The 72,089-nt window shown below is 45.1% G+C and overlaps 2 protein-coding genes and 1 pseudogene across 7 annotated transcripts; 2 read left to right on the plus strand and 1 right to left on the minus strand.

The window, feature by feature from the left end:
• The first annotated feature begins 15,752 nt into the window (after positions 1-15,752).
• On the plus strand, positions 15,753-19,409 carry LOC136536249 (vacuolar protein sorting-associated protein 2 homolog 3-like). The gene is made up of 11 exons (XM_066528610.1): positions 15,753-15,899; positions 16,209-16,253; positions 16,837-16,871; positions 17,160-17,210; positions 17,296-17,400; positions 17,484-17,555; positions 17,740-17,811; positions 17,976-18,056; positions 18,145-18,180; positions 18,257-18,312; positions 19,051-19,409. The coding sequence occupies exons 1-11, from the start codon at positions 15,866-15,868 to the stop codon at positions 19,100-19,102; spliced, it is 639 nt and encodes a 212-aa protein (XP_066384707.1). The 5' UTR covers positions 15,753-15,865; the 3' UTR covers positions 19,103-19,409.
• Positions 19,410-22,763: 3,354 nt separating this feature from the next.
• Positions 22,764-28,185, minus strand: LOC136536209 (casein kinase 1-like). 6 transcript variants are annotated; one of them, XM_066528589.1, is made up of 16 exons: positions 27,946-28,185; positions 27,623-27,719; positions 27,403-27,529; positions 27,266-27,306; positions 27,043-27,112; positions 26,804-26,952; positions 26,066-26,161; positions 25,834-25,904; positions 25,223-25,284; positions 24,963-25,026; positions 24,798-24,882; positions 24,589-24,715; positions 24,409-24,485; positions 24,226-24,298; positions 24,017-24,150; positions 22,764-23,477 (listed from the first exon to the last, which is right to left on the minus strand). In XM_066528589.1, exons 3-16 carry the CDS (start codon positions 27,476-27,478, stop codon positions 23,178-23,180), a joined length of 1,425 nt encoding a protein of 474 aa, XP_066384686.1. In that variant the 5' UTR covers positions 27,479-27,529; positions 27,623-27,719; positions 27,946-28,185; the 3' UTR covers positions 22,764-23,177. The 6 variants fall into 6 exon arrangements, with proteins under 6 accessions (XP_066384686.1, XP_066384676.1, XP_066384695.1 ...); XM_066528579.1 differs by having other exon boundaries at positions 27,403-27,532; XM_066528598.1 differs by having other exon boundaries at positions 27,403-27,526; positions 27,612-27,719.
• Positions 28,186-30,811: 2,626 nt separating this feature from the next.
• LOC136458800 (uncharacterized) lies at positions 30,812-32,504 on the plus strand (annotated as a pseudogene).
• Positions 32,505-72,089: the final 39,585 nt, after the last annotated feature.

Raw genomic sequence — 72,089 nt, forward strand, 5'->3', positions numbered from 1 at the left:
CGCGTGGATGGGTGGTGGCCCTCCAATGGTAGGACCAGGGACAACTCCCTGCCGGTCTCCTCAGTGACCGCCACGGTGTTTGAGGGTCCCTAGGCCATGACCCCCTCGGTCCTACCCACGGTGGGCGTCGTCTCGGGGACCGCCGGTGGCACGGGATGCGCCGCTGCCTTGAGCGCCGCCACCATAGCTTCTGGCTATGACCCATCCATTATAGCCACCATCACCTCCACCTTTGTCGATGGGGCCTTGTCCGGCTACGCCGCGCCCATCGTGGTCAACGCAATGGGTGTGGCCGATAGCTCTACCCACCCTGACGTCGACAGTGGCATCACTTCCATCGCTAATTATGCGGCAACCTTCGAGGGTGCCCCCTCGGCCTCACCGACTACTTGACCAACCGAGGGCATAGGCACCACCATGGACGGTGTCAGGCTAGCTAACGAGGCTGTGACACCGGCTCTACTCTCGCTCGAAATGGGAGCGACGTCTGGTGGTGGCCCCCTCCTTGCCTAAAGGGTGACAGTCTTCTTGGGTGCCCGCGCTATGGAAGTGCCCATCTAACCCATCTCTTGACACTGCAGAAGAAACAAAAGGCATGAGTCACTATGAAAAACAGAGAAAAAATAGAGAAAAACAGAGATAACAGAGGAGTCAGCAACTTACGTTGGCGCTGTTGGGCGGTGGAGACATTTGGGGGACGAACCCCCAGTTCCCTACTCCAGCTCATCAGGGTGGGACCATTTTGAGCCCATCCCCTACTCCCTAGCCAAGGGGCTCACCTCCCTTGTATCTAGGGGCATGGCGGCGGAGCCACTCCCCTCTCTCGGCACCTCAGGCACAGTGTCAGATCCGCCCGCCCCCGCCGGCTCTTGGGGCACGGCGACGGGTCCTCCCGTCCCTACTATTTCCTAAGGCACGACAGTAGGGCCGCTCCCCCCACTGGCACCTTAGGCGTGGTGGCAGATCCACCCGCCCCTAATGTTTCTAAGGATGGGCTAGCGGTCCGGCCCGCCTCCTCCGGCCTCACGGCCGTAACTTCCCTCGCGTGGAACGGGAAGGGTCCCTGTATTAACGAGTGGGCACCTGTCAGTGCATCCTCACCTCCTAGGTCACCCCACTCGGTGTCTGTGACTACCTCATCATCTTCCTCATCATCATCATCGTCATCATCATTGTCTGACTCCTCTCCTCGCTCCCGTGCCTGCAACTTCTATAGCTTCTTCTTCCTCTTGAACTCCTTCGTCTTCTTCTACTACTCGGCCATAGTGCGATTAACCACTACCACGAGCGGGCCCTTCGGTAGTGGAGCCGAGCTATCCATGAAGACAAGTCTCTTTGGCTGGTCCTACTATCCCAATGTCAGCATCAAGGGGTCAGGAATTCAAGTAAAAAGGAGGCACGGGGAAAGAGAGCTTACGAAGTCAATGTACCCTAGTTTCAACCGCATTAGGGGGGTGCCCCTACACTAGATACATGAAATCAAGAATGATGCCGGCATCATCCTTCAAAGGCTCCATCACCTCCTTAATGAGCTATGCCACTTTAGAGGGGGAGAGCGCTTCATCAGCAAGTGCCGTCCCATCAAGGGACACTCCGGGCACCATCAGGTACAGGGGAAGCGTACGACTCATCAGCGGTGCCACTCTCTGCATATGGTAGGCACTAATGATCCCTTCATGCCCCTTTCCTTCAGAATTTAGATGGTCGCAAGATGGTCCTAGATCTTCTTCTTGTATTTATCCGAGACCCACCACATCCTCCATGATTTTGGAACCCCTTCGATGAGGCACCCGGTGAACGCTAGCAAGGGGATGGCTACGTCATCCTTGACATAGAACCAATGCGAATACCACCCCTTGTTAGAGGTCAACAGATGCATCGACGGGTACTCATTGACCCAGTTGTTGCAGAGCGAGATGCAGATGCATCCCATCGACACGCTCAGCTCTTAGTTCTTCTCCCGCTTCTTCAAGAGGATGACAGTGAAGAGATACCACCATAGATCGAAGTGGGGACTAATCCCCAAGAACCTCTCACACAGGGCGACGAACGTCACAATGTGCTAGACCCCATTAGGAGTAAGGTGCTGTAGCTCCACCTTGTAGTAATTCAGCAGCCCCTGAAGGAACTTGTGGGCGGGGGTGGCAAATCCCTGCTCGTGAAAGTGAGCAAAGGACACAATGTAGGCTTTGGGCGACGATGATGTGTCTTCATTGCTGGGCAGCCACCACTCCCCAGTGGCAGTCCATGCGTAAAGAAGGCCACGACGAACGAGGCCCTCTAGGTGCTAGAGGGTGACATCAGATCTACACCACTGTTCCATTAGACGATGGGGGTGGTTGGATACGAGCTTGACGGCGGCCGTGATACGGGTGTGGGAGGCTCAGGCGATTGGCGGCGGAAGTTGTAGATGCAAAGGCGAGGAGATAAAGTATGAAACCCTAGGGGCAAACCCCTTGGTTTTATAGGGGCAATGGATGCAAGAAGGGCAAATGTCCGCCTAGATCTCCATGCCTGCCATGATATGCCACCACGTCATGTCGCGGGATATGCGCCTGTGATCCCTATCCTTTCCCACCAAAGATGCGCTGGATGTTTTGCCTTCCCAAGCAGACCAGGACTCTTTTCCCGTAGAGGGGATATGGGTCAAAAAGCATTTCTCTGGCCCGCCTAGACCTAGGAGTTCAAGGGCTAGCCAAATAGTTTCGACGGCCATCCCAACGAGGGATGGGCCTACGAGTGGCCAAAACTCAGGCGCACGAGCCTCAAGGGAGTCTCCATCAATGATCAAATCTCAACTGGGCTGACCCTAGCGAATCCCCATGAATGGGATACTAGGGTTCCCTTTAAACTTTTTAGTTGATCAAAATGCCAAATCTCATAGCCATACCTGCAAAGGGTCCGAATTACCCTCAGGGTGATTCTATCCGAATCACCCGGGGGCTACATCCAATGGGTGCGCTCACGTGCACCCTCTAGCAAATTGAAACACCCCCGAGCAATTCTATCTGAACTACCCGGGGGCTCAGGGGCAGAAGGGTCGAGATGGCGGACTAGAGGGGGGGTGAATAGTCTTTTCTAAAACTTAATCGCGTCGGCTAACCGATACAAATGCGGAATTAAAACTATCGGTCTAGCCAAGACTATACCCCACTATATATGTTCACTAGCACCTTGCAAAGATAACAATTATGCAACAAAGGTGCCAGGCTAGTTAGAGCTCTCCTAAACAATTCTAGGAGCACGGTTACACAAACCTATGCCACTAGTATTTTAAGCAACAAGAGAGCTCCTACACATGCTAGTAAGCAAAAGCACAAAGCTAACAAAGCTCACTAGCAATGCTCAATAACAAGGCAACCAATGCCTAATTAGAGAGCACAAATACTTAGCTACACAAACTAAGCAATGTGGCTAACAAGGTTACTAAAACCAAATTAGCCACGCAAGGGAGCTACTTCTATGCTACACAAGCAAGAAGGTAATTAGCAAGCTACACAAGCTATCTAATTACAAGAGCAACTACACAAGCTTAGTATGTATAAAAGTAATTGCAAGCTTGTGTAATGGGGATACAAACCAACGGGAAGAACAAGGTTGACACGATGATTTTTCTCCCAAGGTTCACGTGTTTGCCAACACGCTAGTCCCCATTGTGTCGACCACTCACTTGGTGGTTTGGCGGCTAATTAGCATCACCCGCTAAGCCCGCACGTCGGGCGCTGCAAGAACCCACCCCTTGAGTGAGGGTAGCTCAATGACACGCTTTATTAGAGTTGCTCTTCGCGGCTCCTGCGGGGCGAGCACAATGCCCCTCACAAGCACTTCTCCGGAGCGCCGCACAAGCTTCTTGCGCGCTTCGACGGAGACCACCACCAAGCTGTCTAGGAGGTGGCAACCTCCAAGAGTAACAAGCACCATCGTCTTGTAACTCGATCACCTAGTGCCACTCGATGCAACCTCACGATGCAATCGCACTAGAATCGCTCACTCACACAATCGGATGATCACTATCAAGTATGTGTGAGATGGAGGGCTCCCAAGCACTCACAAGCATGGACACTAAGTCCCCCGAGGTGCTCCGCGCCAGCCATGGCCGAAGGCCACTTCTATTTATAGCCCCAAGGGCTAAACTAGCCATTACCCCTTCACTGGGCAAAAATCGGGCCGACCGGACGCTCTGGTCGTGTTGACCGGACGCTAGACCTCAGCGTCTGGTCGCCCGCAGATGGCCACGTGTCCCGATTCCAATGGTCACTTGACCTGACTAGACACAGTAGCTTCAACTAACCGGACGCTAAACCCCCAGCGTCCGGTCGTTTCCAGTAAGGTACCCGAGGCATATTTCTTCGACCGGACATGTCCGGTCGCACGTGATCGGACGCAACCCAGCGTCTGGTCACACTCTAGCTTCTACGTCACCATACGTCAGCCTGACCGGACGCACCCTGCCAGCGTCCGGTGCTTTTAGACCCAGCGTCCGGTCAGTTGACCAATGCCAGCGTCTTCACAATCAACTCGTTTTCACTTCTAACTTCTTCACCCTTGCTCCAATGTGCTAACCATAAGAATTTGCATCCGGCGCAATAGAAAATAGGCATTCCATTTTCCCGAAAGCGCCGAATCCTGCCGAGCATCACCAAGTGTACACCACCATGTGTATGTGTGTTAGCTTTTCACAATCATTTCCCAAAGGATGTTAGCCACTCAACTTGCTACGCCACTCGATCCTAGCGACGATGCAAAGTTAGATCACTCGAGTGGCACTAGATGACCGATATGCAAACAAGTTTGCCCCTCTTGATAGTACGGCCATCTATCCTAAACCCGGTCATAAACTTCTCTACACACCTATGACCGGTGAAATAAAATGCCCTAGATTATACCTTTGCCTTGCGCATTCCATTCCATCTCCTTCAATGTCGATGCAACACATGCACCAACACAATCAACAATGATATGATCCACTTCATATCATCAAGTGATCATATTGGTTCATCGATCTTGACTTCACTTGCTCTTCACCGTTGCCATCGTCCATCGGCGCCAAGTCTTGCTCAAGCTTCACCGCCACGCGGTCCATCACTCCAAAGCCTTTGACTTGCCCTTCATGCTTGCAACCGGTCTATCAAGCCAAGTCTTGTCTTGATCTTCTCCACCTTGATCACATGACTCAATGTCATGTCTCATGTGCATTTAAGCTCCTTCATCATCACATGTGTGAGCTTTGCAACATCTCCAAGCCATTTTCACCTTCATGGCATATGTTGCTCACACACATATACTTGTGGACTAATCACTTGTGTATCTCACATAAACACAATTAGTCCACCTAGGTTGTCACTCAATTACCAAAACCAAACAGGGACCTTTCAGGGGCTAGACCCATCGAGTGCGCTCGCGTGCACCCCCTGGCGAATTGAAACACCCCCGGCCGATTCTATCCAAATCACCCGGGGGCTCAGGGGCTACACCTGTCGAGTGCGCTCACGCACACCCTCTGGCAAGTCAAATGACCCCTAGGTGATTCTGTCTAAATCACCCAAAGGCTCGGGGGCTACTGTCGGGGACCAAATTCTAGGGTACCCAAAGAGGAGGAGCTAATAGTCATCAAACGTTGATGCTTTTGAACATGCAAGAACACAACTACACTTCTTACCCATATGACTGAAGGTTGGCTATGCCTCGCCCAGCCCCAAAGGGTTGGCTCCGCCTCGCCCAACACTCGAGGGCCAGACTCCGCCTCGCCCGATGTCTGGGGGCAGACTCCACCTCACCCGATGGCTGAGGGCTGGCTTCGCCTTGCCTAACATCCAAGGGTAGGCTCTGCCTCACCCAATGTTCAAAGGGTTGGCCTCGACTTGCCCGATGTCCGAGGGCGGGCTCCGCCTAGCCTGATGTCTCGGGGCAGGCCCCGCCTCACCCGATGTCCAAGGGCAGGCTTTGCCTCGCCTAATGTCGCGGGGTAGGCCCTACCTCGCCCGACGTCTGAGGATAGGCTCTGCCTCACCCGATGTCTGAGGGTTGGCTCTGCCTCACCCGATGTCTGAGGGTTGGTTCCGCCTCGCCCGACATCCCGAGGCTAGCTCCGCCTCGCCCAACATTCGTATCCTGCTCCTACATAATGACAAGCACATGGTAAGATAGGACGCTCAAGTCAACCATAGTACTGAGGACCATGCCTTGCACGCCTGCGGGAAAGTACCACCAGGATATGACGGGACAAGCACTTTAAGCCCTTCCAGGCATGATAGAGCCTAAACAGTGTTGTAGGTGCTAACTTTTGTCTTACAATGTTGTGTGCGCCGCCATAAGCCCTCAGACGTGGATCCTAACACGAGCATACGATAACCACTACGATCCAGGAGGGAACTCACCTCATCCACAGTAATGGATGTGTGGTCACTTCCCCATCTACTTCCTATAGGGTCATGGCTCGGCACCCTAGTGCGCCACGCCACCCGCTGGGGCAGGATGGGACATGACCACTTACTGAATGAAGCCAGAGCATGGCCCTATCAAGATCAACGAATGTGATATCCCTGGCACCATCTGCCATGTCAGCGGGGCTAGCTCAGATGAAAAGGAAGACCCGACACCTTCGAAGGACCTTCTTGGCCTCTAGTTCTTCTTCTTTCTCCCATCTATAACCCCTTCTCCCCCTTGATCTATAAAAGGGAAGGCAGGGCACCCCACTAAGGGGATGGATAAATCCTACACACAATGCATCACATAACGCACAGCTGAGCAGCAACCGAACTCCCAACACCCTTTCGTCCTTTCCATCGGAGACTTGGGACATGTCTTTCTCTTGACCATTTGTACCCCCTACTACGAACCTTTTCTAGTGCTAATAACACGAGCAACAATAAACTAGATGTAGGGACATTCTGCCTAAACCAGTATAAACCTTGTGTCTTTTAGCACACCATCCAGGCCTAATGCGCAACAAATATAAATTTACTAGTTGGTGTTTATTCGAAACACCGACACTACTGTAAAGAGCTCCACTAGAATAACTTAAGTTACAAAGCAAGCTCTCAATTCTAGCTACACTAAAGAGCTTGTCACAACTAGTTTGTGGGAATATAAATGAGTAAGTGAGGTGATTATACCGCCGTGTAGTGGAGTGAACCAATCACAAGATGAATACTAACTCAATCACTGGGAGAATATCTAAGGGCAAGAGACAACCAATTTTCTCTCGACGTTCACGTGCTTGCCAACACGCTACGTCCCTATTGTGTCGACCAACACTTGGTGATTTGGTGGCTAAGAGGTGTTGCATGAACCTCATTCACACAATTGGACACCGCAAGAACCTATCCACAAGTGAGGTAACTCAATGACAAGAGCAATCCACTAGGGTTACCTTTCGGTGCTCCGTCGGGGAAGGTACAAGTCCTCTCACAATCATCGGAGATGGCCACGAACAATCACCAACTCATGTCAATTCTCCTCCGCTGCTCCAAGCCATCTAGGCGGTGGTAACCACCAAGAGCAACAAGTGAATCCCGCGGCGAAACATGAATATCAAGTGCCTCTAGATGCAATCACTCAAGCAATGCACTTGGATTCTCTTCCGATCTCATAAAGATGATGAATCAATGATGGAGATGAGTGGGAGGGCTTTGGCTAAGCTCATAAGGTTGCTATGTCAATGCAAATGGCCAAGAGAGTGAGCTTGAGCCAGCCATGGGGCTTAAATAGAGAGCCCCCACGAATAGAGCCGTTGGCTCTCTGTTCTCTAAAAAGTCGAGGCAATCGGACGCACTGGTCAGATCGACTGGACGTAGAACCCCAGCGTCCAGTCACACGATGCACGCCACGTGGCCCCTGCTTCAAATGTTGATCGCCCAATCTCAACGGTCATCAGTAAATTTAAGTTATGACCGGACGCACTATAGTGTTGGACCGGACGCACAGTGCCCAGCGTCTGGTCACTTACAGTAAGGTACTAGTCACGATCGAACGCGTCAGTTTGATCTCAACCAGACATAGGACCCTAGCGTCTGGTCACTTCTAGTAAAGTTCCACTCGTGACCGGACACGTCCGGTCCCACCTGCCCAGACTCGCCCAACGTCCAGTCACTCACCGTCTCCTCTGTGCGTCGCCACATCAGCACGACCAAATGTTGAACAGTGTTTAGCCAGAGTCCGGTCACCTACGTCTGGTCAAGAGACCAAGGGCAGCCTTCACTACGCTATGGACCGGATGCAGGACCCTAACGTCTGGTCACCACGTGACTAGCGTCTGGTGCACTCTATGAAACCTTGTCTTTTCTGTACAAGGCCCTAGTGGCACCGTCGGACCCTTGCCCCCAAGTGCTAAACACAATGTGTATCAGCTTTCTGTATGTGTGTTAGCATATTTTCACAAACATTTTCAAGGGTGTTAGAACTCCACTAGATTCTAAATGCATATGTAATGAGTTAGAGCATCTAGTGGCACTTTGATAACCACATTTCGATATGAGTTTCACCCCTCTTAATAGTATGGATATCGATCCTAAATGTGATCACACTCTCTAAGTGTCTCGATCACTAAACCAAAAAGTTCCTATAAATTTCACCTTTGCCTTGAGCCTTTTGTTTTTCTTTCTTCTTTTCCAAGTCCAAGCAGTTGATCATCACCAAGCCATCACCATCATCATGTCATGATCTTCATATGCTTAATCACTTGGAGTAGTGCTACCTATCTCATAATCACTTTGATAAACTAGGTTAGCACTTAGGGTTTCATCAATTCACCAAGACCAAACTAGAGGTTTCACCCACCACAGGTCTGCGAGCACACCCTGATGCTCCCCGCTGCTGCTGGCCCCTGCCGGCCAAGGTCGGCCGACCCCGAGCCCATCCTCACCCGTCGTCGGTCCGCTGCTGCCATGGCCGCACCACCTAGGGCCGCCTCAAGCCGAGCCGAGCTGTCCCATGGATGTGTGTGGACCCCTTGATGCTCCCTCGCTATTTCCCTGACACCGGCGACAACCTCACCGGCCGAAAATCGCCTAGCCGGCGATCCTCCTCTACCTCCTCTGTTCTGACCCATGTGAGGGACCTCACGCAACAATTGGAACAAGTGCAAGGGGGTTATCTGCAAAGTCTATTACTCATGTGAATAGTGACTAGAAGGACTATTTTGCTGGAATCTATTTTCATGGAAGTTCAGGGTCCTCGGTACAAGTTTGTTTTTCTTTTATGGCTGAAACTTTGGAAAATCATAATAAATTGTAGAAAAATCATAAAATAGCAAATGAGGACTTTTTGGAATCCTTGTAAGTTGATATACATAGTAGAGTTATAATATGATATGTGTTAGTAGAAAATTTCTGATGTTTTTATTTATTCTTATAAAGTGCTTTTAGAAATCCTTTTAAGTTGTCGGATGCATATCTTGAGTTATAGAAGTCCAAAAATAGTAATTTCATTTGTGTTAATCTTGTGATGATATGCTCTAGCTAATAAAAATATTAAACATGCTATTTGTGTACTATTTTTATAGTGTTTTGATTTAATCTTGTTAAATAGGCAATTTTAGCTTGTTTTGCTTGTTATTCTCATCTAAAGTTGTGGTACTCCAATTGCTATGAAATTTTTATGGTAGGCTATTGATGCTATATGTGTGCTGTGGTAAAAAGTTCATTTTCATTAGATGCAGTATGATTGAGTTATTGATTTAACTTGATTAATGCTTGATAAATGATTTTAAATAAGTTATAATTTTTATGTAGGTGTAAAAATGGAAAATATGGTTCCACTACCATTGTATGATGTTGTGCTACCATAATAACGTATAATATGGCTATATGTTTATAGAAAATAATGATCTTTAGATTTATCTTGTTCTTACATGTTTATTAATAATTAAGATTTATCTTTTTATAGCTATTAAATTATAAAACCTAAGCATGTAAGATTTGTACAGTAATCATGTTTTATCATCATCTATCTCACATAAAAATTTGAGTTCCAAATGAGATGTTTGCAACATCACCTATCATTAATATATAGGTTTTTATATATAGAAAAGCTAATGAAAGTTTGTTAGTAGATGCTTGTGTCTATGCCATGTAATACTTCTAATAATTGGTGCTAGGTAATGTGATTACTTGGTTATGGTTAGAAGTTGCATGGAGCTACATATATAGCAACAAAATGTTAGTTGTTAACAACATAAATGATAAATGCATATAGTTGTATTTTTGTTGTTATGGCTGCATGTATAGTTTCTGTGGTGGTGATATTTTCATGATGCAAATGATGTTTTCTATAGATATGCTGAATACAAAAGTTGTAGATAATTTTCTTATCTTGTTTGTTCTCAAATTTTATGATTTTAGGCCTGCTGGTTTAGGAGTATAGATTTTATAATTTTGCTATCAACTTTTGCATGTGCTCTAAATAGATCTGAATGATTGCTTTGGTTGACTTATTTAAACATGAAATCATGTATTGGTGATAATAGGAGAGTTGTAGTGCTTTTCCTAAGATTTCTAAAATGTCTAAGATCATTGCTTTTGGTGGTCTAGAACTCCAGTTATAGCTGTTCAAAGTGGAATGACAGATTTATGTCTAAATCTAGATAGAGATGCCTTCTTAGTGTTGTTTGACCTTATTAGCTATAGAATCATCTTAAAATTATAATGAGAAAGTTATAGATAACTTAATAATATTTCTATAAAGTTAAGAATCATGTTTGTTGAATGTCTAGAACTCCAGTTATGCATTTCTGAAGTTACTATCAGTTTTCTGTCCTTAGTTGTATAAGCTCTGTTTCATGATATATTTTGACCTTGTTATTTGTCGAATCAGCTTTTGGTGTTAATAATAAATTTTAGATAATTTCATTAACTTTCCAGAAAGTCTTGAATCACACTTTTTGCGTGCCTAGAACTCTAGGTATGATTAAAACAAGTGACTATGGCATTGTTATTCAGAATCTATGTTTGTACCTAAAATTGTTTGCTTCACCTTGCTTTGCTTTGTGTGTTGCTAAGTGTGGCTCATGCCTTTGATAGTGTTAAGTTAATATACTTAAAACCCTGTGAAACTTGTGTCATGCTTGGTGCTACCTTCCTTGCTATCCTAGCATGATAGGTTGTGAGATGTTTAATTAAGTAACATGGAGTGCTTATATATATTCGGTGTAACCTTATGCTCATCTTGAATACTTTTATGTGAGACATCTCATATTGCCATTCTTCGTATTCATGCATTTATATTGTTGCATCTCATCTAGGTATGGTAGATGCACCACGTGATGGACGTGATGTTGGAGCCAAACCCGAAGATGGAGTTTGGTGAATCCATCTAGAAGACGGAAGGACTAAGCAAGTGCCGAGATAGGAGATGCTTGCCAAGCGAGTGTCATCTAACAAACACTAACCTAGTGTTGGATCATATACAAGCCCCGAAGCATTCTAAGCCTCCTATGTTTTTTACAAATATCACTTGAGTCATTTATATTTGATGCATTGGGTTATAAGAGTTGATTGGAACCACTTGATGCATAGAACTACCTTGTCTAAAAATATACCTTGAACCCTATGTAGGTCAAAGATCGAATGTATGCTTAGCAATGTTTAGACCGGTAGAAGTCGGGTGATTTTCTGTCACCTGCGAGATATAGGTGGATACCAAAACACGGTTGGCTATATTTGCTATCGTGGAAATAACCATGTGTTGATAAATAAAAGGAGACTAGGTGGGATTGTGATAGAGAAGCAACAAGGCATGGAGGTTATGGTGCCTATTTATCCCTGTCTGTGTCGGTTAAGGACCGATTCGCTGTACGCCCTTATGTCATGTTGAACGCATGCCTAATACTTAGTTGCCTAGATAAGTCATTCCGACCACAAAGCCAAATAGCTCAACTCAGGCTGGGACCCGGTAAGTGAAAATATGCACACTGGAGGCAGTAAGGATGTGTAGGGAGCCAGTGGCGTGAGTCCAAGGGCAGACCGGGCCTGAACTTTCTAGCAGACTGGTAGTATCGCTGAGGGTGCGGCGCTGATCGGACCCGCGACTATACCTGAGTTGTACCAAAGGTGACCTAAGACTACCTTGGCGTAGGTATGTCTGGGTTTGTGTTAGAAATAACTCCCTAGCTGGTTAGAATCAATTCGAGTCGCCGTCTCTCTCTGATAGTGAGAACTTGACTAAGCAGCAGCAACGTAGCATTAATTGATAGAATTTGATGGTTATGATGAATATGAAAATGTTACACCGGCTATGGTTACTATTGCATTCTACTAAATGATATTGCATATGTTTGGCACATGTTAGTTGCTAATCTGGAGATGAATAGCTATAATTAACTTGGTTACCGAATTATAAAATGTATAGCTCAACTAGTGGCTTTTATGCAAAATATTGTCAAGCTAGCTCCACCTATAAAGCCTTGTATGATCCTTGGAGTCACTTTATTTCTGGTTTATGACGAGTAAGCCTAGTTGAGTACATTCGAGTACTTTGGGTTTATTCCACCATGTTGCAGGTGAAGTTCTCGGCCTGCTGAAGATAGTGACTAACCACCGGTGGGCTCGGTGACTCTATATTTATTTTTCATCTATATGCTTTTTATCAAAGGATGTCACTTATGCTAGCAATGTATTTGGAACTTATATTAATGTAATCATTTGAAAGCTATGTTGTTTCGCTTAACCGGTTTTGAAACCTAAACTTGTACTATTATTTGTGAACCCATTTATAATATTATTTCCGCTGCAACTCTATGTATGTGATGTGTATTTGCTTAATCATACGATCTTGGTTATGATGTTGATTTACCGAGGTCCTTCGTGACACTCGGTGGACTATCGGGTTTATATAGGTGAAAGTATGCGCGTGTCAACGTGTTTAACGAAGACAACCATACTTGATCTTGTATAAATTGAGCGGTTCTATCACACATACCATACTACTTTATTGAGAACGAGAATTAAAATAGAGATTTAATCAATATAAATATATTTAATTTAAATTATTAATCATTAATTAAACTAAAATGTTGTTTATAAAAAAATAAACTAAAGTGTTTTTACGTGGATGTTGTACAGATTTTTATTTGGATATAACCAAGTTAAAATATTTAACATTAGATATTCGAAGCTTATAAGCCATCTTATCTGATAGAGAATTTTTAAGTATTTGTTATCGAGTATAAATATAAATATTTAAATTTGTATCTATTTGAATTTTTTTGATATCCGAGAGAAATATTTGTACCATTTGCATTCTTAGGTGTGTGTATATTGTGGTACAGTATCCCGATTCAAGTGGTCATAGTAGCTTAGATACAGAATTAAACATGTTACCTATCAAGGGGGATGCAAGATTGAGTCTATTGACAAGTCATGGTGCTCAAATTAACCTAACCCAAGTGCCAACTTGAGAGAAAACTTTTCATACCACTTTCACATGGTGAGTCTTGAAGCTTGTTTTTAGTTGTGATCGATAACCCTCTAATAAGCTTTTCGTAGAGTCAAGATCGTTAAAATCAGAGTTTAGAGTAAGAAGTCATGTCTGTTTTAGCTGGCATGTGCTTGAAAATCCAGGCTTGGCCAGAATTTTCCGGCCGAGGTAAAAAATTCTAAGGGAATATTAGCTTTTCGGGCCTCGGAATTTCTGATCCTGATCGGAGTTTCCGATCCTAGACAGAAAAGTGACATAACAGCTAGCTTTTAGGGGTTGGTTATTTATACCCCCTCTCGCCTTCTCTCCATAGAGCTCCTCAATGATGAAAAACATCTCTATAGGCCAAAGAAACTCTCCCATCTCTCTTTGTGAGAAATGATTAATAATTGATTAATTCTTGTGAAATCTAGAGAGTTGGGTGAGAGATTGGGTGATTGAGAGTAAGAGAGAACAATACCACTCTTAAACAATTGTGGACTTCGTCAAGCACTTGGTGAAGTGTCTGTTACTCTTGGAGATGAAGCCTCCTAGATGACAAAGGAGTTGCATGGTGAGCTTCCATGCTTGTGGTGAGCCGCGAGAAGTTTGTGAATACCCCAATCTCACCCCCGCGAGGGAAGAGATTAAAATAATAAAGTGAGGAAAGTGGCTGAAAGAGGCCCAACTTCATTGGGAGCTCCTCAATGGAAACGTAGAGAAAATCTGAACTTCGTTAAATAAATCGGGTGTCTTTTCTACTTGTCCATGTGTTCTTGTTGTTCATGATTCATTTTTAGCGATTTGCCCCGATCCACTTGTTCTTGTGTTTTTTGTTGTAGATTTTGGGAGGAATTAACTCACTACATGTTCAACAACTCTCGATAACAAGTACGAATCGATTAAATAGGTACAATCTTTGTCGATTGTGATTTCAAATTACTTAGACCAGGATTTCTGATCTTAGGAGGTCTGAAAATTCCGAGCCTGACTAGAAATTTGGGCCTTGTTATCTAAAGTTTTATATTTTCAGGAACATCTATACTCCTCTTTAAGGTCAGCGTCAGTGGGCGTTTAATGTCCCAGTTTCTAAGGCTTTCATGTGTTGGAAACATTTTGACAAGTTTCTCTTCATGGAACTCATTCCATCCTATTTCATCATCTCTCTCTTTATTTATATTATGTCATGTCAGCTTATTTAATACCTATCAAACTCCAATAAAATCTCCACTGAAAATGATCTAAGTGACATCTTGATCATTTCATATAGCAACCCATAATTATTAATGGACTGAAGTTGCTCGAAGAGTCCGTTTGGTTCAATCGTGAGCTATAAAAAAACTAATGCGAGCTGTGAGCTGTGAAAAAGTAATGTTAAATATATGTTATGAAAATAATGTAAGCTGTTTAATGGAAACAATTATGAAACATACCATTTCTTTAGCTCCTTTGAAATATCCATAAAACATCTTTTTTTTAGGATCCCATAAAACATCTCTATATTTTCATCCATTTGGAAAAGTTGAAAGCCAAAAGTAGAGTCAAAGGTGCAACGAAAATTATACTACACGAAAACTCCTTTAAAACGGTAATTTTAGGTTCCATCCATTTATAGCGCGTTTTGTAGGAATCCAGATTCTCCAAACGTTTTAGTTCCTCATTCTTTCTAGAAACGTTTATCTGTTGAATCATAATCACTTCGTATAATCGTTTGTCTAGCTCATTGGATTCTTGAAACTAAAACTAGAATCATGCGGAACCTGATTTTAGGTGTTCTCTATACTAATGAGAATCGGTTCAAAATAATTCACCTGATTTTATCTTTGTGACGCTTGACAATAATTTTAGTTATTCTATTGAGAATCTAAGGGTCTGTTGGGTCTATCTAATTCTGATTCTCTATAGAAGCTGATTCTCTGAGGGAAGTGATTATGTGACATAAAGCGATTCTCTTTAATTCTGTAGCATAAACTCTTAAAATTATAATAGAATTATTTCACAGATTTAGAAGAAGCTATTTTTTTCAACTCGTAGCCTCTTAATTTATTTCAGAGAATCATTTGGCAGAGTTAACAGATAATCGCTTATCTCTGAAAAATTATTTGGCAAAACTCCTGCTGAATTTAGTAAAAAATCAGCTCCGAGAGCTCTGCAAAACAAGTCCTAAAACATCTCCCGCTGCTAAACACACCTTTGGTTAATGCTCACTTTTTGGTAGCAGTTTCCAGTGAGAAGAAAACAACAAAGTTTTATCATATTCGCTTGATCGTATGAGCCATAATTATTTATGATATATTATTTTTCTTTTACAGCGAATCAACGTCACCCGATTTATAAGCCAAAAGAAACGATCCGGCAAGAAGTAAAAACATACCCACACGGCCACACCACGCGCGTACGCGACATTCTCGTCTGTGCGTGTTCCTCTCGAGTCTCGGCGACGACGAAACGAACACGCCGAGTCGAGTCAGCGATGAATCCCTTCGCGAAGAAACCAACTCCGCGAGGTATAATCCATCCCCTCTTCTCCTCCCCCGCTTCTCGACAGGAATTCGATCGAATTCGGCTTTAGTTGCGCGATGCCCGCCGCGATCGTGCTTGACTTCGGTTGGTCACAGGTCGCCGCTGTGTGCCTTGATTGGTTGAATCTGAATAAATCCGTTTGCTCGGGGGGTGGGGGGGGGGGGGGGGGGGGGGGGGGGGGGGGGGGGGGGGGGGGGAGTAGGCGAGGAGCTTGGGGCTCTGCGCACCCTGGCTAACGCGGTCGTCCAGTTCTGGACTTCCGGATTCTAATTTTGGCTCTGGTTATTATGCAGAGGTGATGCGGAGCAGCAAGCGGGACCTAACGAATGCTACGCGAGGTAATTGGTCCCATCTCTGGTGGCGCGCTTATCACAGATAATGAGAATTGTTTCTGCCTTGCTTACTTACAGCATTCAGTGTTACATGTAATGAGTTCACTTTGCATCTAACACAATTATGTGAGCTGGGCAGAAACGCCTGTTCCTGCTGCTACAATTGTTCACATCAACAGTAATGTCGTAATGAAACTTTCAGGGCTCTTATTTTGAGAAAACTAGATATTAGGTGTTCTAATTTTATTAACGTTATACATGTATATACCGAAAATGTCCAATCCCTTAATCTTTTTTTCATTGAGTTTATTTATTTGAAACCGTACCTGTGAGGAGTCGAGAGTCAGCTTGAATCATGAAACATGAAGGAATATATCAGCCTGTATCTAGGCTTAGTCTGTGGTTACATGTACCATCTTCTTTTTGAACGTAATGGCAGGGGCTCTGAAGAGAGGAGGTCTATATATACAGAATTGGCAAGGGCCAACTCTTCCGCGAGCAACCCACAGGATGGGAAAGAAAAAAAAACACATAGCTCACAAAATAATGACTGTATGTTTATTTAATGCCTGGGATGTCTCATCTGCAGGGATCGAGAGGGACATTGCGTCACTACAGCAAGAGGTATGATAATTCAGTCACATTAGTGTGGTTCATAAACAAAATATCCTTATATATATTGGCGATTTAGAATTTTCCTTGTATGATCATACTTCATATTCAACTGATGCTTAGGAAGCTCTGTATGTTCTGTTGCTTAAATTATGTCTGCATCGTATCGGATCTATAAATATGTGATAATTTTATAGTCACCGCCGTTCCATTATGTGGTTCCACTATTCAATTTTGTTGTTGATGCAGTTGAATTGAGCAATAATAACAGGTTTTCAAACTTTTTTTTTTCAACTACAGGAGAAGAAACTCGTTGCTGAAATTAAAAGGACAGCAAAAACTGGCAATGAGGTTTCTACTCTTATATTATATTCGGTTTCAGCTCCTTATTTTTTTTATTTAGATCATAGAGTATGGTTTTCCTTTGCTTCTGCAGGCAGCAACAAAAATTCTAGCCCGTCAGTTGATCAGGTTAAGGCAGCAGATTTCTAATTTGCAAGGTAGCCGAGCTCAGATTCGGGGGATTGCGACACATTCTCAGGTGAAATGTTGTTCCTTCTTTTGCTTTATTCCACGTGGATTGTCAGGTTAGTTTTTTTATTTTGTGGTAAATCGTGTCCTTAGGCAATGCATGCCAACACTTCAGTGGCTACTGGTTTACAAAGTGCAAGCAAAGCAATGGGAGCTTTGAATAAGGTAATATTCTACTGAACTTTTGCGCATGCATCATTTCATATATATGTTTTTTGAAAAATCATGTATGGATTTTATACAGGAACTAACAGGGTGTATTTTACTTGTAACTTCTATTACGCCGAATACACTTTTTTAAGAATGAAATACATATGTTTTACTGAATGTGTACTTATCTATTTTGCAGCAAATGGAACCTACCAAGCAGATGAAAATAATGAAAGAATTCCAAAAGCAGTCAGCACAAATGGATATGACGGTATGCAAACTTCTCCAAAGCTTAGCAGAATGATTTCTGGCAATTATACACGTTTTACCTTTTGTTATTCTAGGGAAGTTCTTATGAATGTGATGTGTGCTTGCGCATTAATATTAAATGATGCATGTGAGGGTACACACTGATTAATCTTATGCATCGTGCAGAATGAGATGATGTCTGATTCAATTGACGATGTCTTAGACGATGACCAGGCCGAGGAAGAAACTGAAGAACTTGCTAACCAGGTTATTCGCTGTTTTTTTCCATTGTTCTTCAATGAGCCCTGTACTTTGCTTTTGATTATTCATTCTGTTTCTTGCCATTGCCTTTTAGGTTCTGGATGAGATTGGTGTAGACATTGCCTCACAGGTAGTTGAAGATGCTGATTCTTGTATGCCATATTTTATTCCTTTAATATAAACCTTTTCTATCTTTCCCCTCGTAGTTGTCCTCGGCTCCCAAAGGAAAAATTGCTGGAAAGAAGGTTCAGGTTGATGAAAGGTTTGCTCTATCCTTCACCCACAACTCTACATTGTTTATTGTTTTTCAACTTCCCTCCCCTCTTCATATGGTTACTGTATTATTTTTTCCACCTGAAATCACTACCAAAGGCCAGGATAAAAATTTAGCTCTCTGACTTATTTTTGCGTTCACTGAAATAATTAAGATATTTCTAAGGCTCTATCCCCTGTATTTAGGGGTGTTCAACAGTGGGTTGGGCAAAACCGTTGGATGCCGAAATTTAGATTAATTAGTCACATGACTATTGCTTTGATTGCTTAGCTTTCATCTCAGACAGTTTCTAATGGTTTGGAAGAAACATGGCTATTGTCTGCATTTCTTGGAAATAGCAAGCACAGGTCTGATGTAGGATTTCACATTCTTTACTTGTATTGACTTTTGAGCATTATTGGTGACATGCTGAGACATCTAGGCAACTTTCACGCACAAAAATGACTGCGCAAACATTTCTATGCCGTTTTTTATGCATCTGATTACCTTACCATTGTTTTTCTATATTTTATGATTCTTTGTACTTCTAACTAATAATAAGACTAGACTAAGCATACAAGCTGTATACCAACGATTCCTCATGCCGTCTAGTGCCAGCAAGTGCACTATTTACTTCACTGCGTACAACATGAATTGCTGGTAGCAAAGACCACACCTTTGCCATGTTACTGAACATTGTGGTCCCTTTGGGTTAAAATAAAAAAATGTTTTGCTTCTCATCTGCAGTTCGGAGTTGGAGGAACTAGAGAAGAGACTGGCTGCTCTCAAAAATCCATAAGATCTGTTTGCAGTCCTCTCTATGCACATAGCAAGCCTGCCGTGTATCTAGATTCCAAATATTCATTAGACACACAAAGTCACTGTGATTTGTATATATCAAATGGAAGATGATGGAAACCCCAATTTTTTCGGCGAATCGATGTTGCTGCAGCCCGACAGACTATCTCGCATAAGATGGGGGCTGTGCTGCCGTATTAGTGACATGATTCAGAGCAAGGGATTCCATAGTCTTGTAAAAAAGTTCGATTATTTTACCTGACAGCCTTTTGTTTTTGGTCGTTCGTTACATGACAGCGTTTTGTTTTTGAGCATTGTGGGAACTCACAGTAACGATGGCTGCACGCCAATATTTTTAAGTGTTAATGTTAACGTAAACAATGCGTCTCCATTAACCCAGGCTGTCCTTGAATGGCTTGCTTTCAGCCTTGCTGGGCATTTCGAGAGAACATTGGGACATCGCCATATGTTTTGGGTATGGCCGTATGGACATGGGAGCCAGTGTCCATCATACTGAGGGGCCGACCAAAACCCAATTATGTTTGCTATCTTCCATGCCAGATGAATACTGCATACAGCATCGTAGAGACACTGTTAGTGCAATTTCGTGCTATGCCATTTGCTGTGAGTCTCATGAAAGATTAATTGGTTGTTCATCTAGAATGGAAAAAGAAAAGGAACCAGTCCATTTTTGGCCCAATTAATCTTTTCCATTCAGCATATGCAGTTGAGACTCCAAGAAATGATAAGAAATAAGAATCGAAAAGGAAAAGATGATCTATGAATACGACAGCACCAGTGAATACGATAGCATTTGCTCTTTTAAATGCTAAGAATCTTTTCTTGTCATTTCCTCTTTGGCCCAATTAATCTTTTCATTCAGCATACCTAAAGTGATTGAGTGAATACGACACATTCAGCTCGAAGACTTCCGCGAATTTTGATGTTAGTGAAATTTTCTTAGCATTTCCTCTCTCTCTCTCTCTCTCTCTCTCTCTCTCTCTCTCTCTCTCTCTTCCATTCAGCATATGCAGTTGGGGGTCAAAATTGAACAAACGCAAGAGTTGATCGGGTGTTAATTTCCTCTTTACCCAGTTTTGGTCATGGAACTATTCCTCATTGTTAATCAACATACTCTTTTTCATCTAGAAAAGAATGCAATTCTAGATTTGAATCGAGTCAATTTTTCATAAATTTGACTAAATCTATAAAAAATAACCTTTGTGTTTTACTAAAAAATATATTCTACGATTAGTCTAATGATAGTTATAAATGCTAGCGCTTTATGTATGGATTTGGTTAAACCTGAAATTATTTGACTTAAAAAACGAGAATTGCATTCTTTTTTGGAGGAAGGATTCCATTCTTCAAAGGGTTACGTGGATTGGTACCGATATAATTTTCAAAGTTTAAGAACTACAATTATTATTCATATATTCTTAATTTTACCATTACAATTCTTTGTTTCTTTAAAATATGCCATGGTGTACGCTTGGGAAGGTCTTAGGCCCACTGCAGGCGTACATGGTGTCATTGTATTTTCATATGGACAAAATTGCCCCTCCACATTTCTCTCCGTCACTGACATGTGGACCCCACTAGTCATCTCCTTCCCCTCTTCTCCACGACTGCCTGTGCCGCCGTTGGCCCTGCCTTGTTGCTGCTGCTGCGTGCATGCACTACCGGTGGTCGGCACAACCCCCATGCGCTGGGCAAGCCGCTGCTCATAGTCAGCTCGGCGAAAGCGTGCGCCACCTCTGGCCTCCTGCCGTGCTCCCGCATGCGTGTCGCCGCTGGATACCATGGCAAGCACGAGCGCGAGTCGGATCACTAGCTCCGGCGATGACCGCACACACCTACCCGTCTCGAGCTCTATCTTCGTGAGCAGCAGCGCCGACACAGGGGTCGGCGAGTGGCGCAGCCAGATTTGACGGGTAGCAAGGCCAGTAAGCGGGGGAGCATGTAGAGGGTGGCCGCCATGGAGGGCAGTGTGTCGCCGAGGAGGGCATGGAGGGTGGTCGGGGTTAGGGAGCACATAGAGGGCTGCGGCCATGGAGGAGGGCGGTGTGTCGCTGGGGAGGAGGAAGAAGACCATGGGGGTGAAAGTGAGGGCAAAATCGACCATACACAAATACTTGGTGGTCGGATACACCTGCAGGTTGGCATAAGTCCTTCCAAGCATACACTTGCGTATTTCAAAGAATCAAAGAATTGTAATGATAAGATTCGGAATAGGCGAATAGTAATTGTCGGTGTAAAAAGTGACCAACAAGTAAATATTTGTCGTTTTGTCGTACGTTGTGATCGGATGTGGCCTAGCACTCAATGACACAGGGTTTATACCGGTTCAGGCAACGTGCCCTACGTCCAGTTTGAGTCGATCGATGACTTTATTCTTGAGCCCAGGTGCTCGAAGTTTACTGTGGGGTTACAAACGAGTGGGGGTAAGATGGGAGCGTCAGAGGTCCGGTCGGACTATGGACTGAAGGGCCAAGAGTGACGGGAGCTCCAACGTGCACTAAGTGTTCGAACGTATGCTCTGTGTAGCTTTAGAGTTCTAGAGCCATGAAGCTGTTCGAGTGCTCAGAATGTCTAAAGCTAGCAGAGAAAGTCAGAAAATGATCTGTCTGTCATCCGTCCTCCTTCTAGGAGGGAGTGCATCCCCTTTTATAGGTTAAGGGGATGGCTTTACAAGAGAGAGTGTGTGTGCTACCTAGTTTTGTTGCCCACGTCGTCGGGTACAAGACGGTTTGTCGACGTCCATAATACTGTTGATGGTTAGATGCATGTGGCAGGCTCCATCGTGTTCTTCTGGTATAGCAAATGTCGACGTCTACCATACTGTAGGATAAATGTCGGCGCCCACAACACTGTTCGTGTTCTGACATGTCAGAAAGGTTGTAAAGCACCCTTTCTGACATGGGCTGGTGGTACTGTCCTGCATGTGTGTAGGGTATGGTCCTCGGTATTGCGGTTGACTTGAGCGCCATACCTTTATCTACTCCGCCTGATTTCTTGGGTCCTCACCGAGCGGGCGTCCTCGCCCGGTCGTTCCCAGTTGGCTCCGACCGCGCCGGTCGGAGAAGAGCCGTAAGCAGAGGTTCGGTGTATTCTCGGTCGGAGAAGCTTGTCGGAGTCGAAAGCGAGCGTCGTCCCCTCCTTGGCCAGGCCTTCGGGTCGGATAAGTGGGTCGGAGTCGGAAGCGAGCATCGCCCCTCCTAGCTAGGCCTTCCGGTCGGAGAAGCGGGTCGGAGTCAGAAGCGAGCGTTGCCCCTCCCTGGCCAGGCCTTCCGGTCGGAGAAGCGGGTAGGAGTCGGAAGCCAGCGTTGCCCCTCCCTAGCCAAGCCTTTCGGTCAGAGAAGCGGGTCGGAGTTGAAAGCGAACATCGTCCCCTCCTTGACCAGGCCTTCCGGTAGGAGACTGGATTGCTCTTCCAGCCTGTCGTTAGGTATCTAGGCTGGCCCAGGAGTTACGCGTCGTTTGTAATGTCGTCTGTTGGATCGAGCTTTTGCTGAAAAGCGGATCCATTAAGGACCCCGGGTCTATGAACCCGATAGTAATGTAGTCCTCTAAACTTTAAAAATTGTAATGATACCCAATTCAAATAACCCTTCAAACCCAGCAAGAATATGTTGTGAGAGTGACAGATCACTCCATTCTTCGAGCCAAATGCCCCATAAATCAAATTAACTCAGATGCTTATATACGTTTTTTAAAATTTATGGTCAAATGGAGGGATTCTGCAATTACACTTTAGAAACTAGTACCGGAACGGCAGAATCAGAAGTGAACAACAGTGAAAGCTTGCCGTGAAACAGGATTGCATTGTACTTCGGAGTAGTCTTTCCTCTTGGGGTTTGGAGAGCGTTATACGTTGGGGTCTAGAGAAAGCATTTTCATGGCAGCCTTGTAACGAGGTCATACTCGAGGTCATTGTGCTGCAATCCCATCCATCCATCCATCCATCCATCCATTTGCCGATTTGCTTCAGCTGCAGAGCGCAACGATCCCGCAAAAGTTCTCGGCCTAGCAACCGCCTTCCACTCTCAGAATTCGTCGGCGTGGTCCTCGGCAGCTCACTTCCTCCTGCTGGTGGTGATGGAGAGGCGCTCGAGGCTCCGGAACGTCGTGTTGTCCCGCGAGCCAGAGCCTCCTCTCCCGGCCGCGTTCCGGGCCACGGGGGAGCGCGGGGACGACCTGCTGTTCTCGGCGCCTCCCGAGTGGTGGAGCCTCTGCGCGGTGGACGGGCGCCCACTGCCGCCACTGCTGCCAGAGACCCACCGGCGGTTCTGGTCACTGCAGTCCCCCGAAGAGGTCGGCCGGCTGGACGAAGCTCCTCCCCGGGACAAGATGCGCGTTTTCTCTGAGTCGGCAACCTGGTGCATGCCAGATAGTTTAATTAGTAGTATTCTGTTATTCTGTTTCCATCAAAAAATTTGGTGCGTTACAATGAGAAACATATATACCAGCTCTATTTTTTTTATGTTTTGCAAACAACAAAAAGGTAGTGTCCATCTATGCGGAGCGTTCTCAGCTGATTAGTATCCTCAGGTGTATGTGATAATAAAATGAGATGAGAATGAGCAGTAGTGGGCTCATTTGTAGAACCAATACAGTATACAACATTGTGCCAAGTTTCTGTGAACAGATTATCATACACTTCCTAAGAACTGAGAGTTAGCAGAAAGATTTTCAGCAAAATACTACGAACATGGAAAAGAGGAAAATCCTTTTCTTTTCCATTTACTAGACTCATTTTTTCAATACTGGATTTGACACTTGGTACATATTTTCGCTTAAAAAGTGTATATCTCCATTCATGTTTACTAGCTACCACAGCTAAACGGGATACTTTTTAGATTCAAAAAAAAAAACGGGATACTTTTTTTTTAGAAGAGCTAAATCGGATACTTACTGCTTCGTTGGATGTTCCAAAGGAATCTGCAAGGCTTTTGTGCCTGGAATGATCTCCATGGCGACCAGAGCCTGGGTTTCTTCTGGCGAATGCCTCAACAGCACCAGTGAATCTATCCCGGATCTCTTGTCCCACTGGCAAAAAGAAACTAATTAGCTAAAGTGATCATTTTTTTTTCATACAGCAATGGTCCAAATGTAATTAACTACCAGGAGACATACTGGAAGCTTTGTCTGTTCTCTCAACTGATGGTCCAACTCCAGCCATTCTTGCACTTGGTTGCTGGATGAAAAACATAATGGCATTTTCTTTTTTGTGAAATGAAAAGACAAGAGTAGTTCACCAAGAATGTAGACCAAACAAGACATAGATATAAGATTAAAGAGACATACTTGAACAAGCTTGTTGTTGGAACCCATTTGAGGGTAATTCAGCGCAGTCCAGTCAAATACATAATCGAATTGGTATCCTACAGTGTTAATCTATAATCAGACCAAGTTTCCTAACACCAGATCATAGAATGGGCAAGAACAATGGTCAAATTAGCCACTGAGAAGAAAGGAGGTGTGTACCTTCCCGGATAAATACATCACGGAATAGTTTCTTCAGAAAAGAGTAATCTGGCCTGTCTTCAAATCGCAGGGAGCGACAATAGTGGAAATACGAGATGAACTCCGATGGGTAAAATTTGCACAGAACCTGGTTGAAATGATATTAGTTCAAACAGTGCCTGCAAGAACTACCATGACAGGATTACAAAGTTCATGTTGGCAGTCAGTACCTCTGCTGAGGTAAGCATTTTCTTTTCACTAATTTTGTCATACTTTTGTTTCTTAGTGCCAGCTTTAAGACCCTGCCATGGGAGGCTAAGCATAACGAAAAAGCATGTCAAGTATAATATTGATAAAATAGGGAATATAGTAAAATAGACTGATTCTGGACAAACCTTCCTCTCAAAAAATATAGCAGAAGATAGCCAACAGACTCCAGGTCATCTCTCCTGCTTTGTTCTGGATGAAATAAATACAGGTACATGAAAAACAACTACACTGTTTTCCCCCTCCTTTTAAAAGCTTTAGATCAAGTAGCCGTTCCTTTGTCAGGTTAGGTTCATTTCATGAGCAAGCATCCAAGAATCAAAATGTGTATGATTTTATTACAATTGGAGACACATGTTAACATATTTGATTTGCTCATTGTGCTCACCTATTCCAAGATGAGTATTCACACTAGCATAACGTGCTGTTCCAGTCAGATTTTTGTTCTCCCTGTGCAGAAAAAAATAATTAATCATTTACCCTAAAAAACTAGTCAGAAAAATGAAAAGGTTTCACTTTATGTCTAATCTATCGATTAAATTCGAGCCTAGCACCCCAATCTGCAAATGTCGCAGAAAAGGCAGTACATATTTGCATGTAATCTGACACTAGAATACTTTTAACCTTGGTGTCAAAACTTGAATCATCAAGAAGATATATGCTAACACACAACGTCATGACGCAATTGGACAGGCACATTTTATTTCAGAAATTTACGTGTAAATAACGCAAGATCAAACAATCCACTCAGGTTGCCTCTCTGTACCATGATCTGATACTATATCAAATCAACAGAACTCAGTGGATTGCCCAACAGTGTACCATTAGCCAGTGTCTCTCGAGACAATGTAGGAAATTGTGACACAGGTGCAGTATAGAGGCTGTGCGAATTCTCACATCCCAGTTTCTGCTTATGAACTTGCAATTTAATGGAATAATTGTTTGGCACAACAAAATCCAGGCTCAGTTCTAAGTGAAAACTTCATTCATATGCTTCACCTGTATGGGATGTGTTTATGAGTCTGAAGGTCCTTGTATTTCTTAGCAAGCCCATAATCAATGATATAGACCTGCAGAAGAAAAAGGATATATGTCTTTACATATTGTTCATTGACGAGTAAGAATCTTGGGGATTATTACCAGATATTATTAATACTAGAGAAGTAACTACTATGTTCAGTTTATACCGAAAACAACAAAAGCAGATGACATTGGGGGGGTTAAGTCAAACCTGATTAGCTTTCCGACCTAAGCCCATAAGGAAGTTGTCTGGCTTGATGTCACGATGAATAAATCCCTTGGAATGCATGTATTCCACTCGGTTTATCTAAAAATGAAAGTCAATATTCAATAATGTAAGTCCAAGCAAAAAAAAAGTCTTCAAAGAAAACTAGTAGGACAATAATAAACTCTCTCTCTCTCTCTCCCTCCCTCGTCCACTGAGAAAAAAAAGGAACAAACTTAAAATAGTTACAGTCTTGCAAAGCTTGGCTGAGATACACTCAGAATAGCACATGGTGTTCATGAAACTCATTTGATTTCTACCATCAATGATCTAACACTATGGAATTAAAACCCACAAAATAAGGCAACACTTATGGTAGAATGCTCATGAAACTTCTAGCACTTAGGAAGGAGGAGAACCTAGCAAACAATTGGAGACAAGCGCTATCTATGTAATCTAAACACCCCTACATAAACCTCTGATCTTTGATGTAACTTGGCAAGGCTTCGCCTTCCACCAACCGGACTTCCGGCATCTGTGGAATGAAAATGCAGGTGGGGATTCGTTTTGATCCCCCCCCCCCCCCCCCCCCCCCCCCCCCCCCTGAAGTTGACCTCAAAAAAAAAAAAAAACTTCTGAACATGTAACTCCTAACAAATAGCTGATATCAAATTCCAGAAAGTTGACTTGCTTCCAAACTGTTGCGGGCCAGCATCAGGTTGAATATGGAATGGATGAACTCACCAGTTGATCAGCAAGCATAAGCACTGTTTTCATAGAAAATTTCCTATTGCAGCAATTAAACAAATCTTCCAAGCTTGGGCCAAGAAGATCGATCACCATAACATTGTACTCCCCCTCGACACCATACCACTTGAGGTGTGGGATACCATCTATGTTTCAAAAATGAGTGACTAAATAAGCAACCAGAAGGTGTGGGCACGGATTACTGTAAATAAACATATAAATTACAATCCACTTACTTCCACCCTGCAGTAGCATATAAACTTTAGATTCATAGTGCAGCTGTGGATGTTTTGTTTTCACAGGCTCCTGACAGATCAAACCAAAGAAAAGGTGAGACCTTGAACCAAACACTTCACCTCTAAGTTTAAAAGGGTATATCCAGATTCTAGAGAAGAGAAACGTTATAATACATTAAATGCAAACAGTATATACGTTGCAGCCAGGTTTATTTGCACATACCAATTTTATTCCCACTTCCTCTCCATTCTGTATATTAACACCTGGATCAAGAAAAGCCACACTAGAGAGAATAAAAATTTATTTCTGGGGTTAACGAAACACAACCATATAATATGCATAAAATATATGGAATGTACCGAGATATAACTCCCCGAAGGATCCACTCCCAATCTTCCTCCCAAGCTTATACTTCCCTCCAATCATATGCTCCATGATCACTCTCCTCTTTGATTTCTCTCTCTCTCTCCTGCGAATGGATTTCTGCTGCTGAAAAACACCAATGAAAGGAAGAATGATGTAACCACGTTCAACCTGAATTTCCCAATTTCCCTTGAAGGCCAGAGACCTTTGATTTACCAGTTCAGTTCAACTGCCTATCGCACCAATGCCTCCTCAGAGAAGCAGCACTACTGTCTGCCACCAAACAGTAATGTCAAGGAACGCAATTCTCTCCCTGAAAACCACAGAGACCACAGAGAAAATGAAACCTGAATCAGCTACCTTAGCACAAGCAGAGCAACATTCCCTGTAACGCTTTCTTTATTTAATATAAATTCCTCCTGTAGGGGCTCCGGCCCCTCCAGTTTCGTCAAAAGAGCAACATTGCTCAGCGGGGGCCAGGATCGCACTCAAATGTGGATGGCAACAAGAAGAGAACGTCCAGGGCGTGAATCGCGTACCCGAGGGACGAGGAACCGGCAGGAAACTCGCACAGGCCGCGACGCCGCAGCGGTTCCAGCGGCGGAGAGGAGCCTCCCCCAATTGCAGACCTCCGCACCGGATGGGAGGCCGCGGTCGAATCGCATCGATGCCGATCCTGCAATTGGAGGGAGGGGGGAGCGAGAGGTGGGGAGGGGAGGTGCGGGAAAGCGAGCGGTTGGTGGCGGTCCTTTTTCGGCTCTGGATCACCGGAAAACGGGCATTTTACATTTTTATCATTATTGAGATAGCTCCTCGCTCGATGGTCATCCTTACGATGCCTCTTATATATTTATCATCTTTAAAATTCATGCGTCTTTTTTTTTTTTGCCACAATTGCTCATCTGACATGCCACGGTGACCAAACACGGTGGCGCATAGTCAGCAGGGCGATGCGAAATGACCTGCCTGCCCCTAGCTATTTGCTGAAGGGAAGGAAACGGGCCGGCCCAGTCGCTCGCTCGTCCATTTTCTCGTGCGGGCATCCGACGCCGACGCCCGACGCGTTCTTCTTCCCCAGCTCGCCCGCCGCCATCGCCTGCTTCTTCTCTAGCTCGCCCACCGCCACCGCGCCTGGTCCCCTCCGGCCGTCCCTGAGCCACGGCGGCCACCGCGACGGAGCGAAGGTACGTGCCCCTTGCCGCCCCTTTGCACCCACATTCCACGGCATTTAGGGTTAGGGTTCATGGGGTCATGGTTCAACGGGTCATTGTTTAGGGAATTAGGCCTCAAGTAGGCCGGCAGAGCACACAGAGTCACGGATTTTGAATTAATTTTTTATTAGTTCAATTCAATGATTTATGCAGATTTTAAAAGCTTATCTAATTGTTTTTCCTCTTAAATTAAAAGGTTCTGTACTATAATTCTCAAATGAAACATGCTTTTATTATTGATTGTCTTTGAAAATGTAACATCTTAATTTTTGTTAGTCATTCTTCAACTTTTACTCTTGATACATATGAGTGTAGTACTGATAGCTCAAACGGCAGACCGCAGCTAGTGTTTTTCTCCATTCACATGCATGATTTGATTCTCATGAAAGTAGTATAGTGCACCACGGCTGGACTAATTGAGATGCCCTACTTTCATATTTTGTTAATTCCTAAATTGAGTAAGCTTTCCTAGATAGTTCTATTTTAACATGAGAACTATGGTTGCTCACTTTATCTTCATCTGTTCTTTGCTTCGTAGGCTTCTGATGTAGTAGGTGGTGTCAATCAATCGAGGTTACAATGGCTAGCAGTGACTGCCCACCTTGGTAAGTGTTACCATCTTAAGTTGTGCAGTGGGTTGGATACTCTCTGACTCTGTATTTATTTCATTGTGGCTGATTATGCCAGGATCGATCCTGGCTTTGCATTTAGACTAGTTGTTAAGGTCACTAAATATGTTGATGTTGGTGAGTATGACCGAGTCGACATGGCAGAGCAGCAACACGACTTATGGTTTGACAGGAACAGTGAGTACACCCTGGCTCAGTTTCATGAGGATTTATCCACAAGGATTATATGGGGGCCATTTCAAACACTTTCAGTGTGGGTTGTTGACCAAGATACTGGGTCTGAGTGGAAGATTAGGAGGGATGAGCATTTGCAGCAGATGGTTAAGGACAGATGGAATGAGAGGAAGGCTTTCATTGTAGTAGATGTTGTGAGCAAAGGTGGATGTACAGGCAAAGGCAGTTCTACAGTAAGATGTGTCTCTGGTGTCACCAATGGGTCTCATGTTGGACCAAGTCATATGCCTGATGATGCAGAGGAGTGTGGTGATACTTGCAGTTCCCCACCACCGCCCCCACCTCCTGCTGAACAGCCTATAGCAGTTGATTGGAATACACTAACCATACAAGAGAATCCTGATGATGATGGTTTAGCTACACAGCTTGTTGATGAGGAACATGTATATGAGGCAATGGGTTTCAAGGAAGCAGAGGCACAAGAAGCTGCTAGAAATGAGGTTCCCATTCCGGTTTATCACAGTAGAGATGGAAGCAGATATGAATGAAGCAGCTGTCAATGTTGATGACACAATTGATGCAGAGCCTATGTACGAATGGGACAGGGACAATCCAGATATGAGTGTTGGCACATGCTATCCCAACATGGATGAGTTTAGGCTAGCTGTCAAGCAACATGCTATAAAAAAGGAATTTGAGCTTGATACTAAGCATTCAGACAAAGAAAGGTACAGGGCTAACTGTGCTTGTCTAGGCTGTCCATGGTTTATTAGAGGCAGAACCCAGCATGATGGCAGCGTTAGGGTACAAATTCTAAATTGTTTATGTACCTGCTGTTATTTTCTGCATTGTCACTATTTTTTTCTGTGTTAACTGCCTTGTTTTGTATTCATGTGTTTTTTTTCTGTTTGTAAAATGCAGATACAATTCAATAAGGGGCCATAAATATCCATCTACAAAAAGGGTTATCAACAGGATGGCATCTATAGGCTGGGTGGCAGAGAGAGCAATTCCATTACTGAAGAACAAGCCATCAATGGGTGCTACAGAAATGAAAAAGGAGTTGAAATACAAATATGGCATTGAAATCCCCTACCAGACAGTGTACAATGGGACAAAGAGAGCATCAGACAAGCTATTTGGTAAGATGAGTGATTCTTTCAATTGGTTGTTTAGATTCAAGGCAGAGATAGAATTGAGATCACCTGGTAGTGTGGTAGAGATAGACACTATCACTGATGAGGATGTCAAAGTTAGGTTTAGCATATTCTTCTATGCATTCAAAGCTAGTATAGATGGATTTGTGAATGGCTGTAGGCCATATATTAGTGTAGACTCCATAGCTCTGAATGGCACGTGGAATGGCCACATGACTACAGCATTAGCATTAGATGGCCACAACTGGATGTTTCCTGTGGCCTTTAGTTTGTTTGACTCCGAGACAAAGGATAATTGGGTCTGGTTTATGGAACAACTTAGGAAATCCATAGGACCCATGGAAAAGCTTGCTATCTGCACTGATGCATGCAAGGGCTTAGAGTCAGCAGTTAAAATAGTATTTCCACAGGTTGAGATGAGAGAATGTTTTAGGCACCTAATGGAAAACATGAAGAAGTACTACAGTGGTGACATGTATGTGAAGAACATGTGGCCTATAGCAAGAGCTTATTCAGCACACAAGTTCAAGTACTTTTTTGACAAGGTCTTGGTAGCTAGTCCAGATGTGCAGAAATGGCTGACAAAGCACCATCCCTTTCTGTGGGCAAGAAGTAAATTCTGTGATGACATCAAATGTGACTACATCAACAACAATTTGGTAGAATCTTGGAATGCTTGGATCAAAGAACACAAGGACTTGCCTGTGCATATGATGGCTGATGCTATTAGAGAAAAGATCATGCTTTTGTTTGCCAAAAGGAGAAAGATTTCTACAGCCCTGTCTCCTGGTATATTGCCTGCTGTCATACATCAACTAAATGCAGCATCAAGGGGCCTAGGACACTTGAACATCTCCTCTGGCCACCCTAATCAAGCTGAGGTTACAGAGGTCTACAAGGATGAAGAAGTTAGAAGACATGTTGTGTATTTACCTCAGAAAATGTGCACATGTAGACAGTGGCAGATAACTGGTAAACCATGTCCACATGCCTTGGCTGTGATTACCAGCATGAGGCAACCTGATATGGGATCATTTGTGCACCAGTACTACTCTATGGAAAAGTTTCAAGCAGCATATGCAGGCATAATTCCTAACATAACTGATAGGAATCAGTGGCCTGAGGTGGACAAGGCCTTCAAGCTATACCCTCCAGCACAGAAAAAGAAAGAATCAGGTAGGCTCAGGAAGAATAGGATTAAATCAGCAAGGGAGACAGGTGGAAAAGCTACTAGGCAAGTCATGTGCCCTAACTGCAAAGAGTATGGTCACAGGAGTGGTAGCTGGAAATGTTCCCTCACTGGAACCAAGAAAAGGTGATTTCTTAACTCATGTATTGTATTTGTTTACTAATTATCATAGCTATTAACTGATTTTTTAATTATTGTAGGAAAAGAACTAAGAAGAGTAATGTCCAGGTTGGGAGGAAGAAAGCAAACAAAGGTGCTGCTGGTGATGAAGCAGTCACTCCAAGAACCAGAAGAGCAATGGCAAGGGAAGCTACAGCAAAGGCAAGGAGAGAGGCTGAGGAAGCTGAACTGAAGGCTGTGGCTGCAAGAGAAGCAACACAAGCAGCAGCTAGAGAAGAAATAGAAGCTACAAGGACTGAGTTATCTACAATTCATGCACAGGAAGATGTCATGAATATGATGCCTTTAGAAGTTCATGTCCAAGAAACTACAGCAGCTATGAGGTATGCTATTGAGTCAACTTGCAGTTCATGTTCCCTATGTATGCTACTGTATCCATGACTTTTCTTGTTTTGAATAGGACCCTGTTCCCAGAAGATGAACTGCAAGTTGAGCTTGTGAAGAAAATGACACCTAGGAGGAAGCAGTTGGCAAAGAAAGTGAGGAAAACCTAAGGATGAAAGAAAAATGGGGACTGAAGATGAACTGGAATATTGCTTTTATTTTGCTAAGAGCCTGAACTCTTCATAATATGTGTAATTGGTCAGAACCATTATTTTGCATGGCCTTCTATTGTAATGAAATGGACATAGCTATCAGCATGCTCTTATGTGTAATGGGCAATGGCCAAGAACTCTATATGTATGGCCACAAACTGCCCCTATTTGGTTCCTTTGTAATCGGCAATGGCCACAAACAAGTACTTTATGTAGTGACCTTAATTTCCTAAAGCTGATGTGCCTCTATTATTTTGCATGGACATGATGTGCCTCTCTTATTTTTAGATGGCTACAATGTGAATCTCGTTTTTAAGGACCAGAATGTGCCTCCAGAATGTGCTTCTCTTATTATGCATGGATAAATTTTTTTTGCATGTCATAATAATGGTTTGCCAATTGCAACTGATGATTCATTCAAACAAAAAGGCCATGACAAATTCATTGCAAAATAGGTTTATCTTCTTCAGCAGATAGGCAGGGGTAGGCTGGTCTTTTCGCATTGCCCTGCTGACTGGACGTCACCGTGTTGTGTCGCCGTGGCGTGCCAGACGAGCAAATGTGGCAAAAGGAAGACGCCGATTTTTAAAGATGGTAAATATGTAAGAGGCATCATAAGGATGAGAATCGAGGGAGGGGTGATCTTAATAATGGTAAAAATGTAAAATGCCCCCGGAAAACCAGGTTTCCGTTTGGTTACCAGTCAGCCACGCTAGACAAGTTTATCGAGTTGTTGAGTGTTTAGTTGGCAATTAAATTTAGGTAATATTTTCTTGAAATCCACATGCTATTGAGTAAAATGTGCAGCAAGATTTTACTTAGATATGTCAAAGCATAAGTTTAAAATTTCTACCACAGCCACACTGATTTAAATTTAGTTATAGCAAATTATAACTAGGAATTAAACAATCTTGAGCCTTACTAGGAACTGAGCAACCTTGACCCACCTCCCAAAAATACACCTCCCAAAAATAGAGCAATGGAGCATAGGGGACCCAACACACAGAAATTAAAGATGGATAGGATTTCAGGGTGATTGTTACATACTAGAAAATAAGCATTATGTTGCCTACAAGTATATCTATACGTGTACAAGTATTTCTATACGTGAAACACTTTTTCTCACACTACAATATTTATGTTCTATTGAAACATTTTTCACTTATTATTATTTCGGCTTTGGCATTAAAAAGAAAATGGTCCAAAGGAAAAAAAATGTTCCAACAGTGTAAAATTTTGTTCTAGAGAATGCAACGTGTGATACCCCTCTGCTCTAAACTATAAGACGTTTACGTTTTGGTTTTTCTAGATACATTATTTTTGCTATGTATCTAGACATAATATGTATCTAAGTGCATAACAAAAGCTATATATCTAAAAAAAAGTCAAAACATCTTATAATTTGGCATGGAGGGTGTATTTATTTGTTACATATGCAATGGATAACATATGCAGGATTTGTGTTGAAAGGACAAGTTGTAGGGGTTTTATGCATATATTTAGGCGCGGTAATTAGATTGAGAATTTTAACTAAAAGGTTAATAAAAAAATTAGATGACAACTAAAGGTGGATAATGAAAAATATTAGATGACAACGAGTGGCTCCGTCAGGGTGTGATCATATTGTCATCCAATCTTCATTCTTCCCTAACTCCAGCATGTCATCCAATCTTCATTCTTCCCTAATTCCAGCATGATCACAGTTACGATGTATTTGGTTTGGAGATCAAATACATCGCATATGGGTTGGTTCGCCACCAAAAGAATCAGCTTGTTTGAGGTCTTTTGTGAAATGACTTCACTAGTTAGCTCGTCGCTCGTCGCTAGTCTATGGAATGTCGCACGTGGAACGGTAAGAGGTCCTAATGGCTAGAGGGGTGGTGAATAACCTATAAAAATTTCTGTAACAACACTAAGCAAAGTGGTTAGACAAATATGAGGCGAAGCAATTTTTACGCTAGCCTACTAAAAATGCAAGCCACCTACCATAATTCTAGTTACTATAGTATCTAAGCACACAAAGCTAGGTCACTACCACTTAGTGAGCTCTCAAAGACTAACTAAAGAGCCTCACTAACCACTAGATAAGACACAAGCTAGCTCTCAAAACTAATTACACTAAAAAGCTTAACTACATTAGGAATGTAAATACAAGAGATGTAGTGATATTTATACCGTCGTGGCAAGAGATGATGAATCAATCACAATGAATACCAATGAAATCCTCGGAGACAAGATGACACGATGATTTTTCACTGAGGTTCACTTACTTGCCGGCAAGCTAGTCCCCGTTGTGGCGATTCACTCACTTGGAGGTTCACGTACTTATAGGCATCACACACCTAATCTGCAATCGGGCGCCGCACAACCAACACAAGATGATGATCCATAAGCCATAAACAATCCACTAGAGTACCTTTTGGCTCTCCGTCGAGAAAAGGTCAAGAACCCCTCACAATCACCACGATCGGAGCAGGAGACAATCACCTTCCTCCGCTCGACGATCCTTGCTGCACCAAGCTGTCTAGGTGGCGGCAACCACCAAAAGAAACAAGTGAATCCCATAGTGAAACACAATCACCAAGTGCCTCTAGATGCAATCACTCAAGCAATGCACTTGGATTCACTCCTAATCTCACAAAGATGATGAATCAATGATGTAGATGAGTGGGAGAGCTTTGGCTCAGCTCACTAGGTTGCTATGTCAATGAAAATGGCCAAGAGAGTGAGCTAGAGCTGGCCAAACACCTTATATAGGCACTCCATCGAAATAGAGCTGTTGTGCTCAAAGGGGCGCCTGTAACAGAACCGACCAATTATACGAGATTAAGGGGGTGTTTGGCATGGCTCTGGAGCTAAACTCCAGCAACTCCAGCCAATTTTCCAGCCAAACACCCTAACTCCAAAACTCCATGGAGCTGCCAACTCCATGGAGCTGTAGTGTAAATGGAGGTGGAGTTTTGGAGCACCTCTTTTGCAGCTCCGACTCCACCTAGAGCTGACTCCACCTAGAGCTTCGACTCCAACTAGAACTGGCTCCACCTGGAGTTCTGGAGTGGAGCAGCTCCACCCAGAGTTGGAGCCATGCCAAACAGGGCCTAAGTAAGGAAATCTTTCGCCGAAGCAGATAATTTAGCAAACTTAAGCCCGTATAACCCGATAGTCCATGAAACCACGAAGGATTTGAAACCAATTGACATGCAAACCAAGATTGTACAAGTTTAGCAATCACCGTCCCATGCTACATAAAGTTCGCAATGACAGTTGGATACAACAGAGTTTAGAACATAAAGTTATTACAACACAAGTTCAAACTGAAATAGCGGAAGCAAATAGTTTTAAAGCCACACACACACTTTTGGTACAGATACAGTGCTAGTAGGTAGTCATCTCCAACAAAAGCATCAAATGAGAGATACGGAGTGACCATTGCCCTTGGTCCTAGTTGTCACCCATCGCCGGGTACAGGCAGTTAATGCAATAACCGTAGTACATTTGACCATCTGCAACAACAATGGGAACAACACCCTGAGTACGAGAAGGTACTCAGCTAGACTTACCCGTCTTAAACCAAAATAAAGCGACACCAAGGATTATGCAAGGCTTTCTTTAGTGGGCTAGCTGACTCGTTTGCGAAAAGCATAAGCTATCATGAAGAAACCATTTTAAGTACTTTGCATCATCTTTATTATGACCTATCCATCTAGGTAAGCACCTATACTATAGCAATCACTTGATTAACCAATAACATCCAGTTACCAACTTAGATTTAGCATATCCCATACCATCCAGATAACCATCAGTGTTCCATCATAATTACTACAATGCTGTAGCTCGAGTCAAGTGCTCACTATCCAGGAGCGATGGCGATTCGAATCGATTCCTAACCAGCTGGTGATTTATTCCTCACACAAACCACACTCACCGATCAAGTGAGCTACAGATCACTAATGACACTTTCCAAGTAGCCACGGGATAATAGTCATGGACCGCACTACCCAGGGACCGTTCGACAGCCAGGACGCACCTTGGGCTCACTCTTCGTGTCCCCGTCATACCCCCTTCAGCACCAGTCTGCCAATCCGAGTTTATTCTGGCTTGAATAGTGTCACTAGCTTCATGGTCGAAAGGTACTTTATTTGGCCAGCTAAATGTGAGGCATACATTCAACATGACAAGAGGGATGAGGAACGATCGGTCCTTAATCGACACAGACGGAAAACTAACATCACACCAGAACCCTGTCTGGTTGCCTCCAACTTTTCCGTCCGGTCTCTAATTATCCATCACACATGGTTAATTCCAGGATATCATTCTTTTCATAGCTAAATTCTTCCAGTAACCACCTATAAATGTAGGTGACCGGAAATCACCGATCGCTACCGGTCTAAGCAAGGCTAAGCAGTTATTCGATCCCTACCTAACAGGGTAAAAAGGTAATAAGGTAGGCAAGGATAGTAATAAATGCATCAACGGTTTCAATCAACTCCTACACTTAATGCAACAATATATAAACTCATATATATAGAAAAAATTGCTTTTATAAAGTAGGAGACTTAGAATGTTCCGGGGCTTGCCTCGTTCGAACGAACTAGGTTGATGATCCACGCACTCGGGCAAGTCCTCTCCTTGCTCCTCTTCCTCTGGCACCTCTTGTGCCTGTATTTCTTATGGATCTGTCCTGGTCTGCTCTTCCTGAACTACTACTAGCAACTCCTCCTGCGATCCTATATGATGCAGATGTATAAGTGCTCATGCATAGGTGCATCGGAGAGATGATATGTAATGATCATGATGCATGGAATGTAGATGAACATGTTTAACTTTATTGGACATAGTAGAAGTAAAGCTCTTCTACAAGGTAGCCAACATCATCCAAGAATATGTACTACTATAATACTACTACAACCACTGTACTAACATGCCAAGTCACCACAGCAAGCTAAGATGCTTCAAAGATACACCAAAGCAAACATTATTAACTAAACATGCATTAAAGAAGATTATTTTATTTCATTTTAAACTAGGGCTACAACAGCAACATATATTTTTGGTGCTCATAAAAATCTGAGAAAATTACAGTAGCATAGTACTACACTAAGTAGATTACCATAAAATTTTCATGGTATTTGGATAAGTAAAATAGCCTACACAAAAATGACAAGCTATGACATAAATATGAGCATGAAAATACTTTGTATTATGAAAAGTATCAAACAACAGATTTAATATTTTTTCTATGTTCTACACAGTAAACAATCACTGCACAAAAATTATCATACACATGTTTTATACAATTTTTGCTCTCTATTAAAATAAAAAAAATCATCAATTAAAGGCACTTGAACTACACATCAATATTTCTCTACAGAACATGCATGACATATATTTTTCCTACAAAGTACATCACTAAAGGAGATTAACAAAACTAGAACCATATTTTTCTGATAATTATTCTATTTACTAGACATTTTCTAAGATAACAGCAAATACAAGAATTAAATAAAACCCTATACAAAAGTATCACAAAAACCACATGCAATATTTTTAACAGATAGATCTAGTCACAAGAAACCTAGCAAAATTTGTTTCATCAAATTTGGAGCAATATTTTTTGATTTATGAATTTCCAAAGCATTTAATTAAAATATATAAATTATTTCTTTTAATCTTTCTGAAATTCCCGGTTCAAAATTGCTAGATCCACCCGGATCTGAACACACACACACACACACACCGAGCGACAGATAGGTCGGCTCCCACGTCAGGCAGGCCCCACCTGGCAGCCACACGGGACAGAGGAGGCGGTGGACTGCCGAGATCTCGCCGACGGCGAGGTCTCTGGCCTAGTGAAGGTGACCAGCGTGCTCCCCACACTCGTGCGAACCCAACGATGCCCGTGGCATGGGCCAAGGAGCTCAGGAAGTTGGCCACTGCCGTGCATGGCGGAGCGGCAGCGTGGGTCGTCGCCAGTGGGGCGTCCTCGGCCACGGCACGGTGAGTGGAGGCGCTCGGGAGCCTCAGTGGCGCGATGTGGTTCTCGTGCGTGAGAAAAGAGAGTGAGAAGGAGGACGGAGGGGCGAGGTCCACGGAGAGGAGCACTCCGGCGAGGAGGAGCTCACTCCGGTGAGCGATTCACGGCCGGTGAAAGCTTACCAAGGTGAATCGACACGAGCACGGGGTGCGCGAGGTGGAGGCAGAGCTCAGGGTGTCATAGAACCGACCAATTTATAAGAGTACAAGTACAATGGCAGCCCGTAAGCGGTCATACTATCATACTTGAACCCATATAAACCTGGTAGTCCATCGAGTACCACGACGGGTCTCGATAAACGATTTACAACAACCAAGATCGCACATGATTCAATATACATGCCACATATTACATAAAGTTCACAGATACATTTCATCATCAGAGTACAAATAAAAGTTATTACAAACCGAGTTTGATAGATAAAGCGGAAGCAAATAAGTTCAAAATTAAGTCTCCAACATAGTTTGATACAGTGCCAAATAGGATCACGGTCCACAAAAGCAAAGATAGGGATTAATAAAGAAGCCTGCCCAAGGCTTACTCCTCATCCACGGCGGGATAGAAGCAACTCTTGCAATAACTATGATACACAGTGCCATCTACAACAATGGGAAATAAAACCCTGAGTACGAGAATGTACTTAGCTAGACTTACCCGTCATGAACCAGAAATAAAATGACTCCAAGGATTATGCAAGGCCATATAAGTGGACGTAACTCGACAACATTTTGCATAAAAGCAATTGACTCATTGTACAGTTACAATTCTTTATCAAGTTAATTATAACTATCTATTTCTAGATTAGTAACTATCCTGTGCCAAACATGTGGTATATCAATTGAGAAGCATACAATAGTAACCATAGCAGGTATTGTAATTCCATATTCATCCGAACCATCATGTTCCATAACATAGTTACTATGATGTTGGGACTAGCCAAGTTTCTCACTATCTGGGAGAGATGGCGATTTGAATCAATTTCAACCAGCTGGGAATTTATTCCTAACACAAACCCAGGTCTACTAGCCACGATAGCCTTAGATCACCTTTGGTACAACTCAGGTACACATTTCGCGGGTCCGTACCACGCCGCACAATCTAGAACACCAGATGCTAGGGCGTTCAGGCCTAGCCTGCCCTTGGGCTCAGTCTGATCGTTCTCTGGAAGGAGCGCACAACAGAACGGGTCTCGGCCTGAGTTGAATATCTCGGCTTCGCGGTCGGAACGAGTTATCCGGCTAGCTAACTGAGAGGCATGCGTTCAATCTTGTTAGAAGCGCCAACAACGGTATGGTCCTTAATCGACACAGATAGAGATAGATCCACACCCAAGACCTCCATGTCTTGTTGCTTCTCTATCGTCATCCCGCCCGATCTCGATTTTCTTTTACCCCATGGTTTTGTTCCACGATAGCAAATATAGCCAACCGTGCTCCGGTATCCACCTATATCTCGCAGGTGACAGGACATCACCTGACTTCTACCGGTCTAAGCATGGCTAAGCATATATTCGATCCTGGACCTATACCGGTTAAAGGTGTAATATCTAGACAAGGAATTTATATGCATCAAGTGGTTTCATTCAACTCTTATAACCTAATGCATCAATCATAAGTACTTAAGTAAACATTTGTAAAATACTGGGAGACTTAGAATGCTCCAGGGCTTGCCTCGCAGAAAGGAAGTAGGGCGGTGGTCAGGACACTCTGGAAGCTCTTCAGGATTCTGCTCCACGCCTTCGGGAGCTACGGCTTGAGGATTCTTCTGCTGGCCCCCTTCCTCTGCTTCGTCGAATTCCAGCAACGTTATTTCTTCCTCCGATCCTAGATGCATGAATATGGCATAAGTATTACGAATGCATATATGTTAACAAGTGCATCATGTTTATTGAGTAGGTGCATATCTCTTCTCGATTATTTAATTAACTACTTCCACAATGTATCGACTATATCACAAAACAACAGCTACTTGTTTCACTCATAACTAGAGTTATACTAATCCAAATGCAGTGATCCTAGACTTTCTGAAAAGCTTATCAAATTATCTACAACTTTGTTATTAACCATTTTTACAGCAAACATCATCCCTATCATGCAACTTATCAAACTACAGAATTTGTCCGGAATCCTTTTAAATTTGCATTTTAAAGCAATGATACTTCTACTTCATGTAATCACTCAAAATTTGACAACATAAAGTCTACCACTAGTTTAAGCATACCAAATACATTTAAGATAATATGATGGTGAAGCCCAAACTATTTATTTAAATGTCTTTATTATTTTACTGAGATATTTAGGTTAAATAATAAACATATACCAGATGTACTTCATAAATTCTCAAAAATTTACAGTGCCTTACTAATGCTATCAAAGGACTACTGTAAAAGTTTCATGCCATTCTATTCAATAAAACACTTTATACAAAAATGATAAGGCAGAAAGGCTTACAATAGCAAAAATGGAAAACCCTAGTGAAAAGTATCAAGCAACAGATTTCCTATTTTTCTTAGCATACTTATGGTACTAGGATTACCCCCAACAAATTTCAGGAATAAAGGATTCACAAATAATTTATAGAAATTCATACAAGGATTTACTATTTATAAAAGAAAAATCTATAACTATAAATCTACACATGCACTGATCCTCAAATTTTTACCAGAGCTCATATATGCTAAGACTAGCTTACCACAAAAATTTCATAATTTTTGGAGCACAGTAACTCTAGATATAAAATAAACAAGTTTGCATGCATTCAAAAACACATTTCAAATCTCCATTTAAATCTCCCAAAATTTCTACTGTAAATGTTAAGAACATATTTTTCCTAAATACTACACTTCCTAAGGAACACTAGCAAATTTATTTTACAATTTTTGAAGCTACCAAACTGAAGATATACAAATCACAAAAGAATTCAAAAACTAGAATCAAATGAACTATCTTTCAACTACAGAGTCGCTGACCGGTGGGACCCGCTGGTCAGGGGACCCCACATGTCATCGAGATGAAAATAGGGCCGGCGGCGCTACTCTACTGGCGCGGCCAGAACTCAACGGCGATGAGTTCGCCGGCGGTGACATCTTCACCAGATGTTCTACTCGACTTTGCGCACACAACCATCTACTTGGTGGGACTGCTCGTCGGTGCTAGCAACGGCGGCGGCGCTCATGGCGGAGCGGTGGTGCTGGACGACGGCGAGGCACCGGTGGAGGCTACCGCAACTCGATCGAATGCTACGCCAAGCATCACCGAGCTACGGCGGACCTAGCTAGCGCCCTATCGTGGTTTGGGGTGGTCGGTGGCGACGTGGCCACAGTGATGGGGCTAGCGACGGAGCTCCAGTGAGCTTGTGCGCGTTGCTGTGGCTTACCAAGCACCGGTAGCAGGTACTGGTGGATGCGGTGAGCTGCCGGGGTGACGGTGGTGCCGCTGTGGTGACGAATGGGCGGTTCAACAAGGCTTGGCGCGGCTATGGCGACGGCGGAGGCAAGGAGGTGCTCGGCGGCTGCGGTGGTGCTTTGGCCAGCGAAGGAGGAGCCGGGAAAGGAAAATGGAGCGCGGGATGGAGCGGGCGAGCGCAGGCGACTTAAATGCGCTCTCTGGCCAGGCTCTGCCGCGCTGGGTAGGGCACCGGCGACGCGCGGCCAACCTCGTGTCCACGCGGCGGCCAAGGTCTGAACCGGTCGGCCACTGAAGCTCTCCATTCAGTTCATTCAGTTAAGCAAAGCTGAGCCTGACGATGAGTTTTTCGTTCGAATTATCTCTCGATGCAAAACAAACCAGTGAATGATCCCAAAACAAAATTTGTAGCCCTAAGTGCCCTCTACAATTCTTGTTCAAAGATCATGCTCTAATTCTCAACCAATAACGAGTAATGTCATCACCAAGTTGGGTTTGTCAGGCTGTCAGTCGAACAAAGACTTAGAAAATTTCTTAAGTGTTGTAATGTTGATTTTGCTGATTTTTGTGATCTCAATTCAAGCATGTTAGGAGATAAATGAGTCAATGACCCAAAAATAAAAGTTATTCCTTATGTCAAATACTACAACTTTGCTTTAGTGATCTCCTCCATGCAAGGTCTCTAACACCTAGTTCAAATTTGGTCAAACATGTCACTTTTAAATGATGATACACATCAAAGCATGGCTTAATGACCTATTTACCCCTAACCATGAATATCAAAGTTGTTCATAATGATACTCTAAACATGTTTAATCAATTTGCAAGGTCATTCAATCATTTCATGTAGTAGTCACTCATAGGGCTAGCTAGTGTAATCACATGAACTTAAGTGTTGGTTCATGAAATGTGACCATGAACAATGTCCTATTTGCTAGCCTAGGTGTTGCTATATGTTTATGTGACTCACATCCACCAAGTACATGTGTCCACTCATGATCATATGCATAGACACATGGAGACATGAAATAATGAGAAAAGTTGCATATGTTTAAGAAACATGCGATAACAAGCAAACATTGCAAATGTTTCAATCCAATGTTTCAATTGTAAATGCTTGTTTATGAATGCTTGATGATCATGCTCATGTTATGCAAGTCAAGTTATGCAAGGCTAACACCCGAGGTGTTACACAGGGCAAGATGGAGCGGTCAACGGCGAGCTTCAGTGGTCGGACGAGCCAACTCCGGCGAGGGAGCGCGGCGGAGCGGCGTGGCTACGGCTGCTGCTACGTTGCAGGCGCACGAGAGACAGCGAGGGAGATAGGAGGGTTGGAGTGCGGCGCTAGGGTGCGGCTGGTCGGGCCTTGAAGGCAGTGTGGCCGGTAGGGACAGCCACCGCCCCTCGCCGCCAGTGTGCGGTCGCCGCGTGGTGAGCGCGGAGGCGAGCGAGGCGGGTGCAGCGTGCGGGCAGGGGAGCGGGAGGCGCGGCGTGGGCTTGGGCTAGCAAAGCGGCTGCTAGGCCAGGGCAAAGTGCACGGTGCTACGGGCCAAATCCACGAGTGGGCCAGAAGGGAGGCGGCGGCCCATTAAGGTGAAAATGTGATTTTCCCTTTTTATTTTCTTCTCCAAATTCATTCAAATGAAATTTTGAACCTTTTCAAAGCAATTTCAAAAGTTGGACCCAAAATATAAGTCGCTCAAAAAAATATACTCTACAACTTTGCCAAAAAGAGTAAGGCCAAAATCAAATTAGATTTTGAACTATAGATTTAAAGTTAATTTAAATCAAAAACCCTATTTTAGAAGATTATTTTTAAAAGCAAAATTTGAGAAAACTTTGAATATACACCTTGCTCCAATTTGCATTATAATTACTTCTAAGTTGTCTAAGTGATCAATCAAGGTTCACACATGGCAAAAGAAACATAGCATCCAATCTATTAAAACAAAACTATGCAACATACATGTTTCATTAGTATGTTTCAATTCTATATTTCATGTCATGCTTATGAATGCATAATAATGATTATGCTCATGATTTTACAGTGCCTAAATGCTTGCGTAACATCAGGGTGTTACAGCCCTCCCCCCTTATAAGAATCTCATCCTGAGATTTTGAGTTACGAACCATTTGCTATAAAAATCCTTATAAGTGTTTCCCACGTCGCATCACCATCATCGTGATGACTCCACTGTATCTTATATATTCTCACCACTTTATTCTGAGTGACTCAGTCCTTAGTGTCCAAAACTCGAACCGGTTGCTCATGGTATTCCAAGTCTGATTTGATCCGAATGCCCTGAGGTTCTATTCTCTCTTCCGGAACACGCAAGCACTTCTTCAACTGTGATACATGGAAAACTAGAAAGATCGAACCCATTGCTTCTGGTAACTGTAACTTATAAGCCATGGGACCCTTCTTCTCTATGATCTTGTACGGTCCTACAAACCTAGGAGCAAGTTTCTTCTTGATTCCAAACCATTTCTTCTTCATTGGGGTAACTTTCAAATAGACATAGTCACCAACTTGAAATTCTAGCGGTCTCCTTCTCCTATCTGCACAACTCTTCTAGCGTGACTATGCTGCTTTCATGTTTTGTTGGATAATACGGACCTTTTTCTCAGCCTTGTCAACAAAATTGATTCCGTAAAACCTTCTCTCTTCAGGCTCAACCTAATTCAACGGTGTCCTACATTTCCTACCATACAATGCTTCAAATGGAGCCATCTTGATACTCTCTTGGTAACTGTTGTTGTAAGCAAACTCTGCCAAAGGTAACCATGATTCACATGAACCCCTAGACAATAACACACAAGCTCTAAGCATATCTTCAAGAACAGCATTAACTCGCTCTGTCTACCTGTCTGTCTGTGGGTGGTAAGCTATACTATGAACCAAGCTAGTACCCAAACCTTTATGAAGATGCTCCCAAAAATGAGCGGTAAACTATGACCCACGGTCAGACACGATAGTCTTTGGTATACCATGTAATCGGACAATCTCTGCAATGTACTTCTCAGCATATTGAGGGGGTCGAAAAGCGTTCTTGACTAGTAAAAAGTGAGCTGATTTGGTAAGGCGATCTACAATCACCCAAATCAAATCATTCCCCTTTGGTGTGGTGGGAAGACCGGTGATAAAATCCATACTTATATCATCCCATTTCCAATCTGATACTGACAAAGGTTGCAACATTCCTGTGGGTCTCATGTGAAGAGCTTTCACTCTACAACACATGTCGCAACGAGCAACATACGCTGCAATCTCCTTCTTCATCTTTGTCCACCAATAATGAGGTCTCAATTCTTGGTATATTTTGTTACTTCTAGGATGGATAGACAACTTAGAGTGATGAGCTTCATCCATCAATTTGTTCTTGAGCTCTTGATCTTTAGGTACAACCAGACAGTCCTTAAACCATAACACTCCTTGTTCATCCACTCTGAAGTGCTTGGTCGGTTCGTTCTTCATTTTCTCCTTGATATGGAATATTCCCTTATCTATTTTCTGACCCTCAATGATCTTGCTCTCCAAGGTACAACTAACCTGGATATTATGCAACATAGCAGGATGCAACAAATTGAACCCATCTTCAAACAACGATTGCACAGCAAGAGAATGTGACTTCCTACTTAAGGCATCTGCTACTACATTTGCCTTTCCTAGATGATAGTGCACATTCAGATTATAATCCTTTATTAGCTCTAACCATCTTCTTTATCGCATATTCAACTCAGACTGAGTAAATATGTACTTGAGACTCTTATGATCTGTAAAGATATTGCACACATTCCCAAGCAAGTAGTGTCTCCAAATATTTAGAGCATGCACAACGGCCGCAAGCTCTAAATCATGCGTAGGATAGTTAACCTCATACTTCCTCAACTGACATGAGGCATAAGCAATGACCCTTCCATCTTGCATCAGAACACATCCTAAACCATTCTTTGATGCATCACAAAACACATCAAACAGCTTCTCTATATCTGGTTGCGCCAGAATAGGAGCAGTGGTTAGCAAATTCCGCAAGCTGCCTCACCTACGATAGTAACCGGCTAATCCAAGAAAACTCCGAACCTCATGAACTGTGCTTGGTGCCTTCCAGTCCATAACCTCTTGTACCTTACTAGGATCCACTGAGATTCCATTCTCAGATAACACATGACCGAGAAAAGGAACTGTCTTCAGTCAGAATTCACATTTACTAAACTTAGCATACAGCTGGTGATCTCTAAGTCTAGTCAAGATAATTCTTAGATGCTCTACATGATCCTATTCATTCTCTTAGTATACTAGAATGTCATCAATGAACACAATCATGAACTTATCCAACTCCGGCATAAAGACCGAATTCATCAGATATATAAAGTATGCAGGAGCATTTGTCAAACCAAAGGACATGACAAGATACTCATACAAACCATATTTGGTGGAGAACATGGTTTTAATGGTATTTGGATAAGTAAAATAGCCTACACAAAAATGACAAGCTATGACATAAATATGAGCATGAAAATACTTTGTATTATGAAAAGTATCAAACAACAGATTTAATATTTTTTCTATGTTCTACACAGTAAACAATCACTGCACAAAAATTATCATACACATGTTTTATACAATTTTTGCTCTCTATTAAAATAAAAAAATCATCAATTAAAGGCACTTGAACTACACATCAATATTTCTCTACAGAACATGCATGACATATATTTTTCCTACAAAGTACATCACTAAAGGAGATTAACAAAACTGGAACCATATTTTTCTGATAATTATTCTATTTACTAGACATTTTCTAAGATAACAGCAAATACAAGAATTAAATAAAACCCTATACAAAAGTATCACAAAAACCACATGCAATATTTTTAACAGATAGATCTAGTCACAAGAAACCTAGCAAAATTTGTTTCATCAAATTTGGAGCAATATTTTTTGATTTATGAATTTCCAAAGCATTTAATTAAAATCTATAAATCATTTCTTTTAATCTTTCTGAAATTCCCGGTTCAAAATTGCTAGATCCACCCGAATCTAAACACACACACACACACCGAGCGATAGATAGGCTGGCTCCCGCATTAGCCAGGCCCCACCTGGCAGCCACACGGGACAGAGGAGGCGGCGGACCACCGAGATCTCGCCGACGGCGAGGTCTCCAGCCCAGTGTAGGTGACCAGCGTGCTCCCCACACTCGTGCGAACCCAACGGTGCCCGTGGCATGGGCCAAGGAGCTTGGGAAGCCGGCCGCTGCCGTGGATGGTGGAGTGGCGGCGCGGGTCATCACCGGTGGGGCGTCCCCGGCCATGGCACGGTGAGTGGAGGCGCTCAGGAGCCTCAGTGGCGCGGTGTGGTGCTCGTGCGCGAGAAAAGAGAGCGAGAAGGAGGACGGAGGGGCGAGGTCCACGGAGAGGAGCACTTCGGCGAGGAGTAGCTCACTTCGGTGAGCGATTCACGGCCGGTGAAAGCTTACCAAGGTGAACCGACATGAGCACAGGGTGCGCGAGGTGGAGGTGGAGCTCAGGGCGAGATGGAGTGGTCGACGGTGAGCTTCAGTGTCCGGACGAGCCAACTCCGGTGAGGGAGCATGGTGGAGCGGCGTGGCTACGGCTGCTACTGCGTCGCAGGCGCGTGAGAGACAGCGAGAGAGATAGGAGGGTTGGAGTGCAGCGCTAGGGTGCGGCTGGTCAGGCCTTGAAGGTAGCACGGCCGGTAGGGACGACCACCGCCCCTCGCCACCGGTGTGCGGTCGCCATGTGGCGAGTGCGGAGGCGAGCGAGGCGGGTGCAGCACACGGGCAGAGGAGCGGTAGGTGCAGCGTGGGCCTAGGCCGGCAAAGCGGCAGCTGGGCCAAGGTGAAGTGCGCGGCGCTACGGGCCGAATCCATGAGCGGGCCAGAAGGGAGGCGGCGGCCCATTAAGGTGAAAATGTGATTTTCCTTTTTATTTTCTTCTCCAAATTCATTCAAATGAAATTTTGAACCTTTGCAAAGCAATTTCAAAAGTTGGACCCAAAATAAAAGTTGCTCAGAAAAATGTACTCTACAACTTTGCCAAAAAGAGTAATGCCAAAATCAAATTAGATTTTGAACTATAGATTTAAAGTTAATTTAAATAAAAAACCCTATTTTAGAAGATTATTTTTAAAAGCAAAATTTGAGAAAACTTTGAATATACACCTTGCTCCAATTTGCATTCTAATTACTTCTAAGTTGTCTAAGTGATCAATCAAGGTTCACACATGGCAAAAGAAACATAGCATCCAATCTATTAAAACAAAACTATGCAACATATATGTTTCATTAGTATGTTTCAATTCTATATTTCATGTCATGCTTATGAATGCATAATAATGATTATGCTCATGATTTTGCAGTGCCTAAATGCTTGCATAACACCGGGGTGTTATAGCGCCACTGCGCACTAACCGGACATGCTGGTCAGCCTGACCGAATGTAGCCCAGGCAGCGTCCGGTCGCTGCGATGCGACCACATGTCCTTTGTGTTTAACCTTTCCCGTGCGATCCCAACGGTCGGCAGCCCTCCTTCATGCGTTAAGTAGCGACCGAACGCACTGTCCCAAAGACCAAACACACCGATCCGCGTTAGATCACGCGCATGTGCGCCAACGCCGTGCTAGATCGGATGCACCGGAGTCCCACCTGACGTTGAGCCACCTCGAAGTTAGATCATTTCCAGTAAGGTTCACGAGTGGCTTTTTAGGACCGGACGCGTCAGGTCAACGTTGACCGGACGCGCCCCAGCATCTGCTCCTTTCTTCCATGCGAAAACGCTTGCGTCAACGTACATCACCACCTGACCAGGCGCAGGCCCTGTGCGTCCAATCACTTTTTCCTTCAGGGTCCGGTGCAACACCCTAAGCCTTGCTGCCATGGCTTCTACTGACTGGATGTAGGCACATAGTCTGATCATTGCGAGAGCAGAGTCCGGTCACTGAAAAATAGTGCCTCCACTTCACCAACTTCTCCACCCTTGCTCAAATGTGCTAACCACCAAGTGTATCACCTTGTGCACATGTGTTAGCATATTTTTACAAACATTTTCAAGGGTGTTAGCCTCACTAGAATCTAAATGCATATACAATGAGTTAGAACATCTAGTGGCACTTTGATTACCGCATTTCATGACGAGTTTTACCCCTCTTAATAGTATGGCTATCTATCCTAAATATGATCACACCCACTAGGTGTCTTGATCACCAGAACACAAAAGCTCCTATGGATATCACTTTTGCCTTGGGTTTTTTGTTTTTCTCTTTCTTCTTTTCCAAGCTCGAGCACTTAATCACCATGGCCATCACTACCTTCATGATCATCACCATTTGCTCCACCACTTGGAATGTGCTACCCTATCTCATGATCACTTAGAGCAAAAGGGTTAGCATCTAGGGTTTCATCAATTCACCAAAACCAAACTATAGCTTTCAATCTTTCCCTTTTAGGTAATTGATGACAACCCTTTCACAATGATATAAATTGAAATCAATTTTGAATCTATATTGCTTGCCCAAGTTTTTTACCATGTGTAAAGGATATGGATAAGTTTCATGAACCCAAATTGGTAGCATTAGCTCCCCCTACATATGTGCTAAGAGTTTGGATTGAAGCTTGCACATATGCATAGATTAGAAATGTGGGAGAGTAATGTCTACCAAATGATGCTAAGGTGTAAGAGATGGACCTTTGAAGCGTGATACCAATCAGAGTGCACCAATAATACCATCCTTAGCACCATAGTTAGTTAGATAACACTTGCAAAGACAAAGAATTAGATACCTCGTGAGATCAACATTATAAGCAAGGCTCTAGAACCACTTGTAAAACTTTGAAAGTAAGCAAGACATATCTAACTACCACCTATGCATGCTAGTTTTTTTATTTCATCAATCAAACCTACAACTAGCATACACCACACAAGCATGTATATTGAATTTAAACTTTTCAAATGCAAGCAAGCACATGTGAATGCACATTCAAATGCATCATACAAGTTCATAAGCTTGCTCCCCCTACTTGTGTGCTCAAATTTTAATTGATCCCCTTACTTTCATATTTCTCCCCTTATGTCAAAGTTCTCCCCCTTTGTCATTTTCACTATCTTTGTGCACTAATTTCTCCTCCATTTTCATCAATGATCACAAAGGTTCAATTTTAGATAGTTTAAGATTATCAATGCCAATCAATGGGGTGAGGATCATTTTTCCAAATTTGGTTCAATCTAGAACACTTGCCAAAGATATTTAACTCAGTTTGATCCAAGGGCAAGCTTTTTCACACCTCATTTCAAGGGTTATCTTGACCATGTTGAGTTAAACACTTATAGCTCATTTTCTAGATCAAACACTAGGTTCATAAGCCCACAGACATGTCATATGCTACCACGAGATCAAGTCAAGCATAGAAGCAATAGTGGTACCATATAAGCATCAAATTCATTTGATTTTCATGAATGAGCCTATTGAATGTGAGGAGTGACTAGATGCACTAAACAAGTCCTTAGCAAAGAATGTATGCATGCCAATTAACTTTTACCTTGGTTGCTCGAAGGAGAGGCATGTCCTATGAGTGTGGGGGTGTATCAACACATATTTGAGAAATCCAATATGTTCAACTCATTCCTTAGCTTGCAAAACCTCTTCTCATCTAGTGGCTGGTGAATATGTCGGCAAGTTGATCTTCGGTGCCCACACTCTCAATTGAAATGTCCCTCTTTTGTTGATGATCTCTAATGAAATGATGGTGGACATCAATGTGCTTTGTTCTTGCATGTTGAACTGAATTGTTGGTAAGCTTGATAGCACTCTCATTGTCACATAGCAATGGTACTTTCTTGAACTTGATTCCAAAGTCATTCAAGGTTGTGGCAGAACCGCCTAATCTAATGCCCTCTTAAGGGTACTTGTCTTCCATTAGACACTGAGTACCTAAGCGAGGACACTAAACTACGCAGTTCTATTGAGCACACCCCAAGGGAGAACTCAAAAATCCATATTTTTATGTCAGGATCATAAATGAGATTATAAAGCTTACAACATCTTTAGCCATTTCTTACATTGTTTAATACAATAACGGAATTACACATGTGATCAGAGTTTTAACAGAAAAGAAAGTTATTTAATGATGCGTGAAGTATTAAACAAGTAACCATCTACATACAAGATATGCTGGCAGTTTTTACATCTTTTCTTATAAAACCTTTAGTGAGGGTTATAAACAACACTACGACCGTAGCGCAAAAGGAATCCTCTTTGAGCCCACCAGGAGGTTTCCATACACAAAAGTCGTCTACCATCCGTCGGTCACCTACAGCAGGGGGAATAAAACTCTAAGTACTCGACTATACTCAGCAAGACTTACCCGACAGAAGAAAGTAAAAGACTCTGAGGATATGCAAGGCTATTTGGCTTGCTGGTTGATTGCCCTTGTAGGAAGCATTACTAATAGTGCATCCTTATGTTCCAAGTTTTTAGCAGTTATTTTTAATTAATTAGCTAATCATTCTAGGTAAGCACCTATGCTACTTTCAAGCATGTGGATAAGCAATCAGAACCATTTTATCACCTTTCAAGTTCTAGTTCTTACTACGGTGCTAAACCATAGCCAAGTCGGTACCATCTAACAGAAACGGCGATTTGCGAATCAATGTATCCCAGCTGGGTATCATGAAACACACACCTCGCTTGTACAAATGAGACCAACCCATTCTACTCCTATCATGAGGTCTAGGTCCCCATCCAAACTTAGACTCCAAGCCCCCACGCTTGAGACCCGGTCTCAGTATGGTGCTCAGACCTCCACCTAATACCCACCCCTTAAAGTCGGTCCAGAAAGAGTTAGAACACATGATAAGAGTGTAACAAGTCTTTCCACTCCCATAAGCAAGTATGTGCTCAGGATAATAAGTTTGTGACCTGACTACCATCTACAGCAATGGACGGTCCTCAATCGCCATAGGCGGAACAAGTGCAATCTGAGCCTTGCTCGAATGCCTAACCGAGTCCAGATCCAAAGTATCATTCCGCTAGGTCTCCAATTATCCTCCATATATATTCCATGTGATAGTAATATAATAACAACTATAATATCTTTCCTATCTCTCGTGAGTGACAGGTAATCACTCGACTTCTACCGGATCCTATAGCATAAAAATCTACATGATCCTATCATACTAGTAAAACTCATGGAATAAGGATATATGTATATGCAAGTGGGTTTCATTCAACTCCTTAAAACTTAATGCACAACATGAAATAAACTGTAGAATATTAGAGGTTATGCACCGGCACTTGCCTAGACAAGATATAACCAAGGATTAGCATTCCATCGGGATGACATGATCTCCAAGGCTCCATCTTTTTTGCTTTTCTGGTTGACTCCACGATCCATCGTTATCCCTATTACAATATATGTAGACGCAACACAGAAAACGTAATCAACCAACATCAACCGCACCTCTAAGAATACAATTACACCTCGCAAGCTAACGAGCTAGCTCTAATGACTAACGTACTAGTCTATGTATCCACGTCATCAAGTAAGGCTTTGTTTCTGAAAAATGTTTTAGTTCTACAATCCCAAGGTGTTTCGGCATTTTATTGATTAAATATATATTTTTGAACTAGGGCTTATTTAGCTACCCTAGCAAACTAATTATTATGGAGCTACAAAAATTATAGTGAGCACCTAATAATATTAGGAATTTACTATGAAGGTTTCAGAGTCAACACTATCCCCAATTTATCACAACAATTTCTACAAGTTTATATTTTAACAATATCAAGCATCTTAAATTAATTAGATCACTCTTGAAAATACTCTGAAGCTATGTGAACATAATATACTAGCAGATAGATCATGATTTTAGAAACCTAACAAAATTAGTTTCGCAATTTTTGGTCAACTATACAAATTTATATTGAATTTACAAATTTACCTTAGAAACTAAACTAGAAACTGCTCAAAAGACGAAAAGGGCCTGTGACAAACCATTCTGGCCCGGCAGCCCAGCGCGGGCGCGGCTGCACGCGCGTCGCGATAGCCCTACGCAGCCCAAGGCCGAGGGAGCCCACACGCGACGGTGGCTTTGCAGAAAAGCCCCCGAGCTTCTAGGTAATAGTACGACTACCATGTGCACTATTCCTACCGGTAGCGACTTTGCAAACAAGCCCTTGGGTGTTTCCATTTTTACCATAGGGAGGTCCTTGGGGATCCCCACGCTCGCCGGTACGATGGTCGACGACATAGGGTGATTACGCCGGGCAACATAGGCGCGCTACGAAGGAAGTAAGGGGCCGACCACCATCTATGGCTAAACTCACAAGGATGGGTCGCGGTTAGGAACTCAAAGATGTACTTGCGCGAGTGGCAGCGGCGAGCAGCTATCCACAGCGGTGGTGTGGCCATTCCAACGACCTAGGGCACTAACGGAGAGGTAGAGATGGCGGGGAAGCACTAGAAACTCATCGAGGACCAAGTGGCGGCGCTCGAGCGTGGCACCGACGTGGCACCGCACTCACGGTAGAAACACGTGCCAACCTGACATATGCGCCAGCTAGAGGAGATCAACACGAGTCTAGAAACACCACCAATTGGGTTCTCCCCCCATGGATTGGGACTTAGCCCCTACCCACTGGCTACGACGACGCTCATGGCCGACGGTGGGCAAAACCCAAAATTGGCAGCAGCCAGAACATCGCTAGACCTGACGTGAATGGGATGTCTAGTTAACTCCCCATGCTACTCACTAGCACAAGGAATTGGGCTGAGAAGTCTTTCCTGTTGCCGAGGGTGCAGTCACCGACTCATTCGCTGCCGACAGCAGCTGTTTGCCACCTCCAAGTCCGCCAACGGCGGCAATTGGCTCCCCCGCGTGCTGACGAGCACTCGGGGACTCTAGGATGGGGTCCACCGGCATTCCCTCCATCCTAGAGCCAGCCTTCGGCCGCTCATCAGTCTCGATGGGTGGGACGGGATCCGTCGTACGCCTTGCTCTGCATCAAGTCAGCTCGTTAGTCTTCACAAAAGTTAAGAAACTATAGCAAATTCACTCCAAGACAAGGATACTTACGGTTTGATCTACTGGTTCAATTTCTTGAACCAGCAGTGCCTGCCCGAGGCCCCAGGCACAACCATGGGGTCGACTCCTATACTCTGCGGAGGAGGTCTCAGCTCCTCCATAGTCGACCTCTATTTTGCCTGACGCTCTAGGGCCCTCTTCGCCTGCTGCTCTAGGTTTGCCTTCGACTATTGATTAGGGACTCCCATCATTTGCCCCGTAGGGACTCCCATCGTCTGCTGTGCGGGAACTACCCTCGTCCGCTGCTCGGGGAATTCCCTCATCTGTGGCTTAGGGACTTCTTCGCCTCCCCTTGATTGATTCCCCATGGGAGTGCTGTGCGGAGGCTCCTTCGTGCTCGGTGGAGGATCTATCGGAACTTCGTTGTCATCAGACTAGTCGAACACAGTGGTCCTTCACATTTGATTGGTCTGATCATCGCCAAGCAAGATGTCACCTAGTTTGATGGGAGCAACACCCACTGTCTTCCTCCTGTTTTGGGCTAGCTCGTCTACCGCTGCCCTCTTCTCCTAGGCTTTCTCCGACACCGGGGGAGAACTCTCTGTCCGACCAACATCCGTGCCTCCAGAATCTGACGAGACGCCGATGGCACTTCCTTCAGGTTGAGTTGGTGGTCGTGCATCCACAGCTGGTGGCCAATTGCCCTTTGGCACACTTGAAAAGTACACCACCCTATCCTGTGAGTGGATCTTCGCATAGGTAAATCAGTCCAATGCTTGGCAATGAAGAAGGATAAAAAGCATTAGGAATACACAACTGAGATATTTACTCGAGAAGATAGAATTTTGTAGTTGAAGGGCTTCGTATACTCTGACATGTTGAAAGAGGAAAATGGAGTGAATAGCTCTACAGCCCGCTCTTCACAATCGTTCCTTGACAGCATCTCTGGCCTCTCCCGGGTACCGTCGGTCTCCCCCTTGAACTCAAAGGCTGGATGCACCCTCTCTTTATAGGGCTGCACACGGCGTACTATAAAGCTTGCCACTACTAATCCACCATTGGTTCCCACGCCCCTTATTAAGGCAAGAAGCTCCCTAACTTGCTCCATGTCAATGCTGTTCAGCGTCTCTGACCAGCTCCTCTAACTTTTTGGGATGTGGTCGGCCTCACAGCGGACGGCTAGGTAGCTCTATTTCATGTAGAACCACATAGCATTCCACCCCTTCAATGATGTGTTCAGCGGCATAGTAAGGTACTTGCCCACCATCCCATCGCACAGCTAAAGGTACACCCCGCCGACCACTTTGGAACCACCGCCGCCTCTCTTTTTTAGCCAGAACAGGTAACGAAAGAGGTTGAAATGGGGGAGGATTCCAAGATATGCCTCATAGAAATGGATGAAGATGGAATGACAGAGTGGCAAAGGTATGAACGTGGGATGCGGCGGTGCAGTTATATAGCACTTTCCCCACCCTCTCTCATTCGAGGGTTTTTGGGAAACTGTGTCCGCAATTTGCGCCCCTCCGAATTCTTCGACGCGGATTAATGTGCCGCAACCTGGTCTTTCGCGTAACTACAGTCCATTGGTTATTACTCGCCGAATAATCGCCGACTTCTCCACCATTTATTGAGGCTCAGTAATGGTTACTGTACAGCCATTACTCTGGTTTTTTCTCCATGGTGGAGTTTTTCAGATATCTCCGTAAATGACTCGGGGACTGGCTGCCTACTCGGCTTAGCACCACATGACTACATCACCTACTGTCAGGCTCGGGGACTAAGTGCGCATACTTCACCTTGTGGTGAATGTGCTCTCTCTCATTTCAGGGCTGCGCTCGAGGACTGGCTGCCTGCTCGGCTGGTCTTTTACTATTCTTCTACTTTGGACCCTAGCACCATATGACTACGTCATCTACTATTAGGCTCGGGGACTAAGTGGGCACACTTCACCTCGCGGTGAATGTGCTTGCTTTATTCCAGAAGACTCCATGCCTCTCGAAGCTAAGGAAGATTATCTCCTTTTCTCATGGTCAGACTCTAAGTGGGCACACTTGATCCACTACGAAGAAATTTTTGATTCTGAACTTGAGCTCTTTACACCCTTATGGCAAGCATTGCTTGGGTTATGCTGCTCAGCTACGGTTCATGCTACTCAGAAATAGTACAAGCTGCTCGGCAACTGCTCACAACTGCTTGGCAACTCATCACGGTGGTCAGACCATGAGTTCGACTGCTCGGCTTTATTCGCACCTGCTCAAACAAGCTCAAGACGGCGTTGCACAATGGGTACAAGGTGCTCAGGGACTAGTTGTGGGGGGTATGACCCCGGATACCCATGGCAGACCACATGGGTTGCGCCCTCAGGGGCGGCCTAGCCCACAAGACAAAGCCTTGCGGTGCACGACTCTGGTCAGCGCCTTCCGTAAGACATCTAGAAGATATCCCAAAGATACTACGAGATCTATTAGGATATGTATGATCCCAAGATTCCTATAATTAGTTATTACTTTATGGTTATCTCTCAGACCTAACCGACTTGTAACCCTGCTCCTCGGACTATATAAGGTGGGCAAGGACCCCCTCCAAAGACACGCAATATCAGACGATAGCTAATAGAAACCAATAGACCACATGAGTAGGGTATTACGTTATACTGATGGTATGAACCTGTCTAACTCATGTGTCTCTGTTGCATTCTTGTTCTTGATCTCACGCTCCTCTGTCGATCAATCTATCTTTGTGGGATACCCCTCGGAGGACTGCCGACGATATTCTGTCGACAACGACCAAATGCCTAGGACCATGCTCCTAGAAACGATGGCTTAGAAACTGGAAAGAGGAAGCTATGCCCACTAAGGTGCACACACTCACGCCCACTGACAAAACCCCCCAAGTGATTCTGCCCGGATCGCCCGAGGGCTCGGGGGCTACTCCCATGGGTGTGCTCGCTCGCACCCGCTGTCAAGACAAAAATCCCCCAGACGATTCTACCCGAATCACCCGGAGGCTCAGGGGCTCCTGTCGGGTTCATAAACCCAGGGTTCCTCATGGACCTGCTTCCCAGCGAAGGCTCGGCCCAGCAGACGATGTCACGAACGAGGCGTAACTCCTGGGCTAGCCCAAAAACCTAATGACATGCCAGAAGGGCGATCTAGTCTGTCGATGAAATATGGTCGGCAGTCTACCTAGGGGTATGCCCAAGGTAGTAGATTGTCAGCAGACAGATGCGCAAGCCACAAACAAGACAGTGATGCAAGACAGACACAAGGTTTTATCCAGGTTTGGCCGCCAAGAAGGCGTAATACCTACATCCTGCGTCTGATTATATTGCTGTATGTCAATGAGAGATGTTTTTTAGAGGGGTCTCCTGCCCACCTTATATAGTCCAAGGGGCAGGGTTATAGATCTGGAAACTAATCCTAGCCAGTTACAATTGCCATAGGTGGTCGGATAAGGATTCCTATTCTAACCAACCAGGATCTTGCTTGATCGCCAAATCTGTCTTGACTCCTTGTGCGAGACTTCGAACAGGTTGGCTGGGCCACGCATCATCTTTTGGTGGACCAGACCCTCTGATCTGGGCCGGCCCAAGCTTAGCCGTAAGGATATAGGGGTTAATACCCCCACAGCAAGTCCTCGAGCACCATGTATTATGCTACGACACGCCATTTTAACCTTCTCCGAACAGTGAGGCTTGAGTTCCTGACATCTCAGAGCACCATTGTAACCGGAGAAGTAGGTTGTCTGAAGAATGTATGGTGCTCTTAAGAAAAAAGAAAAAGATTTCTGTCCTGGGAAGTGTGCCCACTTGTATTTCTGAAAAGAAATGTAAGTGCGTCTTGAAGCGCAGCACCCATAATTAGCAGAGGCGTAGGGGTCGAAAAACAAACACATTCACCGCAAGGTGAAGTGTGCCCACTTAGTCCCTGAGCCTGGTAGTAGGTGATGCAGGCACATGGTGCCAGGGTCTAAAAAGAAGTCTCAGTCAAGTCGAAAATCCAATCATAATATAAGTCATACGAGATGCACCGGCAGGTGCATCGTACCGATGTAGTCCCCAAGCTTGCTAGAAGGCAAAGTATAAGCCTTGTAGCAAGGTCTAAATAAATGTCTCTCAACTATATGCGAGCACAAATCACATGTAGCCGAGGAGAGTGGTATCCGAGCAGTGGTCGGGACAGATCCTGAGCACGATAGTAATCATGACAATCAGTCAAAGCATCGGGGTTGATTAAATAAACACATTCATCGCAAGGTGAAGTGTGCCCACTTAGTCCCCAAGCCTGGTAGTAGGTGACGTAGGCACGTGGTGCCAGGGTCTAAAAAGAATTTCCACTGAAGTTAAGAATCTAGTCGTCATACAATCGATACTAGATGCACCGGCAGGTGCATCGTACCGATGTAGTTCCCGAGCTTGCTAGAAGGAGAAGTATAAGCCTTGTAGCAAGGTCCAAATAAATGCCTCTCGACTGTATGTGAGTACACGTCACATGTAGCCAAGGAGAGCAGTCGCCGAGCACTATTTGGAACAGTCCCCGAACATAGCAGTGGTCGGTGCAGTCCCCAAGCACGGTAGTGGTCGGAGTAGTCCCCGAGCACAGTAGTGGTCGTAGCAGTCCCCGAGCACGGTAGTGGTCGGAGCAGTCCTAGAGCACGGTAGTGGTCAGAGCAGTCCTAGAGCACGGTAGTGGTCTAGGCAATCCCCGAACACAATAGTAGTCTAGACCATCCCTGAGTACGAGATATGCAGCGAAGAAACGAATGCCGCTTGTACTATTATTTGGTGTATTTATTTGCCTTCTTACTCTGTCAAGTCCAATTTGACACGCCTAGTCAAAAAAGTAGACGGGTATAGCACGTCATACTATCTTCATGTCCTTTCAAGCAAACAGTTGCTTGGCACCTGTGAGGAGGTGCGTCAGTGTGGGCCCTCTCATAGTAGCAACGAAGAGGCGCGTACACTGTTAACGAAGGGGCGCATATATTGGCATAGATCTCGAGGTTATGAAAACAACCATCTACGGCACATGCGCACGTCTCCCAAGAATCTCGGGCAGATGAAACAGCGGAACTCTTGGTTATTTATATTATAGAATTGGTAAGTTACTTTTTACCGATCCCCATTATCATTCGCCGCCGCAACCTTCTTCTTCCTCTTACCAAACCCTATACCTCCAAGATCATCACCAATCACCCCTCCACCGTTTCCACCCCCTTAGCAAGAGCAGATTCATGGCAAAGAAAGATGCCCAGAAGAAAGCCGGAGTCATGGCGAAGGAGTGATGGAAGTCAAGGAGCAACGAGTAGACCATCGAGGACCTCGTCATCATGGGAGTACTCCACAACAAGGCACTCGCATGATGGCGCGCACCAGAAGGAGAAAGCTACCCCAATCCACATCCAGGTGAGATTGTGGTTTTCGAGGATTTCTTCAAGCGGGGTTTTGGGGTTCCAGTGCACCCTTTCCTTCAGGGGCTCTGTTTGTATTACGAGATTGGGATTTGCAATCTGCATCCCAACTCAATTCTTCTTGTCTCCACCTTCATCCATCTTTATGAAGCATATGGTGGCTTCCAGCCCCATTTCGACCTCTTTCGCCATCTTTTCTGTCTGTGGAAAAAAGGAAGCGGCGGCTCGAAGATAGCTGGAGGTGTGTACCTCAATCTACGTGATGGGATGAAGGCCCAGTACTTGCACTGCCCTTGGAACACATCGCTGGACGATTGGTATAAGAAGTGGTTCTACATCCGCGAAGAGCCGAACACGATCACACTATGTGATGTGGGGTTCATTCCGGAGAAGAAGAATAGCTGGTCAGAGAAACCTGAGCACTTAGAGCAGATCTCAGAACTGCTTGGAATGATCCCATGGAAGAAATTAGATGGTCCGAGCGTGGTCGGGAACTTCATTAGCTGAAGGATCCAGCCTTGCCAGAGGAAGGTACATCCCGACTACGAGTACCAAGGTAGCGCAGACCCAACTAGGACCAGGCAAGAGGCGCTTGACAAGATAGAAGTCAAAGCAAGGATTGGAGAGCTGTTCAACTTAGCTGATCCAAATTATGTCAGGTTGAGCGACATCGAGCACGCGTTGAAGCTGGCCCGACCTCCCCCAAAGGTAAATTATGCTGCCTTGTACCCGTAGTGTTATGTTGTAACAAAAACTTAGTGTATTATCGCCTTTGTGTTTCCTAGATCAATGGTCGTGACAGAGCAGCTATGTTCGTGTCTCCACCCCTTGTTATGGATTGGCCGCAAGTTGCCGGCCCAACCGCCCAGACCAGCACCAGGATCGAAGATGTCGACTGGGCCGTGCTCGGAGTGGGGGAGGAGGCAATGGCCAGGGTTGCTGGCAAGCGGCCAATGGCTAGCAAGAGTCATCAGGCCATCTTTTCATTGACAGATGATGAAACAGAGGATGCAGACATCTTCCGACTCGTCCCTCGAAAGAGGAGGAGACAACTGGAGTCGATGGAGCAGGGTGGCTCCTCCGTGCTAGTGGGACTCGCATCACCGACCGCTGCAGTGCAGGGGGCAAGCGGCAAAGAGGTTGAGCATCAAGCCCCGGCACCGATACTGGTCGTGGAAAGAGACCCGATGACACCCACAGAGCACGTGGAGCAAGCACGGACGAAGAGACGCTCCTTCACCACATCATTCCGTGCTTCCAAGCTGTAAGTGTTTGCAACCTTGATGTAAGCTTACAATTTATATTGAATACTATTATCTTTTGAACTTATCTCTGATATATTAGGTCGGCATCCACCGAAAATCCCGACCAGCTAGTCGGGTGTGGCATGGCTTCGACAGCAATGGCGGAGAGAACTGCCCAGCAGCCGGCTATGGAGGAACCTGTAGAAGAAAGTCCATCGGAGCCTCAGCAGACGAGCGGCCAGACAACAGTCCTCGAGCAGCTGGTCGAGAAGAGAGCCGAGCCAAGTACAAGTGCTCCAAGCACTAACCCTGCTGAGGGGGATACTTCTGCGCTAAGGGGATTAGACCAAGCCGAGGAGCAGCAGCCGGAGGTGGCACAGAGCACGCTTGCCGATGCTTTAGCTCGTGGGAAAGCCATAGTGATCGCAGAGACTACAAACTCTAGACAAGCGCCGCTACCTAAACAAGAGGCCGAAGAGGATGAAGTAGAAGAGGTCATGGGCTGTCCCCAGAACAAGCGACAACATGTATATGTGTCACGCTGGCAGAACGACCAGTGGGTTATGCATGAGGAAATCCCAAAGGTCGAAGAGACCATGAAAGTTGAACGAGCGGCAAAATGTTTGGTGACAGAAGTCCAGGTATGTTTGGCTTGACCAGTTGATCCTGCTATCCAGTCGAATTATCTGACTTAGCTTTTTTGCATGCAGGACTTGATGAAGATCGCAAGGTACCAAAAAAAGTGCTTCGACCAGATTGAAGGGATCATAGCAAGCAATAGAGATCTGGCGGTCGAGGTGGAACGCTTGCGCCACCAACTTAAAGCCACCGACCAAGAGAGGACGGAGCAAGAGGCACAGACCCAGAACCTGGTCGTCCAGCTCAGTAACAAAGGGCAGGAAAAAACAAGTAAGTTGTCATTTTATCACAGCAAGTGCATGACACGTGTTGTTGCATTGTTGGAAGTAATAGCTGTAGTGCAGGCTTAGAAGCCGAAGTAGTCCGTCTCCAAGAAGAGAATAGCCGTGTGGCCGCAGAGTGTGGTCGCCGGAACGAAGACAACAAGAAACTGGCGCACGACCAGTCACAACTCCGGGACCACACAAACAAGATGAAAGAGGAACTGAAAAGTAAGTGTTCTAGACCACCTTGCTCACTCTGTTGCCCACCTTATCTTGTTGTGGCGTGACATTTTAATGTCTTGTGCAGTTTGTAGTTTTAAAAGTCAATGCCAAGAAGCATCTGGAAGCCGTGATGAAAGATCGCGACGACTAGAAGGCACGATGCCTAGAGATCACCGAGGATCGAGACACATGGAAGAATCGATGCCAAGAGGTGGCAACTGGCATCATGCCCGTCCTCGACCTTATTGACCCAGTGCTTACAAAGGAAGTGCCAAGGACATCGCAGCTTGGACTGGTTGAGAGATGCCGAAAGGCATGGGGATGGTTCCAAGAGTTCGTGAAGGAGGCTGGTGAGTACACAGGCGCACATGTGCTAAGCATGGTGCGTGCCCACTACCCCCTGATAGATCTCAAGCGCCTGGAGGCTGCGTACCCGAAGGAGGTAGATCCAGACAAGGTCGAGGAGCTTCGGATGGCCCAGCTGGACCTGTCTTCAAAGATAATTGGTGACATTAACCTATGTGGAGGTGGGATAGCACCTGTACAGGGTACGCCATCAACAAGTCAGCTGGAAAGGCCATCGATTGCGAGCCAACCGGTGAAGCCTATGGTCTTGACCTGCCAGGCATCGGCGGGGCCATCCTCTTCAGCTCGACCAGTACAAGAGTCCCCGAGACTTGAGCAGGATGTCACAAGCAGTGAGCAGCGGGTGCCGTGTGCCTCGACTAGCCAATAGGATAGGCTAGAGCTGTAGAAGAAGGACGTAGTTGTGTTATTATAAACTTGGGCCTCTTTAGGCAAGCTTGTAATAACGTAACTGTATATCATCATAAGCTTGTTTGTTTTGTATAAAAATGTATTTAAGCTTGCAACTCGTGTTGGCGTAACTAAGTGAGAACATGTTAGTGTTCTATTTAGTTGTACTAGTTTACTCGACGTCATCCTGTAAAGTTTGTATGGCCCTGATTTGCCATGTGGTCAGAGTGTGAGGTGCGTGACCTGTGCACACGTAGACGCGGACAAGTCAAACCAGGGGGGACCTGCCGATCACCCATAGCGTAGAGAGCGGATCCCATGCACACGTTTAGAGGGACCGGAGACAGGGCATGCTCCGAAAACCCAGGTAGGAATGGTGGTCGGCCTTGACTGGCTAAGTTAGAATAACCATAAAGTTCGAAGTGACATATCAGAGTGGTCGGATAAATCATAATAGCTTTATTGAATGAAATCGAAAGTACAAGAGGGGTACATATCTTAGTAGTTAAGCATAGAAACACCTAAGCTTGTCGATGTGCCATGAATTGGGTACGTCTATACCGTCCAGGTGAGTTAACCTGTAAGACATTGGTCGTGTGACCTCCTTGATCATGAAGGGCCCTTCCCATGGAGTTGCAAGTTTATGGACACCAGCCTGATTCGTCCTCCACTTCAGGACCAAGTCTCCAACCATGAAGAACCGCTCTTTAACGTTCTTGTTGTAGTACCTGCGCAAAATAGCAAGGTATTTGGCTGTACGTATGCAAGAATCGAGCCGCTTCTCTTCTACACTATTCACTTCTAGCTCCTGCACTTCGTTGACCCTGCCTTCATCGAAGTTCTTGACCCGTGCTGATCTGAAAGCTATATCTGTGAGGAGGACTGCCTCAGTGCCATAAACCATAAAGTATGGTGAGACATCGGTGTTATGACTAGGCTGAGTTCTGAGGCCCCAGACTATAGCTAGTAATTCTTTGAGCCATCTTCCAGGAGCTTTGTCATTTTCTTTGTACATCCTCTTCTTCAATGCGTCCAAAATCATGATGTTTGCCCGCTCGACCTGTCCATTAGCTCTGGGGTGCGCCACCGAGACGTATTTTACTACTATGCTCCTTTCATCGTAGAAGTCCCAAAAAGCGTTCCCGGTGAACTGAGTACCCAGATCGGTAATGATACTGTTGGGTATGCCAAAATGGTGGATGACCTGGTCGAGGAACGTAACAGCCTTTTCTGAGGATGCCTGTACCAGAGGCATGTATTCTATCCACTTAGAAAATTTGTCGATCAACACAAAGACACATGTAAATTTCCTAGGAGCCGGTTTGAAGGGCCCGATCATATCCAGTCCCCAGCATGCAAAGGGCCAAGAGGCTAGTATTGTCTAGATCTCATGTCCTAGTATGTGGATTCTCTTGGTGAAGAACTGACAACCCTCACAGTGGCGGACTAGCTTCTCTACATCGGCCACCGCTGACGGCCAATAGAATCCTGCTCGGAAAGCCTTGCCGACCAGCGTTCTCGAGGCTGCGTGGTTGCCATAGGAGCCAGAGTGGATTTGATCTAGGAGGTGCTCGCCATCTTCCTGGGTTATACACTTCATCAAGATTTCCTCCTTTGCGTTCTTGCGCCATAGCTTTCCATCGACGAGCAGATACTGCTTACTGCGACGCATTAGGCGCTCGTTTTCTGTTCGATCAGTGTAACCGCTGCCATCTGTTAGGTACTTGATGAAAGGTATTCTCTAGTCGGGCTCATGAGTGGTCGGAGGTGGCTCGGTGGTGCTCAATGCCGGAACCATAGCCACCAATTGCTTTTCTGGAGGCTTGTCAATCGTGGAATCTTCCTCTTCGATCGAAGGCGTGAGCAGGTCTTGGACGAATACGCCATGTGGGACTTTGGCTTGGGATGATCCTAACTTTGATAGTGCATCCGCTGCTTGATTTTTGTCCTAGACCACATGTGTGTACTCGATGCCATAGAACCTGCCTTCCAGCTTTCTGATCGATTTGCAGTATGCACCCATCCTTTCACTGGTCGTGTCCCAGTCCTTATTAAGTTGGTTGATGACCAGAGCCGAGTCTTCATAGACATAGAGACGTTTAACACCGAGCTTGACCATAATGCGCAAACCATGTAGGCATACTTCGTATTCGGCGGCATTATTAGATGCTGGGAAATAAATCCTAAGGACGTACCGAAGCTGCTCCTTGGATGGTGACACGAAAAGGACTCCTACCCCTGCACCGTCGATGTTGAGAGAACCATCAAAGTACATCTTCCAATACTCGTCGGGCCCTTGAGAAGTAGGCGTGCTTAAGTCTGTCCACTCGACGATGAAATCGACGAGCGCCTGAGACTTGATTGTAGTACGACTTGCGAATTCCAAGGAAAAGGGACATAGCTCCATTGCCCACTTGACGATGTGCCCGTTCGCATCCTTGTTGCTAATGATGTTTCGCAGAGGGTACTCAGTCATGACCACCACATGATATCCGTCAAAGTAATGTTTCAACTTTTGGGATGTTATCAGTATGGCGTAGATCAATTTCTAGATTTATGGGTACCTGGTCTTGGATTCATTGAGCACCTCATTGATGAAATAGATTGGCCGCTGTACCTTGTAGATGTGGCCGGGCACGTCGCGCTCGACCACCATGGCAGTGGAGACCACTCGATTAGTCACCGCAATGTAAAGCAAGAGTGTTTCGTTTTCTTTGGGAGCAGTAAGGACCGGAGGCGATGTAAGGTATTGTTTCAGCTGTGTGAAGGCAGTGTCTGCTTCCTTCGACCACTCAAACTTCTTGGATGCTTTGAGCAGTTTAAAGAACGGTAATCCCTTTTCGCCTAGTCTTGATATGAAATGGCTGAGAGCGGCCATGCATCCAGTAAGCTTCTGAACATCTTTCACCCTTTTGGGCGGCTTCATGTCCAAGACAGCTTTGACTTTCTCTGGGTTAGGGCGTATGCCGTCGTGACTGACGACGTTGCCAAGTAGTATGCCAGAAGGAACACCAAAGATACACTTCTTTGGGTTTAATTTCCATTGGAATGTGTTAAGGGCTGCAAAGGTGCATTCCAGGTTGTCAACAAGGGTATGTGCTTCCTTGGTTTTGACAACTACATCATCAACATAAGCTTCGACAAGGTCATCTATTATCTTGTCTTTGAGGCAGGCCTGTATAGCGCGTTGGTAGGTAGCCCTGGCGTTCTTGAGCCCAAACAACATAGTCATGTAGCAGTAGGCACCAAAAGGCGTGATAAAAGATGTCTTGATCTGGTCATCCTTTTTGAGAGCAATCTGGTGATAACCAGAGTAGCAATCGAGAAAGGAAAGCAGCTCGCAACCGGCAGTTAAATCTACGACCTCGTCTATGTGAGGTAAGCCGAAGGGGTCCTTAGGGCAGTGTTTGTTGAGATCAGTGTAATCAACGCACATTCTCCATTCATTATTCTTTTTGCGTACAAGAACCGGGTTGGCTAACCACTCCGGATGATACACTTCTTTGATAAATCCGGCTGCCAAAAGCCGTGTAACTTCTACCCTAATCGCCTCCTTTTTGTTGTGAGCGAACCGTCATAGCTTCTGCTTGATAGGTTTGGCCTTGCTGTTGACATTCAAGGAGTGCTCGATCAAATTTCGAGGTACACCAGGCATGTTAGCAGGTTTCCATGCGAACACATCCACGTTGCTCCTCAAGAACCTGACGAGCGCGTCTTCCTATTTGGGATCCAGGTTGGCCCCGATAAGGGCTGTTTTGCTGGGATTGCCATCGACCAGCTAGATCACCTTGTGCTCCTTGGACTTGGCGTTCTTGCGTGGAGCCTCGAGCTCTGGGATCTCTAGGTGGTCGGCCGAGGTCTTCTTGGCGTCGAGCATGGTCGCGGCCATACAAATAGAGAGGTCATGAGCCTCTGCTATTTTAAAGCTGTCATCTTCGTAGGTATAAGCTGCGTATACGTTCCCCCTGAGGGTTAGAACTCCTTTCTCAGTAGGCATCTTGAGCACCAGATACCTGTAATGAGGTATGGCCATGAACTTGGTGAGCGATGGTCGACCAAGGATAGCATGGTAGGTGCCGTCGAAGTCAGCGACCACGAAATTGACGTAATCGATGCGGAAGTGGTCCGGGGTCCCAAACTGCACAGGTAGCATGATCTACCCGAGAGGTGTAGAGCTCTGTTCGGGAAGAACACCCCAGAACTGTGCCTCATATGGCTTGAGATCTGCCTAGGTTATCTTCAGGGCCGGCAGACTATTCTTGAACAGTATATCGATGGAGCTACCACCGTCAATCAACACTCTGTCGAATTGAACTTTGTTGATACAAGGATCGAGGACCAGGGGAAAACGTCCTGGTTCAGGTATTGTGGCCCATTGGTCCTTTCTGCTAAAGGAGATCTTGCGGTGAGACCAAGGGGGGAGCCGCGGATCGGTGATGAAGTTGTCGGTGTTGGCCATGTTCAAGCAAGCGCGGGCGAGCAGCTTGTGTTCTTGTTTGGTCTCGATGGACACTTTGCCTCCAATGATGGTGTGCACGCGATTGGTTGGCTTGACGTACTTGTGATGGGGATCTACATCTTTGTCGTTGTTGTCCTCGTTGCGTTGTTCCCCTACATCGTTAGGCTTGTCGGACGTATCCGGAGCTTGTTGACGCGTGTAGATAGACTTGAGAACGCGGCAGTTCTCCATGGTATGGTTTGACTTGGGATGGAGCTGGCAGGGCCCTTTCAATGCTTTGGCGTAGTCTTCTTCGTAGTTACGACGTCTGCCACCTTTCTTGATGGCGTTGACCTTGCCGTCGTCTTCCTGAGCACGCTTGCCCTATAATCGTCTCGGCGATTACACCACTGATTACGTTGGTCGCGGTGGTCGCGGGAGTCGTTGCGCTGGTTGCGGCGGTCAAAATTGTTGTTCTGACCATGGTTGCCACGGTAGTCATCACGGTGTGGGGGTGGTCGGAGCGTGGAACCCTTGCTGCTTCTTTGATAATTATCTTTTTAGCGTCGTCGGCGTCCGCATATTTCTTAGCAGTGGCTAGGAGCGCTGGACTAATTCAGGCCTCTTGCGCAGGAGCTTGTCCCTTAGGGCGTCGTGGAAGCGGAGGCCAGTGATGAAAGCCTCGATTGCCTCGTTGTCAGAGATTGATGGGACCTTGATATGCATCTCCGAGAAATGCCGGACGTACTCGCGCAGTGGCTCATCTTTTTGATCTCGAATCCGTTGCAGATCATATTTGTTGCTGGGTTGCTCGCAAGTAGCAATGAAGTTGTCGATGAAGGCTTTCTTGAGCTCTTGCCAAGAATCAGAGTAGTTCGCCGGTAAGCTGACAAGCCATTGGTGACCTACGTGGCCAACAGCGACTGGGAAATAGTTAGACATGACGTGCTCGTCAGCCATGGCTGATCTGCATGTAGTTTCATAGAGCATGACCCATAATTCAGGGTTCTCCTTACCGTCATACTTCTGAAGTTTCTCGAGCTTGAAGTTCTTAGGCCATATGACTTGGCGAAGGTATGGAGTAAACTGCTTCAAACCCGGTGGGCCATGGGCAGTGTCATATTCCATACGGCGATAACTTTCATGGGATGCACGATCGTTGGCTCTTTGGTTGATGTGAGCGCGTAGATCACGTCCTCCGAGGTAATGGTGGAGATCGTTATTGCCATCACGGCGATCTCGATTGCCATCTAGATTAGCCCTGCGACTGTGGTTATCGCGGCGATTGTCGCGGTTGTCTCGGCGGTTATCATCCCGGACGTCGCGACGGTTGTCCTCCCGATGGCGGTTGTCATCCCGACCACCATCATGGCCACCGTTTCTGCCTTGACGGTTGTCTGATGGGTCGTTGTTGCGCTAGCCACGTTGGTTGGGTGGCTGTGAGTGACTTGAGTACTGGCGGCTGTGGCTTGACTCGACTGAGATGGATGGAGCCTGGGCTTGGTTTACAATCTCTGCGGTCTGGGCCATAGCAGCCATCAGATAGGCTTGTATTTCATCGCGAACTACTTGGGTTTCCGGAGTATTGGGTAGCCGTTGCATCATCGCCATAGCAATGGCTACGTTGGCACTTGGAGTCCTGAAGACCTGTTTGTCCCCCACCCTATCGAAAGCATTGTTGAGGTCGCGTGGCTGGACCCTTATGCATTGTGCCTCCTCTTCTACTTCGGCTTCGATTTGTCGGTGATTAAACCGGTCAATATTGCGTGCTTCGCATGCAATCCTTTCTTGTTTTGTTTCGCCAACTGCTGGTGGTTCGTCATTACTGACAACATTAATCAAATCCCCTCGCCTTGGTGGGAAAGACAGGAATTGTGGGAACCTCGGGGCGTGGTCTAGGATATCCAGATCATATTCGACGCCTTCATCGTCGTGATGCTGGAGCTCGGTGTGGATGGAGGCATTAGATGCGATGCCAGACGAGGAGCTGGAGTCACCCTCTTAGACCGTGTGGACGGATCCTTCTTGATAATCCTCAATCCGAATCATGTTGACGAAGTTGTGTGGCCTCGGTCAAGGTCGATGTACAAGACACAGATCCAAGCAGCGTTGTACATTATATGCGTAGTTGGAGGCAGCATTTGGTAGGCCGTAGGGCTGGGCCTAGTAGTTCTCCGTCGAGGCTTCATACTCGGAGAGCCGGAGACTCGTCGCGGAGGCTGGCCGGCGACGAGCGGAGCGCCGTTCAGGAGTAGATATGACCACGAGATCTGTACCAAGTCGTGTAGGACGATTGGCCCGAGATGGTCGGGTAGATCTGTTGTGGGGAGCGGTTACCTACTCATTAGGTTGACTTTGAATTGTACTTACCAGAGCTAGGGTTTCAGCGAGTTTGGTGCCGACCCGATCGATGGAGTCGAGCAGGTCGGTGTTGTCGATCTGCTTCCCTTTGTAGCGGGAAAGTGGACGACGGGTTGTCGGCGTGGCTGAAGATGATGCAGGCGTGGTCAGAGCCAGATGTACCATGGTCGGAGCCAGATCCATTGTGGTCGGAGCTGTATCCACCGTGGTCGGAGCCGTATCCACCATGGTCGGAGCCGTATCCGATGCAGGTGAAGTAGTGGTCGACGCAGATTGAATCCGTGCCTCCTCCGTGGTCATGGCGATGAAGTCGTCGGAGCCGATGGTCTAGGTGATCTGGCCGACGGTGAACGTGAGGTCGTTCGGCGTAGCCACGGAGCCAGAGATGATGACCATCTTGTTTGCTTGGAGAGCAGTACGCACACCCCCTACCTGGCGCGCCACTATCGATGAAATATAGTCGGCAGTCTACCTAGGGGTATGCCCAAGGTAGTAGATTATCGGCAGACAGATGCGCAAGCCACAAACAAGATGGTGACGCAAGACATACATGAGGTTTTATCCAGGTTCGGCTGCCAAGAAGGCATAATACCTACGTCCTACGTCTGATTGTATTGCTGTATATCAATGAGAGATGTTTTTTAGAGGGGTCCCCTGCCCGCCTTATATAGTCCGAGGGGCAGGGTTACAGATCTAGAAACTAATCCTAGCCAGTTACAATTGCCATAGGTGGCCGGATAAAGATTCCTATTCTAACCGACCAGGATCTTGCTTGATCGCCAAATCAGTCTTGACTCCTTGCACGGGACTCCGAATAGGTTGGCTGGGCCACGCGTCGTCTTTTGGTGGACCGGACCCTCTGATCTAGGCCGGCCCAAGCTTAGCCGTAAGGGTATAGGGGTTAATACCCCCACATAGTCTTTGACCAGAAGGCCTAGCCGAGGAGGAACGACGCTTGCTCGGCTCCGACTCTAGCCTGCCCCTCCGACCGGAAGGCCTCACTTCCGAGTTTGGCCTGCCACTCCAACCGAAAGGCCTCACTTCCTACTCCAGCCTACCTCTCTGACCGAAAGACCTCACTTCCGACTCTAGCCCGCCCCTACGACCGGAAGGCCTGGCCAAAGAGGAACGACGCTCGCTTCTGACTCTGACCCGCGTCTCCGACTGGGGATGCACCGAACCTCTTCTTATAGCTCTTCTCTGACTGGCGCAGTCGGAGCAGACTGGGACCAACCGACCGGGGACGCCTGCTCAGTGAGAACCTAGGAAACAGACGGAGCAAGTAAGGCAGGACGCTCAAGTCAAAAGCAATACCAAGTGATGTAGACTAGGCCTGATCTTCCGAAAGGTATGATAGCGTCAATTGGTGGAGACTTAACGTTCACGATCTAGGCTTCGAACCAAGATTGATTCAGACCCCCGCAACCGTTACACCACTACTCCATTGGTTATCAACCACGCGAACGCAATTGACCTCGCCGAGAAGGCTTTCCTGCAAGCGAATCGAGAACACAAGCAAGAACGGGATGAACACAATCTGAAATTGCAAATAAATATGAGGCTTATGAAATCAAGAGGAGTTCAAGTCTTTATTCGAAAGGACTAATCGCCACAGGCGAACAAGATCAAGAACTGGGGCCCTAGTTCACAGCAAGCGGCCTTGGCGGCGACAGTTGCAGTAAAACGATGTCTGTTTCACGAGGAAATCAAGAACTAAACAAAACCCAAACCCTAAAGAGAGCGACGGCTGGTATTTATAGAGTCTTGGGCATCACCCCCCAGAACGCGGCCCCTAATGGGCCCAAACATGATACACGGTCCAACAGACCAAAAGACGGTGTCGCAGCACCCTGATAGATTCTGGACGCTAACTTGTTTCGACGATTCCTGTTGATGTGGAAGTCCTTTTGACATGAAACCAATTGGGTTGGTTTCCTTATCCAATTAGCTTTCCATCCATATGTGGATCATTGAAAACGGAGTCTAGATGCGTCCTGGGTGACCAGTTTAAGGCAGACTGGTCCTGGAGCCCGAACCGGACTCGAACTTGAGTTGGACTCGGCTTCCACCACGAAAAAGATGAATTGGACGCCCATGCTGGACCTCCTCCTCTACTTGGCTTGTATGCGATGAATTAGTGATGTCCTCATCATCCTCCCTTTCTTGAATTGAAGTCATCCTCGACTGAAGTAGATTGTCTCCTCCATTGGATGACAGCAACGATGGTTCCAGAAGAAGACGTTCATCTTGGCGCCCCGTCCTTCACAAAGGTGGCTGCCATGGTGGCTTCCCTGTTGGGAATTCATCCTCCTTCTTCTATAAAAGGTTAGTACCAACAAGAGGCATAGCACTAGGAGTAGGACCAAGTGGACATATCGGTGATGTACAAGTTAGAGCATAACATGGTTCATCATGATCAACAAGAACAGATTTAAGAGCAAATAAAACTTCTTTCATGTTACTTGATGGTTCATTTGTTAGTTTGCTAAAGTCTTTATCATGGCCTTTCTTTTTCTTTTCAGCAAGTTCCTTTTCATATTGCACAATTGCAGCAGGTGATAAAGAAAGTAAAGCAATGGTCTTTCCTTTAAACATAAAAGTATATCTATTTTGCCTACCATGATGTACAACATTATTATCATATTGCCAAGGGCGGCCTAACAAAAGTGAACAAGCTTGCATAGGCACGACATCAAAATTAGCATAATCATGGTATGACCCGATAGAAAATTACACACGAGCAGATTGTGTTACCTTTGCCTTACCACTATTGTTGAACCACTGAACATGGTATG

Source organism: Miscanthus floridulus, chromosome 1 (genome assembly GCF_019320115.1).
Source record: "Miscanthus floridulus cultivar M001 chromosome 1, ASM1932011v1, whole genome shotgun sequence".
In the NCBI taxonomy this organism is placed as follows: Eukaryota; Viridiplantae; Streptophyta; class Magnoliopsida; order Poales; family Poaceae; genus Miscanthus; species Miscanthus floridulus.

What these genes read in the sequence shown, in the direction of transcription:
- LOC136536249 (XM_066528610.1), top strand. Translation starts at nt 15,866, where the DNA reads ATGAATCCCTTCGCGAAGAAACCAACTCCGCGAG. An exon ending in GGATTGCGACACATTCTCAG is followed by an intron (nt 17,401 to 17,483) that starts GTGAAATGTTGT and finishes TCGTGTCCTTAG; the next exon opens with GCAATGCATGCCAACACTTC. An exon ending in CAGCACAAATGGATATGACG is followed by an intron (nt 17,812 to 17,975) that starts GTATGCAAACTT and finishes TGCATCGTGCAG; the next exon opens with AATGAGATGATGTCTGATTC.
- LOC136536209 (XM_066528589.1), bottom strand. Translation starts at nt 27,478, where the DNA reads ATGGAGCATATGATTGGAGGGAAGTATAAGCTTGGGAGGAAGATTGGG. An exon ending in TAGGTCGGAAAGCTAATCAG is followed by an intron (nt 25,905 to 26,065) that starts GTTTGACTTAAC and finishes TTTCTTCTGCAG; the next exon opens with GTCTATATCATTGATTATGG. An exon ending in TGATGTATTTATCCGGGAAG is followed by an intron (nt 24,486 to 24,588) that starts GTACACACCTCC and finishes TTAACACTGTAG; the next exon opens with GATACCAATTCGATTATGTA.